The sequence below is a fragment of the Leopardus geoffroyi genome, chromosome A2 (genome assembly GCF_018350155.1).
Source record: "Leopardus geoffroyi isolate Oge1 chromosome A2, O.geoffroyi_Oge1_pat1.0, whole genome shotgun sequence".
Taxonomy (NCBI): Eukaryota; Metazoa; Chordata; class Mammalia; order Carnivora; family Felidae; genus Leopardus; species Leopardus geoffroyi.
The window spans coordinates 118735078-118801226 of NC_059331.1; the positions used below are offsets into that span (position 1 = coordinate 118735078).

General features: G+C 46.3%; 2 long non-coding RNA genes across 2 annotated transcripts; one reads left to right on the forward strand and one right to left on the reverse strand.

The window, feature by feature from the left end:
• Positions 1-13945: 13945 nt before the first annotated feature.
• LOC123606590 lies at positions 13946-58519 on the reverse strand. Its single transcript, XR_006716364.1, has 3 exons — positions 58419-58519; positions 57335-57445; positions 13946-15208 (listed from the first exon to the last, which is right to left on the reverse strand). It is a non-coding gene; the product is annotated as an uncharacterized LOC123606590 (long non-coding RNA).
• Positions 58520-58619: 100 nt separating this feature from the next.
• LOC123606591 lies at positions 58620-59991 on the forward strand. The gene is made up of 2 exons (XR_006716365.1): positions 58620-58722; positions 59352-59991. It is a non-coding gene; the product is annotated as an uncharacterized LOC123606591 (long non-coding RNA).
• The last annotated feature ends 6158 nt before the right edge of the window (positions 59992-66149 follow it).

Sequence of the window (66149 nt, forward strand, 5' to 3'; positions counted from 1 at the left end):
ACAGAGAAGAAACACGAAGTTTGTTTGAGTACAAATTACATTGTATTAACTTGCTCAGGTCGCCACAACAAAATGCCACACAGCCTGGATGGCTTAAACGACAGGAATGTATTTTCTTACAGTTCTGGAGGCTAGAAGTCCAAGATCAAGATGTCAGCAGGTGTGGCTCCTCCTGAGACCTCTTTCTTTGGCTTGCAGGTGGCCCCCTCTTTGCTGTGTCTTCACCTGGTCATTCCTCTACTGTGTCTCTCTCCATGTGGCCCAAATTTCCTCTTTTTTATAAGGACACATTCATACTAGAGTAGGGCCAACCTTAAGCACCTCATTTTAACTTAATCACACCTTTAAAGACCTTTTCTCTGAATATGATCACGTACAATGGGCACGAGGGGTTAGGACTTCAACATACGAATTTTGGGAGGACAGAATTCAATCCATAGCATGCCTCTTCTTAACCCGGAAACAATACTGCTGCCCATAAAGGGATTGTTTTATATTTTTGATAGTTTTAAAAAATGCCATTTTCAGGCCATATAGTCATGCTGGAAAACTATTTTCTTATTTCTGATGATGAACCGGAGGATAGCCTGCTTGCTGTTAGCTCCCTTGTTCGTTCGTTCATTCATTTAGAAATAGAATGCCAATTGGCAAAAGGGAAAACGATTAACTAGAACTCATGGAATTTCAAAATGACTCACCAAATCCTCTTGCTTGGGGCACTCTATAACATGTATTTCTCTATCCAACCAGAGCTTAAATCAAATAGCGAAATTATTGAAATCAAGGCAGTATGAAGAATATCCAGAAGTATAAACCCCTTCAAGGAACTTAAAATTTAGTTGAGGAGACAAAAGCATAAATATATGAGACATTAATAACAACTCATGACAGTAATGCAAGTAATGCCACAAGGCAAAATAGGATGAATTGTAGAATATAGAAGCCAGAAAGTAGATGCTGTGAATACAGAGAAAGGCCAGTGACTGAGAAGGGTGATCCAGGAAGGTTTCCTGGAAGAAGAGGAAGTTATCATGTTGAGTAAGTCAGAAGCGAATTCCCTCGGAAGCATCCCTTGGGGATATAAGCACCCATCTCTCCACATCTCACAGGTGCTGTGAGATTCAACACATGTTCAACGAAGCCATGTATCTGGGCGTGGCCGACAGGAGATGGGAACCCGAAGAGGGAGGAAATGACTGGATAAGTGTTGGGCAGAGCCTGCAGGGGTCGGGGAAAAGAAAGGAAATTCCCAGAACACCCGTAGTGGCCAGAATGAATCTGCACGAATTTGGAAATTCAGAGCAAGAAACACCTTTCCCCTGGTTTGGCTCAGAGGCACTACGGTGGCATTTAGGGCAAGTCAGCCGGAAAGGGAAGCAAGACACAGCTGCAGTTCAGATTGTGATGATGAAGAGATGCGCGGGAATCCAAGGTCAGAGAAAAGGCCCGAACTGGCTGCTTGCCTCTTTCACCTTCCAGGAGAGCTAGAAGAGAAGAGGACTGAAAAGATTCCTGGAAGCTTCTGTGCAAGGTAGAGGAAAATAAGAGAGACAGCATATGGTATGAATGCTCCTTACCGGGGAGGAACAGGTGCCCAGCCAGCCAGCCCTCCGGCTGTTGGCTGAAATGGAACCCAGGACCACGTTCGCAAGTCATTTAGTCCTTGAGCTTCATCAGCAGATACATTGGCTTTGTTCTGGAGGCCAGCAAAAAGAAAAAAAAAAATGTGTCAGGAAAGTTGGAGGAACTTTCTTGCTATTTCGCTTAGCAGACCAAGGTCAAGTACACGATTCATTCTCTTCAAGAAGGAAGTAGTGTGACAGGGAGGGCGGCAGATGGTGACGAATTGCAGGGAGCTACCTGGGGTGTAGCACTTAATATGCTCTGGAGTCCGGCTACGTGGGTTCAAACCCCTGTCCTCCACTGACCAGCTGGGTGACGTTGAGCAAGTTAATGGAATCTCTCTGTGCCTCAGTTTCCTCATCTGTAAAATGGGATTAATAACAAAGCCTATCTCATGGGGTTATTTCAAGGATTAATTAAGAGAACATATGTCTGATATTTAGGTAACACTGAAGAACCGTTAGCATGAATGTTAGTACATGTGAGAGTGGCGGGACATTCTGGGAGTGTGAATGGGGCGTGGTTGGGGGGGTGGTGAATTAGAGCAAATGCAAAGAGAGCACTGGGAGAATTTAAAGAGAGAAAAGATGATGGCTCCTAAGGTCATGAACAGACAAATCAGATTGCTAACCAAAAACAAACAAACAAACAAAAACACTCCAAACAAAACAAAAACAAAAACAAAGTATCTCGATGCAACGCCTGACAAGAAAAATGTTTCAGGCATGGAAGAAGTGTATTTAGGAGAAGCCGGATTTGACTTTTGGCCTCTGGGAGACTGTCACCAGGATGAGGAGGTGGCCCGAGCCGGGCAACATCCAGAGCCTTGAGGAGAGGCAGGACCAAGTGTTTCCTGGTCCAGGGAAGGTGGCTGAGGAGTGAGTGAAGTCAAAGGTGAAGGCAAAATTTTGAGGAAGGCATGGGAAAATGGTTGCAGAGGTGCTAAGCAAAGAGCGAATGGTGAGAGCAGTTTGGGAGAGGACATCAACAGAGAAAGGGAGAAGGCGTTGAGATGAGGCCAGCGTTGCTGGGAAGGGCAGGTGGCTTGCCTTAGAAGACACAGCACCTTGGCTTGAAGTCCGTGGACAAGTCGCCTGGCCTCGCCAATAAAGTGGGGATCACAGAGCTCTCCTCAACACCTCACAGGATTGTTGCTGTGTAGGATAAATACACGTATACGAAAATTTTTTGTCGATGCCACGGAATCTCTCCATTAATAAGATTTGCACTTGACAAATGTCCGTTTTCCCTTGTAAAATGTCAGAGATGTTTAGGCAAAACCCCAAGGTTATTTAGTCATCAGATAATACACCAGTGACAGAAATTAATTTTACAGGTACTATGAAAACCCCCGCTTTTTTGGTCACGACACGCAGCAATGCAGCGAACAGGGGTGAGTCCGTGGAAAACCGTGATGACTGTGGGCAGTGATAGCGGTTGAGTCGTGAAGCTTCCTCCACACGTGTCCGTAATTAGCTTATGTCACCACATAGGCTGTGAACAGAAGCCCCTATACATCACACGGGCCATGAGATAACAAGGTCAATGGTGGGCACTTCATTCCCCCGGTGTAAAAGGGAGGAGTGCATGGCAAATCGGTTGGTGAATGTACTCAATACCGTCTCCATACAGTATGGTTTTCACTGAGAATGGGGCTGCTCAGAGGCTGGCTCGCTGTGGCTGTGCCTTGCTGGCTGTGATCCAAGAGCTGGGATCAGGGAGTCTTTCCAATGCCTCCTCCAAGATGGTGGAAGGGATGGCTTTGCGGGGGCATTGAGGTTGCAAAGAAACATGGAGAATGTGTCCTATTCTCTGACCTTGGGCTGAAACCCATGATAACTTGTCTCCAAGAAGAATTTCGGTCTCTAAGAGGGTTTGGCTTAGCCTCCTTTCACATTTACAGTAAAGATCCGGGATGAACTCAAAAGGCTCACACAGCCGGGAATTACACAGAGACCAGAAAGGGATAGATCACGCAGGGGAGGCCTCCCTGCCTCACTCTGTAGATCTGGTGCTGGGCCGCTGTCCTTCTCCTTGGCTTGCTGTGGGCTGCTTTGTGGGGCTCAGCAATAGGCGGGCCACCGCCATCCCCGTGGTGCTGGAAATACTCCTCAATGTTCAAATCAGGGCGTGTATACACAAGGAATACCATTCAGGCTTAAAAAGGAAAAAACATTCTGACACGTCCCACACCACAGACGGACCTGAATACATTATATACTACGTGAAATGAACCCGACACACAAGAACATATACTGTATAACTCTACTTATGTAAGGTGCCTCAAGCAGTCACATTCGTAGTGACAGGGAGTAGGGCAGAAGTTGCAAGGGGCCTGGGGAGGGGTGATAAAGAGCTGATGATCAATGGGTAGAGTTTCTGTTTGGGGAGATGAAAAATTTCTGGAGACGGTGGTGGTTGCACAACACTGTGAATGGACCTCGTGCTGCTGAATTGTACACGTAGAAATGGCTAAAATGACAAAATTTATGTTATGTATATTTACCCGCAATTTTTTAAAGCGTGGTTTCAAAACTAAAAAAACAAAAACAAAAAAAAAAACACCCAGGGGCACCTGGGTGGCTCAGTCGGTTAAGCGTCCGACTTCAACTCAGGTCACGATCTCTCAGTCTGTGAGTTCGAGCCCCGCGTCGGGCTCTGGGCTGATGGCTCAGAGCCTGGAGCCTGCTTCCGATTCTGTGTCTCCCTCTCTCTCTGCCCCTCCCCCGTTCATGCTCTGTCTCTCTCTGTCTCAAAAATAAATAAACGTTAAAACAAAACAAACCAAAACAAAAAAAACCCCAAACAATAAAAATTAGAGGGGCCTCCACATGTTATAAGGAACTCGCTCTGATAAACCCAACGCATAGACATTGTCAATGTGTTGTTCCATGACGCTTCAATTTACATCTCCTCTCCGATATATGAGATTTTTCACAATTCCCGAATATACGAGAAGGTTGGGACAAGTCAAGAATAAACATTTTGGGATGGGTTGTGCTTTTGCATTTGGACACATAAAAGCACATTCTGCAGAGGTTGGTCGGCTCTTCCAATATTTTAAGCAATTTACAGGTAGTGTTAAGTACTTGGTTAAAATCCTTCTAATGTGTGCGATAATCATTTTAGCTGTTAGAGCATAATGTGAGTTCAGACATACAGTTATACTAAAATCTTTCCCACTCGCCTACCTCTCGCACAGATTACGGAGGGAATGTGTTATAGACAATAAAATCTAAGGGGAAAAAATTGCCATCCTGTTTCACCTCTGCCATTAAACCCAACGATGGCGGCCATTGCCGTGTAAAAGGAAAACCAACAAGTTTACAGTTCCTCATTTCCCATGGTAAACAGATTGCTTATTTTAATTTTGAAAATAAAGCGATGGAGGCTATGTAGGTCTGTAAATAAGAGTGTGCATCTCAATTTTCTGCAAATGCTTAAGTGGTTTACATCTGTTTCCTCCCAGTTGTATTTCTCAAACATGAATTTCCATTTTAAAAAGAGTCGTAAAATCACTACTGTTTCTCTGTGGATCTATTAGCAATAAAATAGCCTACAGAGGTTTGCACAGCCATGGAAAATGTACAGTGATAATAGGTTGTCCTGCTGTTACATGGCTTATGCAAACTTTACATTTATCACGGCAGAACCATCTATCCGCGGGGTTGTAGCACAGCAAACAACGGAATAAAAAAGACCAGGAGAAGGAAGATGAGACGGAAATCTCTATGTACACATCATTAATCAGACAAGATGAATTCTCAAACTTGGAAGCGTGTTTCCTCAAAGCCAACTGCGAGAAGGAGCAGGAGGGAGAGAATGTGTCGGGAATGTGTCACAATCTGCAATGGACAATCTTCTGTAAAAATTATCTGCAACAATACAAGCATTAGCTTCTCTCGTTGGCATGTTGTGTACTTCACGGCTCTTGTACTTTTTTTTTTTTTTTTCTTAAGAGCAAAGCCAGATCATCTATTGAAAACTTTTAGTACAGGGGCGCCTGGGTGGCTCAGTCGGTTGAGCGTCTGACTTCAGCTCAGGTCATGATCTTGCGGTTCGTGAGTTCGAGCCCCGCGTCGGGCTCTGTGCTGACATCTCAGAGCCCGGAGCCTGCTTCGGATTCTCTGTCTCCCTCTCTCTCTGCCCCTCCCCTGCTCATGCTCTGTCTCTCTCTCTCTCTCTCTCTCTGTCAAAAATAAAACATTTAAAAAAAAAATTAAAAAAAAAGAAAACTCTTAGTACAGCAGACAATGCAATTATTCTTTCACTATTTTAAGGAAAAGGCCTCAAAATAACCCATTGCTTTCTCACACACCAGTTCTCCCTAACCCTCCTCCACCTTCCCTGCCCTGTCTAGAAAGCAGATGGGCGACACAGGGCACTTTATTCGGCCTCTGAAATTCTGTCTCGTAAGTGAGACTGAGACGTTCAGACCCCTCTGATCCCACTTTGTAGCCCAGTGAAATGCTACCACATACCAAGAAGGTGTTTGTTTTTCTAAACCTAAATTAATTCACTAAGGTCTGGCATGATGGCAGGAAGCAGGTTTCAAAATGGTTCCATCCTAAACAGGACACACGCATTCGTGAGGTGTGCCCCGTGCCTCATCTGGAAGCCCCGGGTGTTTCTCAGTCTTCTGAGTTGCCCTGTTTCCCTGAAATAGAAAAGAAATCAATAAAATGTGCCGATGGAGTTTAGCCTGCTTGGCGTCTCAAAGCCTGTTCTGTTCGGTGGGGTCTTTTTTCCTTTTTTAAAAGGGTTTGTTTTCTTCTATTAATGTGACAGAGGCATTCGAGACATATTCTTGAGCCTTTAAGAGGGAAGATGGAAAGGACACCTTTCAATTAACCTTTTGGTGAGTGACCACTCACCATACTCATTGCCGGAAGTCCCACCGTGCAGGAAACGACCAGGGTGGGGATGGGTGGAAGGAACCCCCGTAAGAGAGGGAAGTGAGAGGTGGGGGGCACAGCTCGTATGCCCAACAGCCCAATAGTTGCTGCCACTCCTGTGCTATGCTTCTTTTATTCAGGGTGAATGAAGCCTGTTCTTTTTAATCAATTCATATCCATCAATGCCTGGAAGGAGGGGGGTGGGCTTTTAGGTAGATGTCCCGAAATCATCAGGTCATTTCAAACAATTGAGTGGGAAAAAAGCCAACTACCAGCGTCAACCCATCCGTAAATCAGGCAACTAGTTATTGAGACACGATCATTTTTTACCTTGGTTTGACAGCATCTACACATCACCTAAGTGTACCATTGTGTGTCCGTGGGGGCGGGTATTTATTTGCAATCTAGATCTGATGTTCTTATACTGAGTTGCGCCATGATCTCCCAGGAAGCGGTGAAGCAGCCTCTGACTACTGAAGCTGAACTTCAGGAGTCTCTGAATCTGAACTTGAATTGCACTGCTCTCCAGTCGATCCTCACTTTGTACTGTCAGTCATCTTTCCCTGGAGGCTTTGTCTTACCTCCTCTATCGTTAGTTCTCTGTGGGCAGAAGTCTGATACTTCTCATAATAGAGTCCCCTAGGTCTGGCAAAGCTTGTATGGTGACTGTATAACCACAGAGGTTGTCCCTGCCCTGTGTGGTGTAGACGAAGCAGAGATGCAGTGTGAAGTCTCAATAAAGACCACCCGCCCCCCATCCGCTCCTGATACCTTGGAGAGGAATTGGATGCACAGTGGTCAGCAGTGGTTTCCGGAATAGTCTCCAGATTTGGTGGGGAGCTGGAGGTGGGCCATATTGGCTACTCTTCCATAAACAGAGACCCAGAGTTCATTAACAACACCGCCACCTCTCAACGACTGTTTTTAGGTTGAATTGAGACCCAGAATTCCTTGGCAATTCTGGGAGGCATCCATTAGACCCCTTTGGGTGGTTCCACAGTGGCTGCCAGTGTCCATTTCTCCTGGATCTCTTTGGTGACCCCTCCTGGGAAATCCTGGGAAAACAGTGCTTCAGATAATGTCCTGGGTCCTGCAGATCATTGACAACTGGATCAAGGCCGGATAATAGCAGCAGTGCCAGTAGTAACAGGAATTGCTGTAGCTATTTGGAGCCTTCTATGGGCCAGGTGGCACGGACTAAGACCCAGACAGACTCACTGGCTTGTCCAAGGCACCAGTCCTAAGTTTCGGAATTGGGGATACAATTCCATGCCTTCAGGCCCTGGGCCGTGCTTCTCTTCTCCAGTCCTAGTGTCTTCATGGTGTCCTATGTTTGCTGAGTGGAAAGCAATCGTTTTCTGCTTCCAGCCGTAAGAGTGAAGAGCCCATGCACGGGGCGCTCCTGTCGGGCTCCTCCTGAGTACTTTTCACTCTGGTTCTCACATCCCCACGCCTCTCCTCCTTCCGCACTTCCCCATCCCACTATACATCTTTTACACAGCAGGACAGGGTAATTCGCTGCATGCTAGGCAGTAACTACATAGTAATAACAATAATTCTTGGTACTTAGAGCTCCTCATCCGAGGATGTCACCCAAGCTTAAAGAAATTTAAATATATCTGCTCACAGCCGCGTGGTGGGGGTGGTCTGGGTCTCGTTTGCAGGCCTGGCGACGTGCACACATAGAAGAAGAAGGAAACACCCGGTCCTTCCTAATGAAGCCTTCCTTACCGACGCGGGGCTAAAAAAGGGAACCAGAGAGGGGATGGGCCAGACAAACCATCAGGACCTCATGTTTCTCTGAAGTTCCCTTGCGTTTGGAGCTTGGCAAGTTCACCGGACTCTGGTTTTGAGGCATCCTGTTCACCTGCTGAGAAAGGGCTGTTCACCTGCTGAGCCTTTATCATGAAATTAGCCACCAGTGTGAGTATTCTTCCAGAAATTGTCCCCAAGGCAAGCACCACTGGGCTATGGCTGGGTCTGATGACTGTTCCCTGTCCTTATCTACCTGCAGTCCCCTTTCCATCTGCCCCCCGGGGGGCGGTGTCTTATTCCTGTTCTGAGGGCAAATTCACTCACTGGCTTCCCTGGCAATATCTGAGCCCAAGGCCTGGGGCAGCCTTCCCCCCCAAGAGCAGCCTGGGAGGCAGTGGGGGTGGGGGAGGGTCTCTTAGCTAAGAGTCAAAGGTCCCAGAAGCTCATTTCCTACTCCCACCTTCTAGCTGCCCTTCCTTGGCGGAGTTGAGCCTCTGGGCTTGCTTCTCACCTACCTGGCCCTGTAGGTCGTACCACTCTGCTTGTTTAATCTAAAGTCTGCCCCTTTTGGGGCGCCTGGGTGGCGCAGTCGGTTAAGCGTCCGGCTTCAGCTCAGGTCACGATCTCGCGGTCCGTGAGTTCGAGCCCCGCGTCGGGCTCTGGGCTGATGGCTCAGAGCCTGGAGCCTGTTTCCGATTCTGTGTCTCCCTCTCTCTCTGCCCCTCCCCCGTTCATGCTCTGTCTCTCTCTGTCCCAAAAATAAATAAACGTTGAAAAAAAAATTTTTTTTTAAAGTCTGCCCCTTTTAGGGGCGCCCGGATGGCTCAGTCGGTTAAGCGCCCGACTTCAGCTCAGGTCATGATCTCACGGTTCGTGGGTTCAAGCCCCATGTCGGACTCTGTGCTGACAGCTCAGAGCCTGGAGCCTGCTTCGGATTCTGCGTCTCCCTCTCTCGCTGCCCCTCCCCCCCCGGCCCCGAAAAATAAATAAACACTAAAATAAATGCATAAATACATAAAGTCTGCCCCTTTTGACCACACTGATCTGTCAGCACGTGCACCCCGATATGACACAGGGGAGAGGTGGATCTTTGGAAATTAAGTTCACCAGCTGGGGAAACACTCCTGTATCTTGGATGAAAAGGGTCTGGTTTTCAGACATGCTGCAGGAGAAGATCATCTTGGAGCACAGAGCACATGTCTGCTTCCCTGACCACATCAACACAGTCGAAGGATGTCCCCCTTCCATGCAAATGACCGTTGTGGACGCAGAAAGATTTGTGGAGGAGGAGCCGGCATGGACAGGCATTGTCCTCACTCTCAAGGAGCACGTCGTCAGAGAGGGAAGACACGACACCAGCACGCACGGATACAATGACATCTCGATTTTCGGGTATGCTCCAAATCTTGATTCCAGGCATGTACCAAGCTCTGAGACCAAAAGGTGGTTCTCCCCTCAGACTCAGTCACGGTGAGAAATCCAGAAGAAAGAGGAGCAATTTAGTCCAGGTAGATGAGAAGCATTTCCACAGTAAAATCATTGGAGCTTTTCCTTCTGACTCAAAGCAAATCCATTTGTCAAATACACCATAAATATACATTTGCACTATTTATTACCTCTGCCTATAAAAGAAAATTGTATTAGGTGATTGTGCTGAAAATGTGTCAAAAATATAATTTGCATCTCTTTTATGTGGGTGTTTTTGTGTGTCTTTGCTATATTTCAATTTGCTAATATACATATATATCTCTGTAGAGACATATATAAATGCTGTTTAGTTCTTCTGATCTTTGTTTTTATTTTCTTGGTATAAAAATTTCAATATAATTTGTGATTCTAAAAATATTGCTTTCGAAAAATACGGTATGGAGTCTTCATTCCCTTAATTCCCATGATCCACTGCAATAAAACATTTACTAAAAGTATATTAAAGAGAATGTCCTGAAGGATTTGCTTCTCTTTGACAAACTGTCACTGGAGGATTGGGCAGAGTGCTTTCTGTGTTGTCCTGAATTTCCTAGAAGCTATCTCCCTTCAGTTAGGCAGATTTCCCCAAGCTTTCCCTTCACCCCCTGAGATGGGTAGACTCATCTCCCCTCTTAGCAACTCTACAAACCACAGGGAACTGGGGTTTCAGCTATTAGAAGCTCAGGCTTTACTCTGCAGGTGACATGCATTTGGAAAGGACGTATGTTCGTCTGCATTGTTTTTATTCACAGCCTCTGAAAGCGTCTTCACGGTTTCAGAAAAGACTTCTGCAATTACGTCTCCTGCTGGTTCCCCTCAACCATCTTGGGAAGCACGTCAACACCCCCTTATGTTAGGGAACAAGGGATAAAGCCCAAGGGGAGATGATGTTGCTTTAGGGTCACACAGAAAATCATTAAAAGATTAAGACTCGGGTCTCCCAAGTCTCAAATGTTCTGCTTTGCTGTTAAAAATGTCACCTTAGCTTCTTTTCCTCATCTACAAGCCGCATCCACATCATTTCTCCAGATCGAGACAACAGCTAGGGCCAAGAGAGGCCACTGTCCCTTCTGTCCTGTTCTGAACTCTGGAAAGAGATCCTCTGTCAGAGTGCCCCTGGGAACTTGGCCTCACAGAGTGGCTAGGCAGACAGAGGCTGCTAAGGACTGAACCACATTGTCACTGTCTCCCACCCCCACCCCGCATCTCGTTTATATGTTGAAGTCCTAACCCCCAATGTGACTGTATCCGGAGATAGGCCTTTTAGGAGGTAATTAAGGTTAATTGGGGTCATAAAGATGGGGTATCATCTGATAGGACTGGTGGTCTTAAGAGGAGAGAGAGACATATCTTTCTCTATGTGCACACACTGAGGCAAGGCCATGTGAGAACACAGTGAGAAGGCAAGCCAGGAAGAGAGCTCTCACCCGTAACCGACCCTGCCAGACCTTGACCTAGGACTTCCAGCCCCCAGAACTATGAGAAATAAATGTCTGCTGCTTAAGCCATCCTATGTGTGATATTTTGTCATGGCAACCCAATCAGACTAAGACAGAGACCCTAAGGCTTGATTTTCAATTCATCTCTTGGGGTCTATGTGGCATAGGCAGGGCCTAGAGGCTGCTCAGAGTCTGGCTGGACCCAAAGTTTGCCAGAGAGGGTCCCCGGGGATGAGGTCACCCTATAGCAAGGGCTGCAGAACGGATCCCTGAGTCAGAGCTGGGGGCTGCAGCAGAGCTCCGACCCAGCAGAAGCACACGACTGGGAGCGTCACCAACCAGACTTTAGCCGCCACCGTCTACGGAACAAGCAGGTCCCAGGTGAACACGTGAGGCTGAAGATCTCATGCCCAAGAATCTCTAATCTGTGCCCTGCTCGGTGTGACCTTGTTTTCTCCGCATATTCTAACACCCCCAGAGGGAAAGAAGGTGGTGTAGGAGGGGGGTTGATCTCTGAAAGATAAAATATTTTTAGCAAAAAGAGTCTTGACATCCCCTAAAAGGACTGTTATGTCAGCTGGACTGTATGTAAACAGGACTGGGCAGTTCGTTTATTTTCCCCTCCTACTGCTGGGGACTCAGGAGAGAGGCCTGTTTAGTCATAGGCAAATAAAGGTGTAACCTAAGTTGTCATTGAACTTGAATTTGTGCCCCGCTCCAGAGGAAACTGGAGAGTGTGCCTCTTCCCTGGGAGAGGTGGGGCTGGGGACGAGGCCAACTACTGTCATGTTCCATGAAAGTGAGCATCTTGGGAGTTTGCTCAAATGAGGCCTGCCCCGTCCCACCCTTTATTCTGACTCCCACGCGCTTACGATACGTAGGCTGTGCTGTGCTGTGGATACGTTAGACGAGATTTGCAGTAATTCTCATATATTTGTGTCTTCCCAGCTACGTTGTAAATTCTCCTGAGCAGAGACACAAAAGGGTGCCAAGCGCAGGCTTTCGATAAGTATCGACCAACTAGGCAGCGATGTCGCTGCCCCTCCCCGATGGGACCTGAGTGTGTCTGGAGATTTTGCAGCCTGTTTCACACTCCGAGCTGAGGACTCCTGGGCTGGGCACCAGTCCCGACGTTAGCTATGGGACCGTCAGCTTCCTTTTTAGGACCCCAGAGCCCATGTCTGTAAAACAGCATGGGTTGAGCTAGGTCCCCATCAAGATTCCCTCGGAGGTCTCAGCTCTACGAGAGCGTGAGATCTCTTATTTCATCTTTTCTTGTCTTTCCAGCCAAAGGGCCATCTTTATGTAGCTTATTTAGTGTCATTCGAACTCTGCAAAGAAGGTGCTATCATTGCTGTCACCATTTTGCTGACAAAGAAACTGAGACACAGGGTACAGCCTGCCCAAGGAAACAGGGCTAGCAAGGATCAGAACCGGATCAAATGCAGACAGAGGGTCCTACCTGAGCCACCACACGGTGCTGCCTCCAGCACTGGGAATTATTAGCCAGTAGGTTGGCTTTGGACCAGACAGGAACCCGTACTTCCTGAGTTTGGAAGCCTCCAAAGAAGCTCCTGCAGCCAAGACCCACTGTCACTCCTGCATGCTTTTTCCCTCCGCCCCCAAAGACTATTTTCTAACCTTGTCGTTTCACAAACATTGATTGAATGCCTGCCCTGTGCCGGGCTGTCTTGGGACTTGGACGGGGATCTGGAGTGAGGGCCATTAAAGGGGCAAGATCAGGGGACACTGTCTGCAGATGGTCAGTTTCTAAGACGTTTTTAAGGACTCATATTCAAATGTATCGTGCTCATTCCAGGACACCTAGTTCTATCACCTCTTAGAATGCTGGAGGAATTATGGGGCACCTGGGTGGCTCAGTCGGTTGAACGTCCAACTTTGGCTCAGGTCATGATCTCGCCGTCTGTGAGTTCGAGCCCCGCGTCGGGCTCTGTGCCGACAGCTCAGAGCCTGGAGCCTGTTTCGGATTCTGTGTCTCCCTCTCTCTCTGCCCCTCCCCCGCTCATGCTCTGTATCTCTCTCTCTCTGTCAAAAATAAATAAACATTAAAAAAAATTAAAAAAAAAAAAAGAATGCTGGAGGAATTCTCCATGGGGCTATTGGTTGAGTGAGCCCCAACAGAGCCCTAAGTGGGCCCATCTTACCCTGTAATTTATGATCTTTCTAATCTTTAACTGGTTTATCTGGCTTTTGTAAGGAGATGTTAGGAGAGAAGTGGGAATACCTTGTCCTATGGATGGATTTGCTTGTAATTCACTTCAATTCCCTGCCATGAGAAAACTGTGCATTTCTTTTGAGCACCACGACTTTTTTTAAAAGTTTATTTATGGGGCGCCTGGGTGGCGCAGTCGGTTAAGCGTCCGACTTCAGCCAGGTCACGATCTCGCGGTCCGGGAGTTCGAGCCCCCCGTCAGGCTCTGGGCTGATGGCTCAGAGCCTGGAGCCTGTTTCCGATTCTGTGTCTCCCTCTCTCTCTGCCTCTCCCCCGTTCATGCCCTGTCTCTCTCTGTCCCAAAAATAAATAAACGTTGAAAAAAAAATTTTTTTAAAAAGTTTATTTATTTATTTTGAGAGAGAGAGAGTGTGTGTGCATGTGTGAGTCGAGCAGGGACAGAGAGAGAGGGAAGAGAGAATCCCAAGCAGGATCCGTGCTGTCAGCAGAGCCAGATGTGGGGCTCCAACCCACGAACTGGGAGATCATGACCTGAGCCAAGAATAAGACTCTTAACCAACCGACCGAGCCACCTAGGCGCCCAGACCACCGTGATTTCTTTCCACAAAACAATCATTCCTCAAATAGCTGATAGCACAAACTGGAACGAACGAACTGGAGGCAATGTCCTTTGCTGAGTTAACGACAATAATGTAGTTACTTTCTGAATAATTCCACGAGGGGCTTGCTTTCCATCCTGAAGAACGTTTCAGCAATGTGACCCTCCCCAGTGGACACCTACCACCCTGCCAAACAAGGGAGGACGGCTGGCTATCCTGCTTCTCAGACGGAATCCAGACTGCTCTGGGCCCTTTAGGGGACCAAGGAGCTGCCCAGGTAACTGCACGATGCTTGCGGGCGGCGTAGGGGCTTGAGACCCTGCTGAGGTTACTGTGGTCAGGGTGGAGCATAAACCCTTCTTCCCCAGGTGGACCCCACCTCCCCCTCAGGCCGTGTGTGTTTGCTGGGCCAGTGGCCACTAGTCCTGTAAATGCCAAGGGCAGAGGATGTGCTGGGGTGAGGAATGCCTTCTCAGCTACTTCCTACACCCAGGGCAGAAGGAAGAGCTCAGAGGGACGTTGCAAAAGGAGCGAGGCTGGGAGGCTCTGGCAGGCTGGGAACTGGACGCTGGAGAGCTCAGCACCTGTCGGTGAGTGTAGACCCCATGAAGGGCACTGGTGTGCACTGAGCGCGCTTGAAGAAGACTGGCCCAACCTCCAGGAGGGTGTGGCCTCTCCTCCTTTACAGCCTCTGTGGTGAGTGGGTAGGAAGAGAGAGCCCCCACAGGGAACTGAAGTTTACCCAGAGCAGTGTGGTCCAGCTAGACCATCTTAGGCCCCCCCCCCCAGGTGAGAAACAATGGGTGGGGGCGGGGTGAGGGAAACGATCTGTAGCAAGAGGGGTTTGTGCCCATCAGGCCTCCAACCATAGCCAGAAGACAGTGCTGGCTGGGAAAGGGAGGTGGTTGGCTCTCCTCTGAGGTTCCTTGGCAGAGCTCCAGTGGGAATGTCAGTCTGGAAGACATCTCTGGACTGTGTGACTTCCTTAAAGCTGGCTGAGGTGGTGGCCAGGAGCCAGCAGCCGACCCACCCCCTCTCTGGAAGGAGGCCATTTTGTCTGCCTGGTGCTGTATCAGCCAGCCCACCCTCTGAGCCTGTGGCACTGAAGAAGGCTCCAGAGAACTTGCCTTCGGGTAATAGTTGACTCTCCAGCCAACATGCACTCTGTGTGTCTCTAGGAGAAGCAGAAATGCTTCAGTCATCCACAAAACTGTGTCTTTTCCTTTTAGAACACAGCTGCATGGCGGGGGGGGGGAAGACAAGACACCAAGTACAGAATAATGTCAAAGTAAGCGAGGCTCCCCCTCCATTTTTCATATTGTTTCGTATTTTCAATAGCTACTGGGTGCCAGAGAGGAAAGGAACAACTTTAAAAAACAATTAGTGGGACATGTGGTGTTCATTCTTGGCTGGCACTATGCAGCCTCATCTGCTGGCGAATACTCTGCAGTCTTTCATGAAAAATGTTTTAGAACTAATGAGCTATATTTGCATTCCCCGTAGAATGGATTCGGAATTTTTCATCTACGCCACACCATGAAAAATGGATGTGTTTGGCACAGAAGTCATTTGAACATAAAGCCCGGCCTCAGTGGAAAGACAACCTTCAGAAAAACTTTTCAAGTAACTTAGCTCGTTCGTACTTGCTTCCACTGGGGAAGGTCAGGCTCGTGTGAAAGATGGAAATTTCCTGCACAAACCTAGATGCTGATGAGATTTGTTTTTGTAGATAATCTGCAGCAGTGAGATTTTTCATAATGTCACTGCAAAATAAATTAAAATGTTCATCTTCATATGGCTGGTTCCATTGCATTAAAATAAATGTTGCAAGCTCATTTAATTAGTATAGTTAGGAATGTCTCTTCCCTGCTTCACTGACTCTCCAAATCACAAGTTAATTTGTCAAAATCAGACCATTGTTTTTCCTTCATTCTTCATTACTAGAGACAGCCCCATTTAAATAAATGTTTATGCTACAGAGAGCAGAGCAGTGAACAACCCCAAATATTTTCATAAGCCAGTGCTGGAAAAGTTTAAAACACAGAAAGTGAAGATGTGGGGTTTTTTTTTTCCCCTCCCTTCGTGGTTATTGGATATTTGACTGGCTGAAAAGGTACAAAATTGAGCAGTCTGCTGTAACTGATGATGCCCCGTCCGCCATTGCTCATGTTGGCGGGCTATGTCCTCTTGAAAGTAGTTTTCTTCTATGTTTTCAAAGACAAATGATGACAAAAGATACCATCTCTATAAATTACCCTCATCAAATCATTCTCTTCACGAACCCTTGGTTAATCAATTAGTCGGTGATGGGGGAGGGTCTGAAATGGGGTTGGGGGGGGGGTCTGGTTTTCACAGCCTTTTGCTCACCATTACTGGCTGTGAGCAACCAGGCGGTCCTGCTGAAAATGCAAGAGACAACCGAACTCCAGGGCTTCCTTCTTTCCTCCTTCACTTCCCAACCCTCCCAAGCCTCCAAGTAAAATCAGAAGTGTCGGTGACCACGGACAAAGCATGAATTCCTGGCAGTGAAAGGGTGTTGGGGTAAATGATGAAGAGCAGGGGGGGAAAGGGCTTCACATAATTGGCCGAGGTGTTATGTCTGCGGAGATCTTCCGGAAGGTATCCATCAGTAATGAATGAAAGAGCTTATCAGATCCTTATCAGTGCCCCACGCTAGTGAGATGTTGCCTTCCTGCACGGGAGGGACCTTCCCGCTGGAACTCACCACAGTGCTCAGCTCTAGATTCAGCCCCAGGCATGGGAAGGTCAGCTTTCTTCCCTGAAGCTTTGTCCTTCACCGAGACAGTGACCCGAACCGCCTCTTCCATAAAGACACTAAAAGGTCAGACTTTTTCTTCTTACTGTATAGGGTTTTCTTGCCCCATTACCCATTTTCCTCTGCCACGCATGCTTTGCACGGCTTTTCTCCTCTGGATCAAATGGGTACAAGAAAATGGACGTGGCTCTTCAGAATTCTCCATATGTGGTGTGCTTAAAAGACTTTTCAAAGCTGTCCTCGGTCTGACTCTGATGAGGTCTGGTCTGTAGAATCAAATTTTCTTTTTTTTTTATTTTCGCTTTCCTTCTTTTTTTTTTTTGCACACACTGGGACCAACTTTGCCCCGTTAATAAATTATTTCAGGAACAAGAGGACACAATTACTATGCCTTGTACAATACGCCTCCTCCTTGACTCTCAAAAATCAGAACTCTCTCGAGCCACCGCAGACTCAGGCTGGCAGGAAGCGGCAGCTTTCCCGGCCTGCCTCACTGACAGGTGGGAGTTGGCCGAGCAGGACACTCAGCATGCCTTCATTCATTCACTTATTCATCGGAGACACATTTGTTGGCACGGAACTAGGCACTGCGTGTGGACAGCCAATCTTCTTTCGCACGTAGGAGCGTCACCTTGTGACTCAGCTAGGGCCAACGTGCCCTGGAGCCTACTGTCCTACCCCTGAAGCACGCCTTATCCGCCATGATATAATTAACTGAAAACACCTCCTATGTCTCTGGTTGATTCTGGAGAGGCCTTTGTGAGACTGAAGAGCTAGCCACGTACCTGAAAGACGAAGGAACTAGGGGCGGGTCAAGCATCTGGCGTTGGCAGCGGCCTAAAGGAAATGCAAAATTGTCACCCAGAGTCCTTGCTCTTTGGCTCAGCTCACTCTACACTGCGTTTCTCGGTGAGTATGAGAAGGGCTCATCTGCACTTTGGACATTGAGAAGGCCGGAAGCAGAGGAATACTGACACGGAAGGGCAAACTAGAGAACAGGGGAAAGGTTCTCTTAGGAAAAAACACGCTGCCACATGACATCAGCCTGTTTCTCTGTCCCTAGATCGAAAGCCAGGCCGGAAGCACAGAGCCAGATCTGTCAGCCATGGCCAACAGGACAGGCTGACTTCAGACAAACGCAGCTAAGCTCTGTGAGGCTGCTGCCACGGGGAGAGAAAGGCCTCCATTCAAATCCCGGGCTTCCCCGACCAGCCGTGACCTTGGGCCAATGATGCTTTCCGAGAGGCCTTTTCTCACACATAAAATCATCATCGTCATCATCATGTATCTTTTGCAGGGTTCCTGGGAAAATTAAATGAGACCCTACGCGTCAAAGTGATCCGGCACGGCTCAAGTGTTTGACAAATGCTAGTTTTCTTCTGGGGGCTTTTAGAAGGATTAAGGTAGCAGAGGAGCGGGAGGTGGCTGGATCACAATGAGTGAGGGGTAAATAGAGTGTCCTTTGAGAAAAGTTAAGTTTTCACCCGCATTGGTTTTTTTTTTTTCTTTTTAATTTTTTTTTTTTCAACATTTATTTTTGGGACAGAGAGAGACAGAGCATGAACGGGGGAGGGGCAGAGAGAGAGAGGGAGACACAGAATCGGAAACAGGCTCCAGGCTCTGAGCCATCAGCCCAGAGCCCGACGCGGGGCTCGAACTCACGGATCGCGAGATCGTGACCTGGCTGAAGTCGGACGCTTAACCGACTGCGCCACCCAGGCGCCCCTCACCCGCATTGGTTTTTAATGAAGTCTGGCTGCTAAACTATTCTTGAGTGGGATACTACTCTACGACTGAACCACATACATCTCTGGTTTCTACGGGGCATAACACTCATAGCTTTTTTTTTCCTGGAATGAACTTAGTGATCATCTGGTCCCAGCCCATTCACAACTTGCAAAAAGGCCAGATGCCTTCTGAGGTCATACCTAAGTTAGCAGCTCCCCTCCGTGCTACCTCTCACCTCCCTTCAGATGTGAGAGAGCTGTAGACCACCTGGGACTAAGGATGCCCATCCCCTCCCATCATTCCTGGTATCTTCCCTGGGCTTCCCCACCATTTATTATCCTTTCCTCCTTCCTTAACCCTCGCGAGTTTTACCATCTTCCTTTTTAAATGTGATGCTCGAAAGCAAATAAAATACACCAGATGCTTCTGACTATGGCAGAAAAAAAGAGGAACAGTGGCCTCATCATCTCCTGTGATTAAAGTAGTATGTTGGCAGTCACATCATGTTGCCCTTATAATCAACTGAAATCCTTGGGACTTATTTTTACACCCGAATGGATGTCAGTCAGCCTCTCTCATCCTGTAGGTGTGTCATTAGTTATTTATCTCGATAACAGAACCTTATGTTTATCACCATTAAATTCAGTGAGTTTGAGGCTATCGCTCCAGACCGTCAAGACCTTTTTGCGTCATAATTCTGTCATCTGGTGAATTAGTTTTACTTCCCCGTTCGGTGTCAGGCTGTTATTCTGCCAGTCACACATTTCTCCCTCTGGTCCTCAAGGATAACAGGATAGACTTTGTCACAAGACTCGCTGAACTCGGATGCTTATTCCTCTGAGCTCCCTGTTCTCAGGACACCCAGGCTTACAGCAACACCATCCCAACTCTAGTGCCTCCTGAGGATGCACGTCCTTTCAAATACTGAGAGACCTGCTAGGAAGAGGTGGCCAATATAGTTGTTATTGAACACTTTGCTGTTTGACCAGCAATGACTTCCGAGGAATGGAACTAGGAAGGAGTCTACTATAGACGGAATATTTGTGTTTCCCCCAAATTCGTATGCTGAAACTATGGCATTTAAAGGTGGGGCTTTGGGGCGCCTGGGTGGCGCAGTCGGTTAAGCGTCCGACTTCAGCCAGGTCACGATCTCGCGGTCCGTGAGTTCGAGCCCCGCGTCGGGCTCTGGGCTGATGGCCCGGAGCCTGGAGCCTGTTTCCGATTCTGTGTCTCCCTCTCTCTCTGCCCCTCCCCCGTTCATGCTCTGTCTCTCTCTGTCCCAAAAATAAATAAACGTTGAAAAAAAAAATAAATAAAGGTGGGGCTTTGAGGAATTGATTAGATTGTGAGCGAAGAGCTCTTGTGAATAGAATCGGTTGGTCCCCTTATAAAGCCTCCTTTACCCCTTCTTCCCTTTGAGAGCACAGTGAGAAGACTGCCCACCATCTGTCTACGAACTAGGAAGCAGACCCTCACTAGACACTGAATCTGCAGGTCCCCTGATCTCGGACTTTGCAACTTCCAGAACTGTGAGAAACAAATACTTGTTGTTTCCAAGCCACCCACTCGGTCTATGGTATTTTGGTGACAGTGGCCCAGACAAAGACAAAGTCCTTGAGAGAAGGAAGGGATGCAAGTAGAAATATCCAAGGTGAAAGGAAATGGGCAAACATGGCTTACTTCACACTTTTCTATGCTCAGAAGGTTAAGCAGTTTAACGAATGATCATTAAAATGTAAGAAATCATGAGAGATTTTTTTTTAATTCAGTATAGTCAGAAGTGAAAATGGGCATTGTGTTCTGCCCTTTAGATTAGTTCAGTCTTTGCTGCCTAGAATCTAAAGATTGTATATCATGCATATGCTTATTTATAAGTCTGCCAACTTTGCTTTTTATCCTTATTTTGAAGATGTCATGAGCATAAGAGAAAGGTCCATTTATGTAAAGTTCAAAATCACCTATGGTGTTACAAGTGAGAGTGGTTGCTTTTGGAGAGAAGGGCTGGCGGGGCGGTGGGGGGTGGGGGGGGGCGCAGGGGCTGGTTTTTGACCTGCGTGGTGGTCACACAGGTAGCTTCACTCTGTGGACATTTATCAAGCCACACAAGTGTGAACTGTTTACTTCTCTCTACATAAATGGTAAAGGGAAGCCAACTGGCAATGATCAGAATGCTTTCTGGAAGTCTCTTCTTTTTTTCTCACTGAGCACAGAGAGCAAAAGAGTGTACAGTTTAATTCATCAAGTTTTTGCTTTCTGAGTGCCTTGTACCCGCAAAGCATTTTGTTGGGGCTCTGGAGGTAAAAATGAAGCAGATACAGCTCCTGCCTACAAAGAATTTCCAGTCCAGCGAAGGATAAACATGTATGGGATGTCGCTGTACTCCAAGGAAAAGTGTCCTGAGGTCCCAAGAGGGATCAGGTGGCCGCTTTTTGTGAAAAGCCATTTAAACAGCATTCCATATATTCAAGAACCACGTGTAATCTTTAAATGTGACTTTGGATTTAGTAAACGACTCATTGTTTTTCTACCCTACTCATATAATTAAGAGCTGCTTAGATTCTAGTTCCCTCCCATTTTGTGGCCAGATCAAATTCATACATAATCAACAAGTGATGTGTGGTTGTTATTACTGAAGATATTAAAATAGCGTATACTTTATAGCATTTTTTTTTCAAAGGTCGAACTTTTTAAATATCCCAAACAGGACCAATACTCAAGGAATTAAGTATAAGGCAACTTTTTTTTTTTTTTTAATTTTTTTTTCCCAATGTTTTTATTTATTTTTGGGACAGAGAGAGACAGAGCATGAACGGGGGAGGGGCAGAGAGAGAGGGAGACACAGAATCGGAAACAGGCTCCAGGCTCTGAGCCATCAGCCCAGAGCCTGACGCGGGGCTCGAACTCCCGGACCGCGAGATTGTGACCTGGCTGAAGTTGGACGCTTAACCGACTGCGCCACCCAGGCGCCCCAAGTATAAGGCAACTTTTGACAGGAATTTTAAATAAAAAACCATCCACTGATGAGCAGATAAAGAAAATGTAGTATAACCATATAATGGGATATTATTCAGCTACAAAAAGGAATGAGTGCTGGTATAGGCCACAACATGGATGAATCTTGGAAACATGTTAAATAAAAAAAGCCATATTCAGGGACACCCGGGTGGCTCAGTTAAGCATCCGACTTCGGCTCAGGTCATGAACTTGCCGTGGTTGATGGGTTCGAGCCCCACATTGGGCTCTGTGCTGACAGCCCGGAGCCTGGAGCCTGCTTCGGTTCTGTCCCTCCCTCGCTTGCGCTCTGTCTCTCTCTCTCTCTCTCTCAAAATAAATAAATAAACACTTTTTTAAAAAGCCATATTCAAAAAGTCACATATTGTATGATTCCATTTCTTTTTTTAAAAAAAAATTTTTAACGTTTATTTATTACTGAGAGACAGAGACAGAGCATGATCACGGGAGGGGCAGAGAGAGGAGGAGACACAGAATCCGAATCAGGCTCCAGGCTCCAAGCTGTCAGCACAGAGCCTGACTCACAAACCACGAGATCATGACCCGAGCCGAAGTCAGACGCTTAACCGACTGAGCCACCCAGGAGGCCCCTGTGATTCCATTTCTGTGAAGTGTCCAGAAGAGGCAAATCCACAGACTCAGAAGGTACATTAGTGGTTGCCAGAGGCCAGGCAAAGGAAGGAGTGCTGAGTGGCTGCTAACAGGTACAGGAGGTTCTTTTTCAGGTGCTGAAAACGTTCTGGGATTAGACAGTGGTGACGGTTCCACAACCTTGTGAATATACTAAAAACCACTGAACTGTGCGCTTTAAAATGGCGAATTTTATGGTATGTGAATTATATCTCAATAAAAAATATACAAGGCAATTTTCAAACATACAGATAGAAAATTTTAAATCATAAAATGTTTTCTACTGAGAAATCCTCCACACAATTTTACGATACATCTCGCGAGTGAGTACCAAAAAACATACACATAAAGATGGAAAGTTGTAAAGATCAAAATGAGGAAATGGGCTTCCCCTTCTGTGAAAATTACATCAGGACGGAACATAAGCCCTTACACGAGGCTGTAGAGGGATCGGGCCGTGACTGCTCCCGCCTGGGTCTCTACTTCTAATTCCTGAACAGAATTCGTTCAGGACTGGATTACCCGCATCAGCGAGTATTTTATGAACTCCCCCTTTTCTTAAGCTGATCGGCAACAAAAACGTTTTTGGTTTACCCCTCCGATAAGCAGCCCTCTCTCCGATCCCTGCTGGTGGAAATTAGAGAACGGTTTGTGCCAATCGGCCTTTCCAGGTGAGATGAGCTTTCTGTGAGGGAGAAGGAAAGGAATCAAAGCAGCCGGGCTCTGTGTTGGAAACCCAGGAAGGCCCCCAGTAATAAATACATTTATTGCTTGGACAGTAAAAAGTACTGGAGAGTTTAAAATAAATTCAGAGTTATTTAAACTTAATTTATGACCAGGAAAATAAACCCTCTCTTCCACCATTAATGTTTTTTATCTGGGCCATCAAATGTCACACGCGACTGATTTTGGATGTAAGGTCACTGGAAACAACATATCAGAGGTGTCAGCACCACAAATCAAGTGAAATTCCCTTAAAAATAAAAACGTCAGGAGGAAAATAATAGGCAATAGTTATTTCATGCTATGAGAGACTTGTAATATATCAAAGGGTTCACCTTTTTCTACCTTTATGATGTATCGCTTTGAACACGAAATATACTTCTGCTTAACAGATAAAGTAAAGAAAACAGGCATCAGAATGCCGAAGATAAGAATGATGATATATCATAAAACTATTTGGGGACACATAAACATTAGAATGCAGACCGCTGAATACATCAAGAGACAAACAATGACCCTGCCTCTATGGGGATCTGCGGTCTGGCATGTCGGTTATTTTAAGGGGTCATCCTAAAGGTCACCTCGAATGGGATCTTTGAAATCAGAATACAAATTGCATTGGATTTTGGTAAGGAAATGAAGGATGTCTTAGGGCTTGCGACGCTGATGCAGTTCTACACAGAAGTCCAAATCCTGAAGCAATCCTCTGGTCTTTTATCCACAGATTGAGAAAACAGAAGCAAATGCCAATCTGCCGGGAGGAGAGGAGAGATAAAGCAGACTTGGAGCAGACAGGTTCTTTATGATCCTGATGTTAAACACCTGACAGGCAGTGGCGTTTGCCATAATGCGTCGTTGTTAAATGCATTAACTCCTGGCAGAGTAAATTCGCCCAGGATTATACTTTATGCAAAAGCATCTGACTAAAAGGGTTATCAAAGCCTCAGGTAAAAATGACTTTGTTTCATCCTTGTGACGTATCTTACAGCGATTTTCTAGGACGTTAAAGGTAAAATCTCACTTCCTAAGTCAAGGACTCATAATCTGGTGGATGAAATGGCTCCAGGGAAGGATAAAAGAGTATAGAGTCATTCACGTATAAGCACAAATTTCGCCCAAGATGGTAGTGAGCAGTTAGAGAAAAGCCATAATACTTTAGTTTAAGCCTCCCCAAGTCCTTTTATCATTGGGAGTGGGCGGCGGGGGGAGAGGAGGTCATGTTTGCCTGTCGGCAGAGAATGGGGACGGGAGACAAACCAGTGCCACCACTCTGTAAGCTTTCTACTGGGGTCACACCACTAGAGCCCAGTATCCAGCAGGGTGAAGTATGATTGCCTCCATATTGGAGCATCCTTCCTGGCTGCTGTGGCTATCGAATTCGAGGGATGAAACGGAACGCAAGACTTGAAAATCTACCTCCCTTCAGATGATAGATGAGGAAGCCGAGGCCCAATCCCAGGAGGGAGGTGCTTGGGGAACAGGGCAAGATGGGAACCTCCGCTGTGATGCCTGCTTCTGGCGAGGTCACTCGTGTGCATGTCACACACCAGCCCCACACGCGTGAAGCAGCTGTTCCACCTGGGAAGCCGGCTCCCCCCAAATGATCTCCAACTCGCCCTTGACTTACTACGTTTGTGATCCTACTAAGCCACTGAATTCTCTGCCCTTCAGTTTACCCGTGAAGCTGCTTGACTCCTGTGCCCATGGACTTTCCAGAACACGTCTCTAAGCTTGGGCATCTTAGGAGGACACTAGCATCCCCACATAGTCTAGCAGTTAGAAACCCAGACTGTTTAAATTGAAGTCTGGCTCTGCCATGGGTTAGCCGCAGGCCATTGCATAAGATGCTACACCTTTCTAAATCCTGCTTTCCTTACCCACGGAACAGGGACAAGGATAATAATACCAACCTGGTGCGGTATTGTGGGAATGAAATGGAAGGCTCTCGGACCACAAAGTGTGCATTTAAACAACAGAGAACGAATTGCTTGAAGCAGAAAGCTGTTGGCCTCAGGGGTCCTGGCCCACAGTTGTCCTGCCACCCAGAACCTCAGCTGGCACCTGCAGACACAGGACCTGAGCTCGCTGCGAGAATGGCGTGATTCTGGGAAGGCAAACCCCGTACCCCCAGGGCTTCCCTGCTCCAGCCTGTTACCTGCTCAAATGATGGATTGCTCTCTGGTTAAGATGGGGTCCGATTCAGAGTCACATGGTGAGAGACACGAGCCCCGATGCCAGCCCGCGCCCTATTCATTTGTGGATTTGGCTTATTAGAGACGAATGATGCTGAGGCAGTTCTGTGGGCATCAGATGAATTATTTATACATCCACTTAAGTTGTTTTATCGGAAGGCTCGAATTCGTGTAAGTCTTGAGTTTTCCAGCGTGGTGTGTGAGCATTCTATCGAGCGTTTTCTAATCACTTTCTGAATCTTACTTTGGGGCACCACCTTGAAAATCCATGGGCTTTAAGACTACATAGCAAGGAGATGTCCATACTCAAGGCTTCACGTGTGAAAAAAAAAAAAAGATCAAAACCAAACTCAGGTTTCAGAAAACCATCCGTTTCGACAAAATGTCTATTGGGAATCTGTTTTTGAACCGATTAGACCTTTGGAGGTCTAAAGTGAAAGATATTTCAAAAAAAATGTAATGATACAGCACTTTTTTTCATTTTCCCTAACTTTTTTTTTTTTTTTTAATTTTTTTTTTTTCAACGTTTATTTATTTTTGGGACAGAGAGAGACAGAGCATGAACGGGGGAGGGGCAGAGAGAGAGGGAGACACAGAATCGGAAACAGGCTCCAGGCTCTGAGCCATCAGCCCAGAGCCCGACGCGGGGCTCGAACTCCCGGACCGGGAGATCGTGACCTGGCTGAAGTCGGACGCTTAACCGACTGCACCACCCAGGCGCCCCTCATTTTCCCTAACTTTAAGGGAAGCTTTTTCTTCCTTCAGGCACACAATTTCACTCAAAAGTAATTGCCAACCCTGCCTTATTCTATTACTTGTAAATTCAACATAATTAGAGACACATTCAGTTCATTACTAGCTCGACTCTTTGCCCAGCTTTTTTTCAACCTGTTGCCTTTTCAAAACACTTTATTAAAAACTTGTTTCAGTATCATATTCTTCAAAGGAAAAGAATAACTCCCAAGTATGTTTTATAAGAATTGCTCATAATACAGGACCCAATGCCAGAAACTAATAAAATCAAATCACAGAACTTACATCAGAAGCCTGCCATAAACTCCTGCAGAACAGCTTAGGCATGTTTGACCTGGAAATTGAAATTCATGTGCTCTAACAACTAGTTTCACTGGAGAAACTGTCACCAGATCTTGCAATTTAAAAACTCTGTTCTTGGGGCGCCTGGGTGGCGCAGTCGGTTAAGCGCCCGACTTCAGCCAGGTCACGATCTCGCGGTCCGGGAGTTCGAGCCCCGCGTCAGGCTCTGGGCTGATGGCTCAGAGCCTGGAGCCTGTTTCCGATTCTGTGTCTCCCTCTCTCTCTGCCCCTCACCCGTTCATGCTCTGTCTCTCTCTGTCCCAAAAAAATAAATAAACGTTGAAAAAAAAAAAACAAAAAAAAAAAAACTCTGTTCTTACTCCGTTGACTGTAATGCAATTTAGCCCCTAAATATCCTTTTTCCTCCGAAGAACTCCAAACACTTTTCCGTCATATTACCCAAAGCAGCAGCCTTGTGGGCATTTATTAGTCCTGTTTTACAGAGCGAGATGCTTGGATGGGCATTGGTTTTCAGGTCAGATCATTGAGATAAGGAGTTTTGACTCTGATGTTTCAAAAAGGTGCTTTAGTCCCGGGAACAGGGAATTTCAGGAGCGAATGCCCTGGTGAGAGGGTGAGTCTATGTCGATACGTGCAACCCAGAGGTGGGTCATCAGGCTTCCTGGTCCATGTGTCAAATGGCCTGCAAGTTTGAAAGCTTCAGCAAATGAGCCCGTGGGTGTACGTGAAGTACAACAACACTGGCTATTTTCAACACTAGCTCTTCAGAGAGCACTGAAGCAAAGCAAGCAGGCCATCCTGGAACCAAGTGCCAGGAAAGAGAAGCCGGCCCCAGGGAGAGGCAGTACTGACGGAAAAGAGAGAGCTGTTCCAGGTCACCCTGTTACCTGGCAAGCTGAGTACCGGCCGAGCAGAAAAGTACAGGTGTAGACAAGACCAATTCTGGGAACTTATTTGTTAGATTTGCTGTTACACTCTGGACAGGGGTGCTTCAAATAGCTTACTTTAAAAACCTATCCAGGGGCACCTGGGTGGCTCAGTCGGTTGAGCAACCGACTTCGGCTCAGGTCACGATCTCACGGTTTGTGAGTTCGAGCCCCGCGTTGGGCTCTGTGCCGTCAGCTCAGAGCCTGGAGCCTGCTTCGGATTCTGTGTCTCCCTCTCTCTCTGCCCCTCCCCTGCTCATGCTCTGTCTCTCTCTCTCTGTCAAAAGTAAATACACATTAAAAAAAAAAAAGTTTAAAAAAAAAACCAAAAAAACCTATCCATAACAAATCAAAACAGGAAGATTTGCCTCCCGGAATCTGGAAGGTGTTTCTCTGATCGAGTCGCACTATGTCTGGTCCACAGCACATGGGTTGGGGTATCTTAGCACATTGGCTTCCTGGGTCCCTAGCATTAAGCACTGAGGTATGAGAATGGTAACTCTGTGGTCACTAGGTAGAGAAATTGAGGCTGAGGTGTGTTGCTGGTCCCTTTCTTAATTTCCCATTAAGATAGCCGGTCACTATCTTAATGTCAAGTGAAATACAAAAGTTTGGGCCACACAGACTAGTTTACCATTTTATTTTATTTTATTTTATTTTCAACTTTTATTTATTTTTGGGACAGAGAGAGACAGAGCATGAACGGGGGAGGGGCACAGAGACAGAGGGAGACACAGAATCAGAAACAGGCTCCAGGCTCCGAGCCATCAGCCCAGAGCCCGACGCGGGGCTCGAACTCCCGGACCGCGAGATCGTGACCTGGCTGAAGTCGGACGCTTAACCGACTGCGCCACCCAGGCGCCCCTAGTTTACCATTTTAAGACCCCAGGCTTCTACTTGGCTAGTAAGGGAAGGGTCCCTCACGAAGAAATAAATATTTCCTCATTCTGCTGTGTTTCGTCAGTGGAAAGTATGGGATCCAGTACTCAATAAAATAGTCCGACCTGAGCAACACATTTTATTTTTTTTAAAAATGAATTTAAGCACTGACCTTCCATTCTTCACAAAAAGTAATTCTAAATGGAGTAGAGACTTAAAAGTAAAATGCAAAACTACGACACTTCTAGAAGATAACGTAGGGGAAAAAAATCTAGGTGACGTTGGGTTTGGCAATGAGTTTTTAGATACAGTACTAAAAACATGATCCACAAAAGAAAAACTTGATCCGTTAAATTTAATTAAAGTTAAAAACTTCTGCTCTGTTAAAGGCACTATAAAGAAAGTGGAAAAAAAAAAGGCACAAACCAGGAGAAAATTTTTGCAAAACACATATCTTATAAAGACTTGTATCCAGAATATGGAAAGGACCCTTAAAGCTCAACAGTAAGAAAACAAGTAACCCAATTAAGAAGTGGGCAAAAAAATATGAACAGACACCTCACCAAAGAAGATAAAAAATGGCAAGTAAGTATATGAAAATACGTTCGATATCATGTATCTTGAGGGAATTCTAAGTTAAAACAACAGTGAGATATAATTGCACACCTATTAAAGTGGCTAAAATCCAGAGTATTGACAACATCAAATGTTGACAAGGATACGGTGCAATGGAAACTCTCATTCATAGCAAATGGTATAGCCACTTTGGATGACAGTCTGGTACTTCCTTAAAAAATTAAACATACTCTTACCATATGATCCAGGACTTGTCCTCCTTGGTCTCTCCCCAAATAAGCTGGAAACTTGTGTCCACACGAAAACCTGCACACAGATGTGTATAGCAGCTTTATTAAAGTTTGCCAAAAATTGGAAGCAACTAAGATGCCCTTCGGTGTAAATGAATAAACAAACTAAGGTACATCCACACAATAGAATACTATTTAGAAATAAAAAGAAATGAGCTATCAAGCCGCGAAAACACACGAAGCAACTTTAAATACCTATTATTAAGCGAAAGAAACCAGTGTGAAAAGCCTAAATATTGTAATAGTCCAGCTATGTGACATCCTGGATAGAGCAAAACGATAGGGATGGTGAAAAGATCAGGGGTTGCCGGGGGCTTGGGGGGCAGAGGGAGGAATGAATAGGGTGAGTACAGGAGATATTTAGGGCAGTGAAACACACAGCGGTGGATACATGACAGCATGCATTTGTCAAAACCCATAGAACCATGGAACACAGAGAGAACTCTAATACAAACTATGGACTCTCGTTAATAATAACGTGTCAATATTGGTTTGTCAATTACAACAAAAGCACCACACTAATGCAAGATGTGGATCACAGGAAGAACTGCGCAGGGGAAGATGGGGTTTGAGGGAACTCCCTGTACTTCTCAGTTTTTCTGTAAATCTAAAACTGCTTCAAAAAAAAAAAAAGTCTAGTAATATTTAAAACAGTGATTTAGTAGAGACTTGTTTGATCAGATGACTCAAATTGCTCAAAACCGATCTTTTTGCCTTGTTCAGGAGCTGGTTTTCCAGGAGAGGCGCTGTAGATATTGGTCAGGGGCTCGTGTTCCATGAGAAGCATGCTAGTCACCTTTCGCCGGGTCTAAACAATGCACACATACTATTTTTAAGTAGTGGGCAATGAGTCCTATCATCCCTAGTTTACAGATGAGAAAACTGGGTTTAGAAAAGAGTCATAAGGCAGTGGCTAGAATTCAGGCCTCTTGCTCACCGAAACTCTAATATTTACTGAATGAGCTCGTTCTCGTATGCAGGAGGGGTAACCGCTTTAAACAGATGAGCAAGGTGTGACTGTTACAAGAAGACGACAGCTGCTGGTCCTGGCCTTGAGATACATTGTGCTGTCACTGGAGACGGAGGGCGGCTGACGCACTCACTGCATCGCTCAAAGCTCCAGTCACACGCTGGGCCCTCCAACAAGAAGAATCTTACCTCTAGGACCGTGGGTCCCTAGGATAAAAGCCTCTAGTCTCTGAGGTCTATCATTCTCTTGATGAGAAAAAAAAAAAAAAAAAAAAAAACCCAAACTATTGGATATCGAATTTGTTTGAATCATAACAGCATCTGCCAAGTAAGAGTATAATTTCTAGAAGAAAGGGAAAGAGAGAGAGAGATGGGTTGTGGGGATGCCGAGGGGGTCGGGGAGATGGAATTACATTTTCAAAAGCAGAGTGTGATGATTTGAAATATCATTTACCAGTCAGGGTGGGTGTGGTTATACTCCAATACGAACAAAAATTTCAGCGGCGTAAAATGGTACAGGTTTATTTCTCACTCAGGTATGTGAGTATTCTCAGGTGGTGGGGCAGCTCTATCCCATTCTGTCCTCACTCAGGGTTCCGCCATCTAGAATGTCGCCAGTCACCAGAGCAAAGAAATGGGGACATATAAATCATGCACCTGCAAGACCTAAAGTCTTAGAGACTTCCGCTGGGAATCGATACACATCATGTCTGCTCACGTTTCGTTGGCCAAAGCAAGTCACATGCAAAGAGATGGGGACATGAAATCCTACCAGGCACCTGGAAGGAGGGGAAAGGGAGTTACCAATGGACGATAGTAATGACCTGCCATCATCATAGCCCTTTATCACAGTTCTCTTTGGACGTCACCCAAAATGGATTGTTTTTAGAGGAAGAGGTGGAGGAGGAAGGACAAAATATAATGAAATTGAATTGATGCTCCTCTTCTTGGGCACTGCTTAAGTAGAGGCTAGACCAAAGATTGGCTTGGTGTGGAAAACTGTGTTCTATCGATAATGCAGATTAGTCTTAGAAATGTAACTTAGGGAGAGGTTTCAAATCAGACTTGAGAGTTCTTCAGGAGAAAGGTCAGCATCCATTGGTCAAATTGAACCCTATACTAACAGAGCATAGGCGAACCCCTAGTGAATTAGTTTATGTCATACTAATCCATGGCTACAACTATACCCTTAATTCTAGGTGGCCTCCTGATAGAGCAGTGGGCTAATCAAAAAAGAGAGTCATTTAAGAGACATAGGTTTAGAAAAAAATTATCACCAGTAAAACCTCACAGGCAATAGGTCAAGATTTACTATCATTATCATCACTGACATGCAAACACTCGGTCTGATATTTTATTTTACTTTTATTTTATTTTATTTTATTTTATTTTATTTTATTTTAATGTTTATTTATTTATTTATTTATTTTAACATTTATTTATTTTTGGGACAGAGAGAGACAGAGCATGAACGGGGGAGGGGCAGAGAGAGAGGGAGACACAGAACCGGAAACAGGCTCCAGGCTCTGAGCCATCAGCCCAGAGCCCGACGCGGGGCTCGAACTCCCGGACCGCGAGATCGTGACCTGGCTGAAGTCGGGCGCTTAACCGACTGCGCCACCCAGGCGCCCCAAATGTTTATTTTTTTATTATTTTTTTTTTTTAAATTTTTTTTTTTTAACATTTATTTATTTTTGAGACAGAGAGAGACAGAGCATGAACGGGGGAGGGGCAGAGAGAGAGGGAGACACAGAATCGGAAACAGGCTCCAGGCTCTGAGCCATCAGCCCAGAGCCCGACGCGGGGCTCGAACTCACAGACCGCGAGACCGTGACCTGGCTGAAGTCGGACGCTTAACCGACTGCGCCACCCAGGCGCCCCCCAAATGTTTATTTTTTGAGAGAGAGAGAGAGAGAGAGCACGAATGGGGGAGAGACAGAGAAAGAGGGAGACACAGGATCTTAAGCAGGATCCAGGCTCTGAGCTGTCAGCACAGGGCCTGATAACGGAACTCGAACTCACGGATCGGGAAATCGTGACCTGAGCCCAAGTTGGACTCTTAACCGACTGAGCCACCCAGGCGCCCCTCACTCTGATATTTTAAAATTAGGCTCACCTAGTCATTAAAATAGGACTCCAACTGATCTTACCAACGTGAAATATACGAACAAAGAAACTCATTATTCAGTAACCATTTAGCAAGCACCTACTATGTGCCTCGCACTGTTCTAGGAAACAAACACATATTACCACCCCGGCAGAATGAATGAGAGGTGTAACCTTAGGTTAACTTGAAAGCGGTGATTATGATTATTTATTTTTAAATATCTTTTCATGAGGACTTTTGGGTTTGAACATCAGATAAAATAAATGTTTTAGTCCTTGGGAAATCTGGGCCATGGCTCTGCGTTCAAGCCTCATGGCCAGCTAGTGTGCATGGGGTCGTTCCCACCCCAGCAGAGCTGTTAGGACAAAACGCTGAGCCAGGAGGAGAATTAGTCTCCTTGCGTCCTCCACCGACTTCCTATATCACATCAAGAAAGGCACTTGACTGGTTCTGTGCTTAATTTCTCCATCAGTCAAAGGAAGGCAATATTTCTTGCTCCTGTTCCCACTCCTCCCAGGGTGTTCCATGGATTAATTACCTACGATCTAGGAAGTGCTCTAAGTGCCTCATAGAAAGGAGTGTTTTTCAAACGCAATGTTCTACTTTGAAATGCCCCTGGAGAAGCACGGGGGTGATTTTGGGTCTGGCTTCCCCAGGAAGGATCTATCTATCTGGAGATGCCACTCTAGCTCACTCAGCGTTCGTTTATTGAAAGACCAGCCCCCGGGTAAGTTTGGAGACGCAAGCAAAGCGACCATGGTCCCCTTCAAGTACACACCTCCCCCAAATTCACAGCAAATGCTTGTCTTGAACTTCTCTTCTCCCTGAAGCCCTTGGTGGACCATCTCGTTCCTCCCCTGACAAGTTCAGTCTCCCCTTGGCAGCCTCTGTGGTTTGAATTTAGGTGCTGACACTTACCAGCTGTGTGATCTTGGGCTGGTTATTTAACCTCTCTGTGTCACTCCTCAGCTGTGAAATGGAGATAATAATAGTCATTTCACAGGGTGAGATGGTGGAGGTTTACAGGGAGGACGCAAAATACTTAAGTAGTATCTGGCACCTTGGAAAAGTGCCCTAAATGCTCATCAGTTTTATTATTCCAGCAGATGTCAGATTTGTATTGGACATTCTTACCACCGCGTTCCTGGCCTGGCAGCCTTCTCTGCCATATACATTTAAGGTTCTTGCAAGCATCCGTTTTCATCCTCTACCTGTTGCACTGTGTGGGGAGAGCTGATAGCATGACAGCCGATGTAAATTATCCTCTGGCCCGCGGGTGCCAGTTGGCAACACTGTAGTGGCCACACGACGGAGAAGTGGGGGCCAGGGCAGGAATGGGGTGGAAAGGAGGGACAAAGTCCCGGCGCCTGCAGAAGGAAGAGAGGGTAGGAAGGGTGATAAGATGATTCAGTTCAAATCAACTAACACATGTTGAGCGACACTGTTGGATGCACAGCACTGCACTTGTGTCTGTGGGGTGTGTGTGTGTGTGTGTGCACGTGCATGGGCGAACACACACACACACACACACACAAGCACTCACATGCATAAGCCTGTGCAGGGAGAGGTATAGAAATGTTTAAAAACACAGTGTCTCTGTCTCAAGAAGCTTGTAATCTAATTGAAAGGCTAAGACAAGTAGCCAAAAAATTTAGTTTAGTTCAGACTATGACATGTGAAAAGATAAGAACAAATGAGGGGCCAAGAAGGACACCCAGTCGTATGGGGAGTATTGGAGATGGCTTCCTGACGAGGGTGGCACCTGAAATGGCACCTGAAATAGTAGGAGGCATTGCCCCATTCATTCCTTCACTCAGTAAAACTTTATTGAGTGCCTACTTTGTGTCAGACGCTGTTCGAGGTCCTGGGGAAGCAATGGCAAACCGAATGGACACAGTTCTTGGTGGTAGCATGGAGAAGAGCATTTGGGACATGCGAAATAAGAAAAACAAAGGGACAGAGGCAGGAAAATGTAAGTTGGAGCATGGCTGGGACAACGGCGAAGAAGCAGCAGCTGGGAAGGCAGTTGGAAGCCTGCGTGGGAGGGTTCAAATGCCAGGCAGTGAGCTTGAACTTCATTCGGGGAGGATGTGCACGTCTATAGAAACATGAGGAAGTCAAGCAGGGCAGAGCTGGGACTGAGCAAGCCTGAGACACAGGAGCAAGCACAGAAGGATCGGGGAGGGGAGAGGAGGGACGTAGCAGAGCCTCCCGATCCTGGGGTTACGGACTGCCAGTGAGGGCGCAGACACAGGAGGTGGCCGAGGGGGCCGCCGCAAGGAAGAGGCAAGCCAGGGAGAAGCAGAAGATTTGGTGTCAGGCCGTGTCACCAGCCTGCCTTTTATAGGTTGTGTTAGCCAGGCTGTTACTTAACCTCTGGGACTCTGTTTCCCCATCAATGAAACCAACCAAAAAAAAACAAACACCACCGGAGAGTTGTTTTGAGAAATAAAAATAAACGGCACGGTTTTAGACCCTGAGTAAATAGTAATTACCAGGCACTGCATGGATGAAATAAGGCATTCGCTCGTTTAACTTTTCTTGCCCGTGGCCTTATTTGCCTACGGCAGTGTTGGAGCAGATCCCGCAGACAAACGGGTGATCTTGCCCCCACCCTTGGTGACGCTGAAGGGTCAAATGTCTTTACAGAGTAGGGAATGGGTGTTGTTGCTTGATGGGTATAGGGTTTCGGTTTCGCAAGGCGAAAAGAATTTTGGAGATGGATGGTGGTGATATTTGCATAATAATGAGAATGTACCTAACACTACTGAACTGCGCACTTAACAAAGGTTAAGGTGGTAATGTCATGTTATATGTATTTTAACCACGATTGAAAAGAAAATAAAAAATAATAGACAAGGGCAGGTGTAAGAGGAGATAACATTTTTTTTTTAAGCCTTTATTTACGGTTCCAAGTCTTTGTGACCAGGAGTATGGTGGGAATCAGCAGAGACATAGGATAATCTAGATGATTCCATTTGGGGGGTAGATGGAGAGCTGGGTGGGTTTGGACACACTGAGCTTGAAGTACCAGCCAGACACTGTGTTGAAGCCATCCTGCCAGCCAAAAGAAATGTGAAGCAGGAGGCTGGCACAGAAGATGCACATATGGGGACCATCGGGGCTGAGTGGGGTTGACACGGAGGAAACAGATGTCTCAGAGCTCCATGGAGGACAGCGGAGAGAAGGTGAGAAGACAGCGGCTTTTCTCATGTCAAATAATGGGGATATCCAGGAAAAGCAAACCAAACAGTGGTCTCAGTTAAAGCCAGGCCTCAGGGGGCAGGAGGATGAGAAGGACAAGCACAAGGGGGAAGGAAGGTTCTAGGTCTCTGAGGCAACACCAGGGCCGCACAGCTGGTGTGTGTGCAGCCTGTCACCTAGTGTACCGCCCACGCACCATACTTCCGCGGCTCTACCCCGTCGCCTCCCCCCATGGCTTGCCATTGTTTCCATCACCTCTTCAGACCCCTCCTGTCCCCATGCCTTCTGCTTCCCCCGAACCTCAACCCTGCTTTCTTCCGCAAAATGGCGGTTCACACCTCTCAGCTTCTCCCTGCACAGCCTTTCAACTCTAGCTCCACGCCTCATTCTCTGGAGATAATTTCACCAGTACAGGAAAAAGTGCAAATACAAAGGTCATGACATACTATTCTTTTATTAAATAAGTGACCACAGTTAAAAAGAATGGTGACAGTCAGTGCTAAAGAGAGAATGAGGGAATGGGAATCCTCATATACGTAGGTGGCAAGGTAAACTTGGTGTAACCATCTTGGAGATTAATTTGATGATATTTATTTTTAAAAAATTTAAGCGTATTCTCTTTGACTCTGCAATCCCACTTTTCAGCACAGAAGTTTGGAAATCTATCTAGGATGTTTATTGCAGCATGCTGAACGTTGCATCAGCAGGGAATTGTGGAATATTATTATGGGACATCCATTCAAAGAATTCTGATCAATCAATCCCTGATAAATCTGCATTTCTTGGCCCAGAGAGATTCTATGGTACAGACCAATATACAGAGGATAAGTCTACATAATAAACGCACACAAATACCCATACATCTACCTAGATATATACAGATGTCTGTTTAAAAATAGAAAAAAAATCAGGAAAAACATGCACCTGCCAATACTGATTATCTCAAGGGGATAAGATTTCTTAGGCAGACACAGGAAAAGAAAGGGGTAGAAATTTCACCTCTGTATATAATGTCTTTTACAAGTGGCAAAATTTGAGGGGGGGGGGTGATTTTTCTTTTATGTATTTATCAGTATTTTTCACATAAAGTAAATTTAAAATGTAAATTGAAAAATATTCTCGGTAGAGGCACTCTCATGAGCACAGTTTATTCTTTGATATCAGGCAAAGACGGAGGTTTCTGACAAGCCAATGGATTGCCTGCAACTGGGTCACCTGATAACCCCCATCCAATCAGAAGCGGGTCGGGAGCAGGTGTTCCTGTCCGTGGCCATAGCTGGACTGTGGGGAGGGCGGTTTCGCTTGGAGGGGTCTGTGGAAATGCAGATGTCAACACGGAAATACCTAGTACCTCCCACCTCAGCCCAGGACATAAACTGGGGAAACATGTATATTTCAGGGACATGTAGGGAGAAGAAAATTTGAGGAAGGTTAAAAGAAAACTAAAACAGTGCAATGCAGAGAGGGAAAGGAGCCAGTAGAGGGAAGAAATTAGAGACACGAGCAAGCTATTCCTTGAATAAGCATTTACCAAATGACTACTATGTGTGGGTGTCATTCCAGTGCTGGGCATAGGGCACTGAACAAGGCAAGTACGATCCTTATTTTTATAGAGTTCGTATTCTCTTGGGAGGGAGGTTTGAAGGTGGGGGTAGAAATTGACATTAGAAGTTAGGAGTCAGTTTAGCTGCAAATGACAGAAGACCTGACATAACAATAGCTTTAGCAAGTTACAGCCTAATTTCTCGGTCACATAAAAGTCCAGAGGGACATGACCCAGGGCTGGTAGGGCCACACCATAATGCCATAAAAGACGCAGGAGCCTAGTATCTTGGTGCTCTGGTGTCCTAAGTATGAGGCTTTCACCTCAGAGTCCAACGTGGCTGCCTAAGTCCTAGCAATCGCATTCACATCCCCGCCAACAAGAAGGAAAGAGAATAAAAAGAGTGCTTCTCCTCCTTCTAAAGATACCTCTACTTATATTTGATTGACCAGAACGGAGACACATAGCTATGCCTCACTGCCAGGGATACTGGGATATGTGGTCTTGTTCTGACTGACCACATACCTGGCTAAAATTTGGGGTTCTGCTGCTAAAGAACAAAGAAAGAATGAATGGCAGGAGGTACCTGCTTGTCTCTGCCACAGGAAGAAGTCAGAAAACGAGCCAACAAAAATATCACAGGGAATAAATGGTTTGATGAGTAAAGTCCTGTGGAAAGAAACAAGATGAGGCTATTTGAGGTGGGAGTGGCCAGGTAAAGTCTCTCCACAGAGGTGAGATTTTAGTGAGATCTGAACAACCGGAAGAGCCAGCCAGCCATGGAAAAATCTGGGGGAAGAACATTCCAGGCAGAGGAAGAGAGCAAGGTGGAAATGAATGAAATGGAATGAAACGGTCGCCATGATTGTGCACACAAACAGACATGGGGTCACGTCTGAGGGGTTCCAAGAGCGGCGGGAACACTAGTGGGGCTTATTAGTGCTCTTTCTTACAGACATTGTGTGCACATGCGTTTGTGTGTGTGTGTATGTGTGTGTGTGTGTGTGTGTGTGTGTGAGAGAGAGAGAGAGAGAGAGAAACAGACAGCAGAGGCACTCTCTCTTACTCAGGTGCATGTTTGTCTGTGCCAGACTTTCCAGATTCAAAGTCTCGAGTGGATGAACAATTTGGAGGGCCAGAGATGGCAATCTAATCCAAACCCATCACGATGATAATTATAATAAAGTTTCTGCTACTCAGAGCTATGTTCCCTCTTCCCTGTCAACACCCACTGGAATCCGCGATGTCTTTGCTGAGTGGGGAACTCGGGCTGTTGGTGTCAATGACACTGCGGCATTTCTGTGCAATCAGATGCAACACGTTCTGCTTACGGCCTCTCTTTGGTCCCGCGGCCCCCTCCCTGTGCATCCAGACCTGGCCTATTGTTCTGGTCCCAAGGCAGCTTGGCCAGAAGATGGAAGCCATTAAGAATTGCACATTCATTCCATTCAGGTTCAGGCGATGCCCAATTCCAATGAAGCCAAATTATTTTGCTGTTCCTATGTAATTTAATTCTCGCAGCATCCTAGGAATTGGGCGAATAGATGTTGTTCCCGCAATACCGGTGGAAAAAAGAATTGAAACACAGGAAAGTAATTGACCTAAGGTGAAGCAGCAGGCTGACTGCATCTCAAGACTCTCTCCCTTCGTTGTAAGTGCTTTGTCTGCTGGACCACACGGCCTCCTGACTGGGGTGGCTCCTATTTGAGCCACAGATCGCTAACATAAAACAGCCAAGGGATCCTTGCTCTGTTGCCTGCCGGGGTGACATGTGCTGCTCTTTGGAAGCCGACACACAGCCATGGCGTGGAAAGGGTTATGCGCTTAGACCTGGGGATTTCTGATTCATACAGGAGAACAGCAACATTCAAAAGAGCATTTCTGCCAAGTGCTCTATTTTGAGGCAATCCCGCAGTGTAGCTCCTATCCTAGTTGTGGCCAGGTCAAAGGCAGCGGGAAGGGAGGAAACCGGAGGGTCGCGTTAAAATCTTGGCTGGTGGGGGGAGCAAAAGAATGCCTGTTACCTCGCTGGGCATGTGAAATGTTATCCAAAGGATTAAAGGATATGGATGTGAAGTAGGGACTCGTGAGTTTCTTTCAATTACCTTTCGCAAAGTTACTCCAGGCCGCGTGTTCCTCTTTTACCGCTAACAAAAGGGGATCGTGCTTGAATTCCTTCCAGGGTCTGGGTTCGTTTGGTTTTTTTCCACCCCCGAAGCGAACATTCTGCTCTCAGCTACACAGGTGCACAGCACAGCACCGTGATATCTCATAAACCCAGCTCCAGCCAAGGCGCTCGCAGACACAATGGCTGAATTTATGAGGCACACGTCAGCAGGGGGCAGGGCTGGCTCAGGGGGGACAGATTAAGGGGCTCCTCGCTTCTATGTTACCAGGTCAAATTAAGTGCTGGCCAGGTGTCCCTACAACACACTCCCCACTAATAAACGGGGGTCTTGTGTGAAAAATGGTCCCAAGACCTTGAATCAACTTTCATCGTAGACAGCAATCTCATCAAGGGTGTGAATCTGCCAAAATATCAAGACGGTCTCAGCAAGAACTCGGGTTCAATCTAGCTTTAATGGCCGGCACCTTTCGAGGTTAGGCAGCAAATACAGTGGGGGCTGGATGTTTTCTTTGCCTGAGACTCCGCTTAGAATTTTATCACAAAGGCCAAAGCCCCAAGGGCGTAACTGCAGGCGTGTGTCTAGCATGAGGATGAGTTAGCTTGGGGACAGGGAGACCCAGGCTCAAGTCTCAAGTTTCCTACCTTCGCTTTGTGGCCTAGGCAAGTCTCTCTCTTCTCTGTCACACAGGCTATTTCCCACCCCTTTGCACTGGCGAGGATCGAATGCGATGGCGTATATATAGTCGTTCGCTTGCAGTAAATGCTCAATAGGTGTAGACACTAGCAGTGTTAGGTGTGAAAAGGAGCGCGTTGTATGACAATTGGGCTTTTTCCAAGCAGTTTTTATGGAAGAAGATCAGATCAGAGTAAGTTGAAGTCACAGGATCATTTCCAGGCCCTCAATTGGCTCTCAGGAGGACACCCCTCTGTGATTCCGTCTCCTCTGGCAGCTGCCTCCCTTAATAGACTCGTCCCCTCCCCATTCAGGCCCTGGTGCTCCTGCTAAGGCTCTCAGCTGTGCGTCAGCTGGGCCAGCGACTTCTAGAGCTGGCTCTCTCCACAGAGCCTCACGAGATGAAGCTCTGTTTCCTGGCTCTGTCTCCATTCAAGGCCATTGCTGGATAAAAAGTACAATCACTGAATCCACGGTGGCCTGGCACGGAGCGCTATCTGTGCACACGGTACGGATAGCCATGACGCGTACCTGGCATTCTCCTGGGGACAGCAGGCAGCCAAGGCCTAGACACTTTCCCTAGGAAAGCCCTGGACGTGTTAATAACTTGGAAGGAGAAAAGCCTCAGAAGAAGGTGCGCATGATAAATGGTTTATTACATCAAGGACCCATTAGAAAAATTAATTAGAAGGTAAAAGAGAATGGAAGAAAGAGACGTGGCAGCTCCCTCTGGCCCAGTCACTTTCTCTCGGATCCAAGAAGCTGTGGGATGTGATTTAACATGATACATTAAGGCGTCACTTGGGTTCATACGTCGCCGTGCAACTCAGCGGCGGTGTGCCGGGTGGTGTGAGGTTACCTGCGGCAAACACGCATCTTTGTACCAGAATAAGGCGGAACCTACTGTGCCCATGAAGGACTGGGGGGCTTCCCCCGCTCCCTCCTGGAGATGCGGCCTGATGCCGCTCGGTGGGCCGGCCAAGGGAAGAGAAGTCCCTGTGTGAGCTGACCCTGCTTCTTAGCTCACCTCTTGCAAAGGATCGTGTTGCAAATAAAATGCCTCGGAAGCATTGTTCTGCAAAGTGGCTTTCGTCCCTTGTCCGCATAGGAAAAATAAACTGCGGAGTCCAAGCACAGCTCTGGTTACCCTCCTGTCTAAGGAGAGGGCTTTCGTGGTTTCCTCAGCCTGACTGGTTGCCTGCTTTGGACCACACTTTCTGGAACCTTCTCAGTTCTGGACTTCACAGAGCAGGGGTGTGTGCCTTCGGGGAGAACACCGGGACATATTCGAACCCACTTTCTAAATATATTGCAGAAGAGCTGACAAAGGTGACGTCTTCCAGAATGCAATTTAGAAAGAAGTCAGCGGAACCTTCCCATGCCTTCTTTGCCCTGTGTCTCATGGCGTTGCGCACAATGTCTCACGTGCCACAAGTAGATCAAAAGCACGGAGAAGCAGAATCAGGCCGCCGATTTCTGGAACCACTACGTGACGGTTGTTGGAGTCGATCTGCGGAAGAAAGAAAGCGTTTCCGTGCATATGTTTTACGGGAGATTCAAAGATACTCAGGCGTTGGGGCCAAACGGACCTGATTTCAAATCCAAACTCTGCAACTTTCTACCCCGTGACCTTGGGCAAGACACGTTTCTTTGCTGGGCCTCCATGTCGTCATTTCTAACTCGGAGAAAGTAACTCTAGTGTCATGTGGCTGCTGTTCAGATGAAATGAAACGCTGTGACCGACTGGCCTTCAATGGAAGGTGTTCCGTGCACGTGAGCTCCTCTTTCCCCGCCTTTCTGTTTTAAATCTGTTTCCATGCTGCATGCAATTAAAAGTTTACGATGTTCTAAAACTGATTTTCCAATTTAGGGGCAGTAAATTGTAAGTCGCTGCTATTTTCCCGAAATGACATTCTTTAGATTAGAGTCTGCCGGGTTTCTTTTCAATTGCATTAAATTCTATCCACTGCATTTCTAATAACACACCAGCGTGTCTGAGAAGGATGCAAGATGGCTGATTCTGACAATGAAAGCAACCTACGGGAATATTAACACCCCAGACCTCCGTCCACTCGCTTGTCCCCATGGACTCAGATGGGGACGTTGCCAGTGAACGTGTCAGGCGCCTTTGAATGTGACACCACTGTGCTCATGGATTCTATTCGCCTGGCCTTGTACAATCTTTCAGAGACACTGAAATGAGCGCGTTTTCATTAAATTGTGATGGGATGTACTGATGTGCTCTTCGTGGCTCCCAAGTGGGAGTTGCTCTCTTACGAAGACCATTAGTGTCTGCCCCACCAAGGCCAACGTCACCATCCCACATACTAGGGTCCTGTCCACAGACGGGGAGGAAGAAAACTGGCTCGTGAAGGTCTGCTCCATAAAAAAGACTTGTTTTCTTTAGACTGGTCAGGAGGAGCCAGTCGAGGGCTGGAGCCCAGGGGTTGGGGAAGAGCCTTGTCCTCCTGGCACCCATACCCTGCTGATGATCTCCGCCCGGCCAAATGTCCCTCACCTCTGAAAACTAGCTGTCTGGGCAAAGACTTTTCTGGGCTACATCTTTGTTAGATGGTAAAGCTTTCTATCCCGCGTAAAAGCCAATGACTGTAGGGAAGGCAAATAAGCCCCGAGCACCTGTCTAATTTAGATTCTTTTCCCAAATACTCTAATTAACCCCGAGGAAGCCTGCCTTGAACAATTGACTTCCTTTGCACAGCTGTCAGATCCTTCCACCTGAAATCCTCACGCCCTCCGAAGCCCCCCTGCCTCCCTCAAGCGTCCTTCTTTTCAGGGTCTGAGGGTGGCACGGGGCCCACCATGCCCACTTAGGGGTACAAAAGACAAGCGCAAGCTTACTTAGGCCTGAAGCGACCCAACCGCTCAGCATGTCAGGCCAAAGCAGAGAGGAAAAGAGGGAGAACAGCCCAGCTGAGCGCCTAGAAACACACCCTCGGGCTACAGGGGTGCAGGCAGCTTCCAAGCCACACATGGGGGGGTGCCAGGTTGTCTCATGGGCCTGCTGGTGCCTTCCGGAAAGCTGGTCTCTGTGGGTGAGGAGGTTTCCCCACGTCTCGTCTGCTTCCTGAGGCCGGGTGCCGGTGCTGGATAGCAGGAAGAGGGCAGCTCCGAGGCCACCGTCTGTGGCCCGAGGAGCCACCCCAGCCCGCCTGCTCCACAGTCAGCCATCCCTGGACTGGCTGGGCCCAGCGGCGGGGAAGGGTCGGGCCAGAAATAGGAAAGAGGGCGCAGAGCAGATGAACTCAGAGGGAAGGAGACCCTGAGAGCTTGTACAAAATCCCTCAGGCAGGAAAAAAGGCAAAAATGAAAGAAAGCACATTCAGGCAGTGCTTGCACAGGAACAAAGTCGGTTCTCTGATGCCCTGCAGATTTCAGGGACTTTGAAGGTACCGACAGGGAGGGATGGGGTGAAAGGCTGAACCCCACGAAGGGCAAATGTGTTCTCACGGAGGCCTGAAGGCTTTCTCTGAAAGGAGGTGCCCTTGCCCAAGGGAGGGGGCAGGCTTCAACGGGGGAATGGTCAGAAATGTTTCCTCCTCGGAGCAGACCTGACTCCAGGTGGCCGTGGCTTGGCTAGCCGTGGGATGTTTCTGGACGTCTGCCTGCGCGTCCTGCATAGCGTTCTGAATGTGTGCGAACAGTTATGCAAAATTCTCCCTTTGGCTGGCCCAAAGCGAGGAAACGTTTAGGACGAACTTCCTAATAGTAGAAAGGGCTTTTATTCAGAAGCCAGTAGAACTTACAAATGACCAAGAGCAGAGCAGGCTTAAGTCATGTGGTTGAATGGAAAGAACTGGGGTTTAGAGTCAGATTAGACTGAGTTCAAGGATACCCCCAGCATAGGGTGGCAGTTTGGGTACACCATTCAGCTTCACTGGGCCTCCGTTTCCTCATCTGCACCAGGTAAGAATACCTCTTCTCTTAAGAGTGGCTGGGATATGGAGTCACGATACCCAGGGGCCTTTATAAAATACTGATGTCCAGACATTCAGATTTCATCAGTCTGGGGTGTGGCCTGGGCAGCAAGATTTTAAAGGCCCCATCAAGCGATTCAGATGTGCCGTCAAGTTTGGGAACCACTAGCCTAGAAAGCACTAAGTGATCAGCAAATGTTTGCCCTCTCCAGGACCAGCTACATAATCTGTGGCGCCCGCTGTTTGGAAATTTTTCATAATTTCAAGATGGCGAGAGTAGAGCATTAAATCAAGCCCAACCCTTGTTTTCTGCCTTCTGCTCACTTCCAGGGGGATGATTCCCCACACTAAATTATAAAGGAAAAGAAGTCACGTGATGGGCAAAGGGAACGAGAAATGAGGCGATCCAAGGTAGTTGTGGGGGAGTTTCTTGGTAGCAGGGTTGACAGGATATTTTCTTCAAGAGCCTGGGACCTGTACAGAAGGAAGCACCCTGGTTGTGGGGTCCTGAGGACGATACTGAGAAGGCTTTCTACAAACCTAAGTGGAGAGCTCATTCCCACCTCCTCACCAGTCCACATCAGCTCGTACGCGTCCATCCATGGCAACACGAGACATCACAGCACCAAAGCAGGGATTCAAAGCAGGAAGAGTGTTCATGTGGGAGACCATTTCTGTGATATCAAGACACGGGCCTTATAGGAAAGGCAGTGCAGGGATGAAAAGAAATTTTGCAAGAAGGACGGGACACACTGCATCTCTCGAGAGAAGCCAGGCAAAAATGATGTGGAAAATTAAACCCTTTGGACCAGCCATCCAGCATGCCCTTTGGGTGGCATCACTCATTTTGGGGTGCTGATGCTGGCTTCCCCTCCTCAGCCTTTTCAAGGGTACCCGAGACTCCATTAGGGACCCTTGATGCTTTAATGCTGTTTTACTAGAACAGGGAGGCGGCAAGGAGGGAAGGGAAGCAAAGGGGGAAGAAAGGCTGGTGTGTGTGATCTCCTCCTTGGAAAACTCCCCCTGGATCCTGGGGCCGATTCTTCCCCCGGCCCTGGGACGCAGTGATTTAGCAAAAGGCACTTGTGGCAACAAGTCACAGGCTCTGTGAAAACATCAGAAATGGGCTAATCCTGCAGAGAATTTACAGCCGTCTGGCCCCCACTCCACTGTCTGGTCTGGGTCCTTAGGCAGGTTCACACAAAAGGTTCAGTGATTTCCACTCAGTCAACAGAAACTCAGAGCATCTGTGCCTGGGCCCAGCTGGTGGCTTGAGCCCGATGCGAGGCTGTCAATCGCAGAGGTAGAGGAAACAGTTTGGGGAACGTTGATTAAAAAACAATCAGGGGCAATGAAAAATCTGGGTATTCTTCCCAGGTTCAAAATGGGAAGAGGAAAATGCGTGGCTCTGAGGACGCTCTGTGGACATTTCATCGGCCATGAGGACACTCAGCTTGGACGCTGAGGGATTCTGCCCTCCGGGCCTCTGGCTTTCATCTTACCGCTTTGGGATTCGGAAGAGAACAAAGCAAACTTTTTCCAGCCCCTGCCCCTGCCCCTGGTCCCAGGCTTTATGCTCAGCCAGTTGTTCACCCCTGTGAGGGTTGGTCCTGCCTTTATAAAAAAAAAAAAAAAAAAATGGGGATAATCAGAGGGTTGGTCCATGAGTTAAACGAGATGATGCATCTATCTCAGCACTTCCTGAGAGCATAAAGAGAGGGCTCAGTAAATGCGAGCTCTTTAGGTATCTAAGTATCATCCTCACAGAGAACCCGGAAGGGCAGGACTGTTATTCTCCCCACTTGAAAATGAGAAAAGTATGACTTAAGAGAGGTTAAATAACTTGGGGTGCCTGGCGGGGGGAGGGCTCAGTTGGTTAAGCATCCGAGTCTTGATTTTGGCTCAGGTCATGATCTCACAGTGCTTGGGTTCGAGCCCGGGTGGGGCTACTGTGCAGAGCCTGCTTGAGATTCTCTCTCTCTCTCCCACCTTGTCTCCCTCTCTCTCTGCCCACCCCCCGCTAGCACTCTCTCTCTCTCTTTCTCAAAATAAATAAAATTTAAAGAAAGAGAGAGAGAGAGAGAGGTTAAATAACTTAAATCAGTTCGTGGAAGTTCCAAGATCAGATCCCAGGTACATCTGAGCCTTGGGGACACCAAAGACCTCCACGAGCACAGGGGTCCACCAACTATGATTTCCACCCGAGGCTCACCCTACCCAGTTCTGAGGTGGTATGTGTCAACTTGAAGATCTAAGAAATCTCAAGGCTAGACAGAAGAAGGAAGATGGAATAAAAAGAAAGGAGGAAAAATACCTGAGACGGATGATCTCACTAATCGGCAAATTTAAAAAGAAATAGGAAAAGAAAGGGACAATGTTGCTCTCTGTGGCAGCAGTGGGGGCCGTGGTGATGAGATGGCGGTGGGCATGGCCAGTTCGAGGAGTGGCCTTCGGCGGGATTTCCAGGATGGTTGCTGGACTCTGATGCCAGATCTGAGCTGGCCGGCCGGCCTGGAGAAGCTTTCTCAGTTCCAGCAAAGGCAGGCCCCGACCGAATTCTATCCTTGGCCTGGGCGCAAAGTCAACGGACCCTGGGCCGAGGGGCCATGTGCAGGCTTCCATGCTGGGCTCTGAATCCTCGCAGGCCAGGAAAGGAGAGAGGGAAAGACATTTCAAGTGCGCGCGCACAGCACTGAGCTGTGTGCTCTAGGCCAGGATGGCGGCCACTGCCGAAGGGGCTGGGCCGAGGCACAGTGGCTCGAAGAATGATGGAGTGGCCTTTAATTGTTTATACTCCGCAACCTGGGTAGTGTTGGCAACAAAGCAAGAATGGAGAGGCTGCTGGCAGCCGAGTGACAGGCTGGAGAGGAAGCCTCCACCCACCTAAATGGTTAAATGGCCAGTTTGCCAAGGCCACTGAGCAAAGTGTTACCTCACCACGGGGCAGATTAAAATATGCATTTTCTCCTAATTGAGCATAGTGAAATCAGCCGGCGGTCCTGTCACAAGTGCAGGAATGAATTGTCACAGCACGAAACACGCTACTCGACAGAGCATCTATTATATGGGGGAAAAAAGCCACATAAACTTCCTTCACGTTGGAATTTCAACGGATTTGAAATTTGTCCAGGGGGCTTGGAGAAGCCTATGTGAAATGGTCACCCAGCCATCCTAATCTTCTAGAACGGCAGCTCATGATCTAGTGATAGCATCTGGGGCCTATAGCATACCAACATGGCAAGGTCTAGTTTGCAAATTGGGCAAGACAGCTAAAAACTCTTTGTACTGATTGTCTTTAAAAAAAAAAAAGTTTTATATACTTATATGGTTAAGTATATATTAGGGCAAATGTATATAAGGCAAATCCTATTTTTCTACCGCTTCCCATTACAAAATTAAAAAGTGTGTCCTTATAAGAGAACAGAAAATCCCATGACGGAATAAGTCGATTCTATCCACAAATCTGGTATAGTACTGGACAGAGCCGCTTAGAGCAAAGACCAGCGTGAATCTCTCCCTTACACAGATCCCTGGGGGATGCTAGTGCCACGCTGGCATGAAAGCTTTCACATCAGGCTCATTTCCGAGCCACCACTGGCTGGTGTTAGTTATGAGACATGTCAAGCTAAGTTGATGTCAACACTCTGGAACAGACAGAACCTATGTTCTCCGTTTTTAACTTCACAGTCCTTGATATTTTTAACACATCGATAGTACGTTTTGGTTTAAATATCCCTCATTTCAGGGGCGCCTGGGTGGCTCAGTTAAGCGACCGACTTCAGCTCAGGTCATGATCTCGCAGTCTGTGAGTTCGAGGCCCGCGTCGGGCTCTGTGCCCACAGCTCAGAGCCTGGAGCCTGCTTCAGGTTCTGTGTCTCCCTCTCTCTCCGCCCCTCCCCTGCCCATGCTCTGTCTCTCTCTGTCTCAAAAATAACTAAAAACATTAAAAACAAATGAAAAATAAATAAATAAATATCCCCCATTTCAGATTGTTTACAGACGCTTCACCATCCTGATCTCCTTCACCTTCTCTCTTCCACGGAGGCATCCAAGTGAACTCAACAACAGGGCCCTTGTGGCCCAAGACCGTATTTCAAATAGATAGCAAACACCCCTGTGATTGGCACCTGCTGAGCTCAAGGCTTCCTGAAACCCGCTGTTGTTTTCACATTGCATCTCAGTAATGGATTCTGTGTACCTAAATGCAGGACTTTGCATTTATTTTTATTAGCTTCCTTGTTATGGTTTGAACTATGTTTTATCCCATTGAGGACATTTTGAATCCTCATTGTGTCATCAATAAACTAACTGTTTCTCCCACTGGTAGGCTATATCTATGGACTGGATAAGCATTTCTTCTTTGCGTTCAACCAAGTCAACGAGAAAATATTCACCGGGTTCGAGCACAGAGCCTGTGACATCTTCTAGAAACTTCTCCATGTCTGTCAGAATCCTCTGGATTCACCATGTCAGCCATTTGCTGGAACCTCTTTCTAGAATATAAGCTTCTTGGAGTCAGGGACTGTGGCCACTCAGTAAATACTAGTGAGTTAATGCAATGGAAAAATTTTGAGTTCTGTTTATTCTTTTATTAAGAAGGACAATCAGGGTGGCTGGCTGGCTCTGTTGGTAGAACATGCGATTCGTGATCTCAGGGTCATGAGTTCAGACCCCACTCTGGGCATAGAAGCTTACTTTTAAAAAAGTGTAGAAGGGAAGCTATACATTAGCCTAAGACTCAGGCATGATTACAGGTGACCATATAGAAAATCTTGTGTTTAGGATCCTAATACAATGTGTGACATACAAAACGTAGCCCATATGTAGAAATGCAAATACAGTATCTTTTCCTGGAGACACAATGGACTATAATGACTTCTTCTTTGGTTCTAAGAAGTGATTGGAGATAAAAATAGACTAATTAGCCTTAATTAACACATTTGCTTATTCTTCTTCCCTGCTGGTGACATTAGCTTATGTTCAGTCTTCGGTAGCAACACACACATCTTGTTGGTGGAGCCTAAAGTCAGAGGCAGGAGATGTGGGTAAAGAACCTGACATCCACTGACCCACTCTAGGTCCTCGGGAGGTTGCCTGTGGCCTTGAAGGTTCCAGTTATGAAGAGTCTGGCAACTGGGTTGCCTGAAGTCGGCCGATGGGGGAGGCCAGCAGCAAGGGTGGGCCGCATGGGTCCCTCGGCGTGGAGTCTTCTTGTCCCTGGCCGCTGCGGCCCTAATCCTAATGTTACCTGATTTCCAGATACTTCTTCTTTGCCCTGCCCTGTAGTGAAATACCAGTGTAGTACTGGGAGACTGACCGCAGTAACAGAGACAGAAAACATTAGCAACGACGGACATTAATTGGCTGCTGACAGCGTGTTTGTGCATTATCATAGTTGATCCTCACAAGAGCCTAGGCTCTACCTCTAATGGAGGTTGACTTATTGTCCCCTTCGTGGAGGGGGAAATTGAAGCTTAGGGTGTGGGGGTCACTTGGCCGAAATCATGAAGCCGAGAGGTAGTAGCCTGACTCCAGAGGGCTTGCGCCTGACCACTAGGCCACAGTGCCTTCCTTGTCATTCTACACTGGGTGCCGTTTGGTTAAATTTAACCCCACAAGTAATACCTGAGTTCCCATCACATGTAGACACTATGTGAGGTGGCATAGACATTTCCGGTCAAAAGGCAAAATTCCCAGCTGGTGGATCTTACAGCCCCCGGAACTAGGTTTTGCTGTGGTAACAACCTCAAAACCAAAGCTGGTTGACCAAAACCAAAGCTGGTTTCACAGTCATGCTACATGTCCAAGGCGGATCAACTAGGGTCTCTGCTCACTATGATCACTCGAGGACATGGGCTAACGAGGCAGCTCCCACCTCGAACACTGAGGTCTCCCAGGAGAGGAGAAGAGAGAAACATGGAGGGCTCATGCCAGGCTCATCCCAGAAGGGACACACATTCCTCCCACTCCCTACACATCGTCTAGGACACATTGATGGCTCCACATACTCAAAGAGGGACTCGGTAATCTGATCCCATGACAATGACCACCGCAAGGAGACGAAGACTAGCTGCCTCACAAGGCAGAATGTGGTACGTCGTAAGCTGCATGCCATAGGTCAGAAGGGCCTGGAAAATGATTCCCTTGTGGGATCAGGAAAGGCTTTGTGGAAGAAGGATGGGCTTTACAAGGTAAGTGAGACCATGGTAGGCAAAGATCGGGGTGCGGTGGGGTGAAGACCTAGGTGGAGATAAGAGGAAGAGTAGAGGCTCAAAGTGGGGAAGGGGTGGTCACTGAAGGAATAATAATACCTTCTAGAGCACAGAGTGCAGGTGGTGCATAACAAGGGCAAAGTGGGAAGGCTGGACTGAGGCTGCGTCGAGAAATCTGTTGTCAATTTGGTGGCCCATGGAAAGCCCTGGAAGGGGCAGTTGTGACACGATCAGAGCCATGCTTTCGAAAGTTTCTTCAGACATCAGTGGCACCGAGGGGAGATTGAAGTTACGGCCTCAGGGGCAGGGAAGAGGCTGTTGTATTCCTTCAGATGAGAGAGGAGAAGGGCCAGGGGGAGGGGGCCAATGAGAATGGAAAGTAAAGGAAGGGTGGAAATAAAACCCCCCAGAACCACAGACTCAGACAGGCGATCAGGCTAAATAATCAAATGTAATCAGGAGGGTTGGGAAAGGGAGGGAGAGGGAGAAGGGGGGGAAATGCCCTGATTTCAAGCCTGCGTAAGTTCTTGGATGACATCAGTGGCCTTTCTTGAGAAGCCACAAGTGGCATCTAGCAAGGTCAAATCAAGTCTTACTTCTATGAAAAAACAGATGCCCCAGGCACCATAGATATTGTACTAGGCAAGAGCTTGTTGCTGAATCTATCAAATATTCTCCTCTCCCAAGAACATTTGAATTAAGTCACTACCTCCTAAGTGTGCCGTTGGATTTGTGTGCTAACCCTTACACATTGGCACTGACCACGGAAAAATCTTTGACAACCTGTAGCTGGTGTGAAAATACGCTTCGTGTCTTCTTTAGACTTAGAAGCATACATATTTTATGAAAAGATTTTTAAAAACATCAAGGAGAGCCCGTGTGTCGGCGTGTTCATTCTATATGCATGAACAAGAATTCAATTCAGGAAACCTGAGACAGGTTATAGGGGATTTTTGCACAGTCAGCAAGGTGTTATACACCGATCACTATCATGAAGTCCAAGGCCTAATTAACCCTACTTAGATGGAAGCACAATCAAAATCCACCGAGGCTATTTTAACTCGAGGTAATTTTAACTTCAATCCAGTCTTGCACACATCAGAGCAGCTCGGTGAATACCCCCATCTAATCTGCCTCGCACAGCAGGTGTATCTGTGAAGGCTTAGAATCTGCTTTCCAGTGAATATAAAGCTTTGGTCTTATAATGAATCATATGCATCAGTAAACTTACTTTAATGTTTTCGTGTTGTTGTCTTACAATTAGATCAGGAATGCCAGACAGTTTAGTAAACAGGAAAATGCAAAGCCTGGAAATAGGATTCAGCTTTTTGTTGGGATTTTTTTTTCACGTATTTGGAAAGCATATTGATTCCATAAAGAAGGAGCAGGATCTTGGAACTTGAGTCCTAGATGCCACATAAGGTCTTGCTACTCGGGTGTGGTCTGTGGCCCAGCAGCAACAGCATGACCTGGGGCTTGTTAGAAATGCACCTTCTCAGGCTCCACCTCAGCCCTACTGAATCAGAAGCAGCATTTTAACAAGATGGTGGGGGGAATCTGTGTGCTCGCCTGAAGTCTGAGAAGCACTGAGATAAGGGACCTAACACAGTGGACTAAAGACATTTAAGTGACACGTGACCTGCAACGAGCCAGACTCTACATCAGTTTCAGCCAAACCTCTGGATTTCTGTAAATCCCAGAGCATTCAGCTCATATCATTACGGCTTTGCTCTCTTTCCACTGGAATTTCTTTGACAAAATTATCGCTATCTGATACCTGCTCTCCCGGCGGATTGAGAAGATGCAATTCGTTTCAGAAGGTTGACAATCTTTCCATGAACACACATTTTGTCTCTTTAGTTCCATTGTAGGCTCTTTGAAAGCAAGGCCAATTTAGTCTTCCTAGATTAGTTTTCTAGACTAGAAGATCCTTCTAGTATCCTGCTAGAGTCCTTCTATTTTAACGTGGTTGGAGGTTGTCTAGTCTACTTAGCACTTCTCAGCCTTATAAAAAGAAGTTTGCTTATTTACTTGTTTGGTTATTTATTCAGAGGGTGAGAGAGGAAGGGGCAGAGAGATAAGGAGAGAGCCGAAGTAGGCTCCATACTCAGCACAGAGCCCAACGTGGGGCTCGATCCCATGCCCATGAGATCATGACCTGAGCCGAAATCAAGAATCAGATGCTTAAGCAACTGAGCCACCCAGGTGCCCCAGCACTCCTCAGCCTTTTGAAACGTACGCTCTTTTTTTGAAAACTGTGAAGGTTCCATGTCCTAATGTTCAGTGAAAAAAAGTAAAGTCCAAAAGAGTATTTGGAGTATGCTACCTTTCATGTAAAAAGAGAGAATATAGGAAAATACCTAGCCATGTAGTCATTTGCACAAAGGAAATGCAGAGAGGGTTAGCCAGAAACAAAGGGTATGGGCTACTACCTACAGCAGGTGAGTGGACAGGAGTGGAGAGAAGAGGAAAACAGAAGAGGGGAGGAAGGGAGGAGGAAAGAGCCATCCTTCTATGAGTACATCTTATGTACAGTTTGACTTAAGCGTCAAAGTAATGCTTCACATATCCCAAATAAATAAATAATTCAAAGCAATCAGGATGTGTGTTGGGGGAGGGGGCAAATGGAATACAATACTAAAACTAAATCTAGCTCTATTGCGAATGAACAACTACATTAAAGGGATGGGGAAGAAAATAACTAAACAACTGTGGAAAACAGTGTCCTGACTGGCTACTGTAAGGCTAAAGACAAGCAGCATAAATGCTGTGACCTGGTTAGCAAACATGTTTCTCACAGGACTATCAGCTAGCAAGTCTGGAACTAATCTATGTAGATAATAGAACTAATAAATAGGTAAATTCATCTTAGAATTCGAGAGCGGCAGTTTCCACCATAGAAGAAAGATGTTATAAGTAAGAAAAGGGATAAGTATAAAATGATCCCTGTGATAATTAGTTTTAAATCATATTCATATCTATCTATATATATATTTGTCTGTCTCTCTTTATATGTATATGTATATACATACACATATATGTGTATATATATGTATATACATATGCATATGTGTATGTATGTATATACATATATGTGTGTATATACATATATATATATGAAGGCCTAAAGGCATTACCACCCAGGAGCAATGAACACACCTACAACATAGCTATCTGGGTATCTACACAGCGCTGGCCAATAAAAAGAATCAGAGCTTTTGGAGAAGTGGCCAATTCTGAGCCAGGACATGGAAAATACAAGACGAGTCTGGAACATCTTCTAATGCCAGAAAACAAGAAAATGCCCCCCAAAAGATGAGAACCTGTTCAAAGAAGACAGCAATGAACCTGGAAGCACCAAAGCTGAAACAATCTAGCAAGAAAATATAGTATAGATTCTAACCTAAAATAAAGTAAATGTCCATAAATGATTGATAGATAGACAGATAGATAGATAGATAGACAGATAGATAGACAGACAGACAAATAGATAGATAGATAAGTAAACACCAAAAACAGATAAACAATTGTGATCAAATGCCTATAACATAAAGATTGCCATGGTAACCACTGTTAAGAGTACAGGGTTTTCTGGCGTTAAGTACATTTACATTGTTGTACAACCATCACCACCACCATCTCCAGATCTCTTTGCATCTTGCAAAACTGAAACTCTGCACCCATTCAACAACGATGTCTCGTTCTCCTCTGGCAACCACCATTCTACCTTTGTGTCCATGAACTTGACCACTCACATTTTGACTACTGGGTCTTTCACACGAGGGGCATCGTAGAGCGCTTGTCCTTTTGTGACTGGCTCATTTCGCTCAACATAGGGGCCTCAGGATTCATCCATGACACAGCATGTGTCAGAATTTCCTTCCTTTTAAGGCCATTGTCTGGACACCACATTTTGTTCATCCATCAGTGGACACTTTGTGGCTTCCGTCCCTTGGCTATTGTGAATAATGCTAAGAACATGTGATATCCCGCTTTTATATTTACACATTCTTCACTCAATTATCAGAGTCCTACAGCATCTCTGGAAAATCAGTATTATTATCACTTTCTTGCTTATCAGACGAGGACAAAGGGGCTCAGAGTATCATGGTCATTACATGGCAGAGCAGGGTTTAGAATGCAGGTGTAACAAACCAACAGTCCCTGAATTCAGTTCCACTGATTAAACATGGGAAACCGCATATATCTTTCATTTGCTTTTGAAAAAGGAAGACTGGCTAGAAGAATATCCTCCCTGGGAATTTACTGGATAATAGAGAGAGATTAAACTGTCCTAGGTTTTCAAAATAATGAGAGTACTACCATTCTAGGTTTCCAAAACAATTTGAATCACTTTTAGGGGTCCAGAGTTAATTTAGCTCTTTTTCCCCGTGAAATGTTCTTTTGTCTTCTGGAAGCTCTTGAAGCCTGGAATGAGAAGGTGAGGAGGGCGACGCATCCCCCAAAGTGACGGATTCTAATGAGGATTCTCTGTCTGTCCTGTTATATTCCCTCCTTCCCTTAGAGACCAGGGGATCTGACCCCTGCAGGCACCTGGCCGGACTGGGGGTTGAGGGGAGAGTGACAGGGAGTCTTGAGCTTGGGTGCAGTCAACGAGGACAACACTGTTTTCTGGGGTAAATGGTACCCAGAACCACCCCACTGTGCCTGGCCCTCAGGAAAAGCTGTCCCTAGCCCTGCTGAAAGGCGCCAAAACATTAGCTGCCTGTAATTTTGACATGGCAGATATTTAATAAGGAACAAATTAGCACTTGGGTCTTTTTTTCCTGAGACAATCCAATTTCTATGCCAGGCACCAACTTCTATATTTCAAAATGCATTTTTGAAGGTTAATTAGAGAAGCGGCAGAGATAGTGTTTTCCAAGAGGGATTTTTCTGGTTCCTTCTAGGTCTACGGATGGCAGAAAAAATAACTTTCCGACGCTGTAAATTGAGTATGTGAAGCTGTGAGAATAAACCCATCTCATTAGTCATCATGTCAATTATAGTATCTAAGGAACAATTTTGTAGCAATAGCATATTTATTTGATGTTGTGAAAGCTACCTGGACCCACTGTTAGGATGGTATTTGCTCTTAATGCTCCGAGTACCTCTTTAACAAAATGGCACTCCATAAAAATTTAGTGTGTTCCTACTGTAATTAAATGGCCCTAGTCATTTTTGCATTTATGATATAAACTATAATGGCTGTAAAACCCCGCAATTAACTTTCCTTGCGCCAACATTTCATACTTGAGAAATTCTCATTACAAATTTCATTACTGATTCACTTATCTGTAATTTGTCCTATGTAACCTAAAGAATATTAACAAATTTAGAGTCACTTTTGCTCTATTAAAAACTAAATATAAAAGTCTTTCACCTAGCAAGTCAATCTTGATATTTCAACGGGCCCCGAAACGGTTCAAGTGCGGTGGTGAGGACGGGAAGGGGAAGAGATCATCTGTCTGGGAAAAGGGGAGCGAATGTGGCGGGAAATAAGTGGGTGTCATTGAGCTCACCCGCCTTCTCAGCGAGAGGCACACAGGCTCTTGGGCAAGGCCAGGGGAGCAGGGGACAGCGCATGTGGAGAAGTGACAGGGGAAGTCAATGAAGGCCCGGGGTTTCCTAGGCCGGGGCCTGAGGCTTCTCTCACTTTTGCTTCCAGTCTCTTTCCCCTGTGCTCCTCTCGCTCTTGGGGGTCAGGGCTCGCTGGAGCCACCCTCGCACGGTTGTACCTGGCTTTTCTGCTTTGGTAGGAAGTCTCCCAGAGGAATTTGGTTGTTACCAATGGCAACGTGGAAAAAGAGTTCAACGGGAGAGGGAAAGCAAGCGTCCCCGACTGGAGAATACTTACATTGCAATTTGCCTTCTCCCCTGGCACAGATCGCCTTGTGGTGAAATTTGGAGAAAATTTCTGCCTCTTCTAAACCCCTTCCCCCCACTCTGTAAGGCAGAAACGAATACACACCCACATTTAAGTGCAAGTCATCTGACCTGGTGTCATGAGACCTGAATTCTAGTCTTCACTCTGTCTCGACCTTGCTGGTTGACTGGGGCAGGTTTTGTAACCTGTCTGGGCCCCAGCTGCTGCACTGGGAAAGGAAGGGGCTTCTAGAATGGTCACTGAGAACACAGGGAACACCGAGAACACAGGGAACATAGGAAGCTACCGAACAGTTCATTTCCTAGTAGATAAAACCAAGGGCCTCTCTTCATGCAACCAAAGCCACCTTAGCCCCTGGGTTCCCGTAACAACGATCTCCACGAGGAAGAGCCTGAGTAAATATTTGCCCCCAATAACACCCTATCTCAGCATTTCCCTGCCTTCCATAACTGCATTCGTTTTATTCTAGTTTGTAATTAACTTTTACACAATTAAATTGGAGATAGAAAATTACTGTCCCAACATAAATAATCCTGCTGCTGGATGCGGCAGTGTTAACACAATCAACAATACGATTCATAAATGAAAGAAATGTTGTCATACTTATTACTTCTGGGTGCTCCATCTTTTATAGAATATTACAGTGTAAATTGAAATTTTATATGATTTAATAAACCTCAAAAAGATATTATGGCCAAGGAACCACATAACTGTAACAAATTGTCCTCCTCCCTCATTACAGAGCTTTCTCCTCACACGGGGCTCAGCCTCATTATCAGAGCGGTGTCTTTGACAACCCGGAGCCCATTAAAAACACCTTGAAGAAAGGATACCCCACGCCGTGGAGCTTCAAAATCTATACCGGGCTGCAATCCTTAAGGATGGCGTTACAAAATCAGGAAGCAGTTCCTTCATTTTTCATCCCAGGGAATCAAGCAACAGACGGGTTATCTGGGCCCCGAAGCCAGCCGCCCACCCCCACACATCTAAGCGACCCAGGCCAAGTTCCGCGTCGCCACAAAGACCCTGAAGTCAAATAATCGAAACAGCAGTGGAGGAGGGGGGGTACTGCCCCTCCAAATCTTTAGCTGCTTTTATAGGGTTACTGGTTTAGGTTTCAAGTTGCTTTGTTTTCAGGGCACCAGAGAGCTCCCATTTGCCACTGGTTGCCATTTTTCAAAGGTTCCTGGCTCACCCAGGAATTCATTAGGGTGGTAGCGAGAAGAAAGGGTGGACAGAATAGACCTGCGGTGGAAGTCCAACCCCACCCCGCGCTCTCTCCCCCCTCACCCGCGCTCCCTTGTTTTCCAGTTTGGAAGGAGCAAGCCAGGGGTGTATGTGAGCACTCTCTAATCAGATGCAGCGGTTTTCTCAGAGCCTGGTGCGATTTCTGTAGCTTCCAGCAATGTGTGGGACACACTTGCACGGAAGAATTTAATGACTTGCTTTACTGCTGCCTGCCATCAATATTTATCTATATTAACTGAAGAAAGGCATTACTCGAAATGGCGTTTCACACCTCTGAGCATTATACAGTAATTCTAAAGTCGTAAGTTGCACCAAATTCTACGGGCAAACTGAGAGATACGGGATGAATGGAAATAGTCCAGCTCGAAGTTTTTAAACTTGAATTGTCTGCAGCAATCTGGAAAGCCAAAGTCAAGATGATGGGAGTTGTTATGGCTGGGAATCTCTGGGTAAAAAGAAACGGAAACAATCGTTCCTTTGCTTGTTTTTGTTTCGTTTTGTTTTGTTTTGTTTATCCCTTGAATTATCAAGAGCCCTTTGAAACTATATATAATAGAAAAGAGAAGCTCAGACAAAGCAATGAGCCAACGTAGAGGAGTACCTGGCTTATTTCTGCCTTACTCACTCAGGCAAGCAGGCTGAATTATCCCTTCCATGTTTCCACTTACCTTCCTCTGGTGGTCAGCTTTCTCGCCCTTGGTTTCCCCTTGCCAGAGAGTTGTCTCTGAGCCCGTTTTATCACGTAAACATTTCCTGGTTTGCATCTCTTCAACGCACTTCTGGAAAAAGTACCCCACTTACTGGATGGAGGGTTTGTGCCCCTGCTTATGGCCGTCCCGCACCCCCACTAGCACACAAGCGCCTTGAGGGCAGAGACAAGCCGTTCTGTCTCTAGCAGAGATCTATGGCAGGGGCCACTTTCCATTTGCAGAGTGAATTACCCGCCCCAGAAGATCGTGAGCTTAAGGCACTGCGGGAATTCTAGTATCTGCACAGACCACGTCATTTTGAGCTTTAAAAGCACCCTTTAAATATCCTAGGCTTGAGCTTTACTGAAAGGCCAGCGTTTTCAAGGGTGAAAAGGCTGAGGGACATCAGTTGGGCCAACCCTTCACTTTCCCGAGGAGAGAACTTAGTCCCAGAGGGATTAAGAGACTCACTCATCCAAGGTCGTTCAGAGCTTTGCAGCAGCATAAGAAGCTCCAGAACCTGGGCTTCTGGCAGCTGACTTGCTCTTTCTCAGACGCTGTGTTCTATCTCCAAAAATAAGCTCTCCAGCCAATGGCTTCTAGAATAGCTTGACTTTCACATTCTGGTCTAAAATGCACTTCTTATAATTTTCCCGTCTTTAGAAATTATGTGTATGGGACATCGGGGCAGGAGAATTAGTCCTCAATTCATAATAGATAAGGTTTACAATTTTTTTTTAATTTTTTTTTTAACGTTTATTTATTTTTGAGACAGAGAGAGGCAGAGCATGAACGGGGGAGGGGCAGAGAGAGAGGGAGACACAGAATCGGAAGCCGGCTCCAGGCTCTGGGCCATCATCAGCCCAGAGCCCGACGCGGGGCTCAAACTCACGGACCGCGAGATCGTGACCTGAGCTGAAGTCGGACGCTTAACCGACTGCGCCACCCAGGCGCCCCGATAAGGTTTACAATTTTAATAACGGAAGTAGAACTTCAGGGAAACTTTACAACTGCCCTATCAGCCCCCCACACTTAGGTTTTATGTTAATCCAGGATTACTCACCCAGTGACTTTACACACTTTGGAAGAAGCACAAGACTTGGAAATAGAAATAGCGAACAGAAGGACACATGTGCAGCGGGAGTCTGATTCCCAGCCTTTCTGGAGTTGTAAAAGCCTGCTGTTATTTGGTGGCTTCTGTGAAACAGGACTGACACATTGCTTATTTCCTTTAAAAAAAAAATATGAAGTAGAATTAATTTATTTTCATTTTAAGGCTTGGAAGCACTCCTGGAATTAACCAGAGATACCCTGGAGAATGAGCTGTAGGGATGAGAATCACTGAATGAGAAGCTGAAAATCAGGAGGTAAGACCGCATATGTATCAATCCACATTCAGGCACGACATTGAGCATGACTTATAAAGTCATTTGTGTCCTTTAAATAAATAGATAGTGATAGATTTTCAAAAAGGGTTGAGGGAGGGAAAAAGCTATTCAGGAAACGCTGGTGTAATCCTGCTGTTTTCAGAAGAAAAGGGAAGTCGTGGGTCTAATTTCGTGCCATGCTAGGCATTAGTACTCAGAGTAAATAAAATTGCCTACTAAAATAAGATATCTTTTCTCTGAATGTCATCTGTTTATCCACTCTTCTAAGTAAAATTAATAGCAAAGGTAAAGAAAAGCGTGGCTCATCATATGGGGCAGAAGCTTTGAAAAAAAAAGGAAATATGTAAAGCTTTCTCTCAACATCGAATCAATATCTCATTTTCTTAGTGATTAATTCAAAATGAGCATCCAGCTCCTAATGTTTTAACTGATATATGATCCCAATCTTTTATTTACTCTCTATATTTCCAAGGCGGGATCATTTTAGTGGCAGCTGGTCGCTGCATTGATAATTCCCTGATTTAGGTCAGTGGAACACGTGCAGATGATAAAAACAGTTTTAGGTATCTCGAAATCACGATACGGAAATATTTTCTTCATTCTTTTAGGCTAGCAAGCAACGACAGGTACTCAAAGCATCGTACTGTCAACACAGCGAGTTCTGCTGTCGCCTGCATCATAATCTGTTTCTTAGTAACACTTGGTCTGAGCAGCCGTAATAGAATTAATTATACTTCATTTTGCTGCCTTTAACAGTATTGACCAAATTTAAGAACAAATGAGAAGTGCTTATCAAGCTTGAAGAAAATAATCCATCAGTGGCACAATTTAAATTCTCTGCAGTTCTCTTATTAATCAAAGTAACACTTACTATCCTATCTCCACTTCCCATTAACAGTCATTAAGCCCTGCTGCTGATTGAAGCAATTTCTTTAGGGATCTCAACCTCATTTTTAAGAGAACCTTCTTTAGTGGAAAACAATATCATATAAACGCAGCAACTTAAGAGAGAGGGAGAAGGTTCTTCAATCATGTTCTGACCTTGATAGTTTTCAATGGTGTGAGTTCAAAAAAGTACCCAACTGTGATTCTGGAAACTTCGAGAGTGGATGGGCTGTCCTTGCCTCAGCACCTGAAGGAGGCACGACTCGAACAGGCAAGGCTTGGACTTGGCTCAAACCGCTTGCCGGCCTCTCTGGAGCACTACGGCCCTTGTTCTGGTCTTTCGCTCACAGTGTCTGATGCTTCTCAGAAAAACGGAATGCCCCAAGAAGGGCTTACCAGGCATACCACTGTTTTGAGTTGTCGTTCTGAGTAGGCGCGTCGTAGAGAGGTAAGACCAAGGAGTGTGGGGCCGGAAGACTTGGGTTTGAGGCAACACTCATACTTCTAAACCAGGGGATCTTGAACAACTTATCCAGTCTTTCTGTCTCCATTTTCCTCTGAAATGGAAATAAGAGTACCATCGGCTCCACATTGCGCACGGCACACAAGAAAATGTATGTGAAAGTCTTTTGAAATTGTCAAATGCTATACAAATGTTAACTCATCAAGCCCTAGAAGTCACGGACGGTGTTTCGTTCAGTTCTGTCCCCAGGCTCTCGCCCAAGGCTGAGACATAGGAGGGGCCCAATAGGTGTTGAAGTAATGCTAAGGAAGCCCTATTCCTAAACGTGAGAATAATGTAATAAAGCCGCATCATGTAATTTTTCAAAAATACCTGCAGTGGTGTGGAGTGGAAGGGGGCCATGGATGTACAAAGCAGGGCTCTAGGGCACTGAGAAGAAAACCAAAACACTACGAGAATCCAGGGAATTTGGAGGGCCACGCCCTGCTCCTGAGATGTTCCCAGAGGCCAGAAGAGAGTAGACTTTGGCAGGGAGGGCACTGCCTTTCCTTGAAGAGATGAAGGGCACCTTCCACCACTTAATCTCTGGTAAGACATTCAGTGTATGATTCCAGCCTCGAAGAAATGAAACGCTGAGCTGAATTTTTGGATCACAAGAGTTCTGTGATCAGTGTGACTGAGGAAGCGGTGACCTTAAGAGGAAAATGCCCAGCGAATGTTGGTGACTGGTACGGGAAAGCCTGCCAGTTAGGTCATGCTAGGCAAGGTGGTAGGGTGGGAACCGTTTCCAGACCAGGTACCCAGTGCATTCCGCGCCTGGAGGTTGGACGTCACAGTGATTGACAGCACAGCTTGGGGAACTTACTAGGCTGGTAAGAGTCAAGTCGGCAAGTCGCACGCAAAGCAATCACATATCAGGATGTGGTCTGGACTCGGGCATAGGCTCTGGGCCTGCATCGTAGCTGTTCTACTAGCATTTTGTGTCCAGACATCTAATACTCTGGAGTCTCACCTCCTCGCATGCCTAACCCCTTGGACACCAGTGTTTCCTTTCGGTTATTCATTGTAATTCACCATAATCCTAATGTTTATAAAAGCCAAATACGGCATGGCACTGGTTATAAAATTTCAAGGCAGTAAAAACATTCAGTATTCATTCTGCTCAATCTTAATTTTTTTTTTTTCAACGTTTATTTATTTTTGGGATAGAGAGAGACAAAGCATGAACGGGGGAGGGGCAGAGAGAGAGGGAGACACAGAATCGGAAGCAGGCTCCAGGCTCTGAGCCATCAGCCCAGAGCCTGACGCGGGGCTCGAACTCACGGACCGCGAGATCGTGACCTGGCTGAAGTCGGACGCTTAACCGACTGCGCCACCCAGGTGCCCCATCCTGCTCAATCTTATCCACGAGGAAACAGACTCCAGTCCAGTGCTGTGCCTGAGGCCACCCAGCTGGGCACAGTTGGCCATCTTGAGCCCATTCAGAAGTGACCTCGCTCCTTTGCGCAGCCTTCTGAGATCTGCTACGCAGCTCTTCTCTTTCCCCCAGAGGAGGCCGTATACCTTTGAAGGAGACCCACAGAGACCTCTCAGGAAGGATTTCAGCATGCCTGTCGGATTCTTAGGTCTCCGTTTTAAACACGGAACCCTTTTGCTTTGGGCTGGCTCAAAGAGAAAGGTTTCAGAGATTGGACAGGTGAGGTAGATCCATCATTTTCGCTTAATGGTCAAAGTCCCAGGACAGATCAATTGAGACCTGGATCTGAATTTGCTTGGCCAGCATAGACGTGAAGACGCCTTTCAATAGGCTATTGGGCCTGATGTATAAAGAGAATCATACAATCGATGTAGATGTGGAACAACCTCAAATTCTGACGACCACTGACATCTCCGGCCGCAGACCAGGCCCCCCTCTTGAGATGTTCCCGGAGGCCAGAAGAGAGGAGACTTCGGCAGGGAGTGAATTGCCTTTCCTTGACGAGATGGAGGGCACTATCCACCACTTAATCTCTGAGAGACATTCAGCGTATGATTCCCATCTCGAAGAAATGAAACGCTGAGCTGAATTTTTGGATCAATGGAATACCTACTCCTGTTAAAGCACTTAAAAAGGAAAACATCTACAAAACGTCCCATTAGGCTGACAAATTTATAACACTATGAAAAGCGTGCCAGCGGTTTCAAAGCCGAATAGAGCGTTGTGTTTAAAGAGTATGAATGGATTTGAGTTCAGCCATATTTCATCCACGCGAACAAGTTTAGCTATCACATCTCTTCCCAATATTTCCCACATTTACTTTTAACTAGGCATATGTACGCCATGACAGGATATGGACATCATCTTAAAAAATAAGTTGTAAAATGAATGATATTAAATGGACTTTCACAGCGTGAAGACATGGAAATATATTCTCATCTTGATGTGCGGGGCTGTACAGACATAAACGCCATTAGCATTAATGGTAATTATGTGCGTAAATCCCCATGCTCTGGGTGAGAATATGCCCCTTAGTTTGCAAGTACAATGACGGGCTCATTTTTGAGATTAGAAACAGCTGAGGCTTCCCCCCCGCTCCTCACCCCCTAACTGGGAGACATATACAGAGTGGCTCAGAGCATAAAGTCTGATCGGCCCCTTTCACGAAACACGCGATTCAAGCACTTTAAAATTCTTTCGCCTCGGCAAAGCTGGAGACGTAGGAAAAAAGTCTCTACCTGCAGTCTGAGTTTCCCGGTAATTTACGCTACAGCATTCATAGTTTCTTGTCACCTGCCCGGGGTGGTTCCCCTACCGGAGCTCTGCACGCTCACAACGAATTCATTTGATTATGGGCTGATAACTACCGAGAATAACAGTTTTCAGTCGACCCAGAAAGGACCGCGTAGCTACGATGAAAATTTGTGGAAAGCACGCAAATTTGGTATCCTGTTTACCAAGGCCAGTGTGCTCTAATCTCATTGAAACAGGCAGGCAGGTGATAGTGCCAGGGAAAAGGATGGCGTCTTCCCTTTTTAAGCCTTACGTTAACAAGGCAACATGACCCAAGTATTCGGTTAGGCCTCACTTCACACAGTAGGAAAACAAAAAAGTCCTCTTTGCCCAAAAGTCAGAAGACATTTCACACAGAGGGCCGACTGTTTTATAACTTCACAAACACTCCATCAGGGGAAGATGGGACGAAGAGACACATGTAATTAAAATATACTAAAAGAAACAAGCCATTGCGGCTTTCAATTACCATGGAACGAAGAAGCAACCATATTATTTCTACAAACTATTTTCACTTAGCACAGTTCAGATGGAATTATTGCCATGACCTTTTAAAAATGTGAAAGAGTGAATCAATACCCTTTCAGAGGCAAGATTACAGGGCCAGAATTGGCCGTGCTCTAATAGTATTTCTGCATCAGAAGGCAGTTGAAACCTAATTATCGTCAATCACATACAAGGTAGTGCCACGTACTGATGAGCCCAGGCAGACAGCAGCGTGCACGGGAGGGTCTGTGAATGAGGGTCTTCGACAGGGAGGAGCACGTGTGCTGAAGGGGCCGGGGCATCCGGGAAGCCCGAGGCCAGTGGAGTAAGGCTTACAGGTGACTTATAGGGACTGTCACTCATTTACAATAACTAACACCGGCCTGTCAGAAACAGCCCCCTGTAAATGATGTATGAGTGGCTGGCAGCCTGCCATCCCCCCATAGACCTTGCAGCCAAGAATCACATTTTATTGTCGAGGTCATCGGAATGCTTACTTGGATACATGCCATATATTATTAAAAAATAACAAACAGCCAATCAGCAACGCTTCTTAAGGCTCAAGGGCAAAACAGCCAACCTGCTTACAGAAAATGGGAAAGCAACATCCAAGCTCCGTTTTAGCAGGTGATTTTTTTTAATTGCTTCTCTCCACATAGAAAGAAACAACACTGTGGAGAGGCCCGAGGCAAGTGATACAATGTCAGATGGAGAGAATATATTCGGATATTCACTTTTCCTGGGCTGTTTTATCCATGATGCCAGCACCAAAAATAAACTTCTCTTCATCAACAACGACAGCCCCAACTGCTACGCTATGTGCTGGTGATAAGCTTCCAGGCGGTGAAAGCCATAGAAACCAGTTAGCAAGGCAAGGAGATAAGGATGTCTGGTTTGATTTTTCTATTCAATTCCATCTTTCTGGAATCTGCCGGAGAGTACCAAAATGACCCTGCGTCCCACGACAAAATTTTTCTTTGCAACCAATCGTTTCATATACTATCAGAAGGCCATATGCTGTTTTTAATTTGATCCAATAGCCGAGGTGTGGGTAGAAGTTTCAACAATGTTTCAACATAAGAAACGTACAACATTATCAAATGTTAGAGATACTGGGGCGCCTGGGTGATTCAGTCAGTTAAGCCTCTGACTCTTGATTTGGGCTCAGGTCACGATCTCACGGTCTGTGAGTTCGAGCCCCACCGTGGGCTCTGTGCTGACAGTGTGGAGCCTGCCTGGGCTTCTCTGTCTCCCTCTCTCTCTGCCCCACGTGATCTCTCTCTCTCTCAAAAATAAACTTTAAAAAGCTGTTAGAGACAGTAAGCCATTAAGAAGAATTTGACAACTCCTGGCAACTTTCAAGCCAAAGAATCTATTCTGCAGCCATACAATTTCAAATATTGTCCCATCTAGCTTAGCGTTGAAAATCTCGGTGATAATCGGCTTGCCCCGTCTTGCTCCACAAACTTCACTTACTCGCACAGAAACGAAGGATTCGGCATATTTGTTAACATTATATAGTAATTGGACAGCGTTTTGTTCAATGCTCTTAATGTTCCTCGAATAAAAACATTAAAAATGCACTAAAAAAAAAAAAAAACAAAAAAACAAAACTAGGAATACTCATTACACAGGAGCAATAGTTTTTAATTTAGAAAAAGAGTCTAATTGAAATTACATTTGTTATGCAGAGACTGCCAATAATTATCTTGGCTTTAAATATGCAAACACAAAGATTTCTTTTTGAATTGATGACTCTTTTCAGAAGGGGCTGCCACTAGTTGAATTCAGTGATCCGGGGACTGGGCTGTGAAAACAGGTGGTCCCCAGGTGGACCGGATAGCCTTCCAGAGCTGCCACGGTAGAACACGTGCCAATGTAGCGACCGGGCGGTTCCATGAGATTCCGGCCCTAGGAGTATGTCACCATGCTTGTCCCAATCACTCCACCACAACCACAGAATTCCCGAATGGGCAAATCTGCTTCCCGCAGACCGGTGATATGCCACCATTTTAGCCTCCGGCCTCTTAGCACGGAAAATGAGAGAACAAGGGGCATTTGGCGAGACTAAAGAGGAAGTTAAAATCCTGCCCTGGCTATGACTTGAGCGATTTTGAAAAGCCGACCACCATGGCTAAAAGCAGTGACTTGTGGGTAAGGAGGGACTCCTACGGGATTCCGTAACTCACTTGTTGGGCTCAAAAACAGCATGCAAGAGCCTCTCTCTTAAAGAGCTCACGGCCAAAGACGACCTTCACACCTCTTCTTTATGACATATCCTGTTATCGCAATTGATGCGACACCAATACCTGCTGCACGGTAACCACTCCAAGTCCTCTTTAACTGGAGGCTTCTCAATATACTGATTTCTAACGTCCCGCAAGTGCTATAAAGTGATTGCTGTTGACCATCGTCTTGTTTTAATGTCCCCTATATAATAATAAACTTTAATGCTAAAAAAAAAAAAAAAATCCGTTCTCACTCAGGAATGTATTTCTTGTGAGCTACCATGTGATGTGAAGAAAATAAATTTCCCTCTTGGCAACTTAATTTGTAGATAACTGGGGTTGTTTTGAGATAGGAGTCTTACACGGAATTTGGAATCTATGTGACTGTTTAATATCATTAAGGGAATATTGTGTTGGTTACAATGGCTCACTAAAGTAACTGGTTTCCATGTGGTTATATCAATCTATTTCTGTAGCATTGTGCACTAGTTTTTCCCCTAGAGTACTCCTTGTAACGCTGAGAAAGTGTCAGAAATAATGACTGTCTACCTATATCTGCAATAAAACGTAGAGC